This window comes from Tachypleus tridentatus, chromosome 10 (assembly GCF_004210375.1).
Source record: "Tachypleus tridentatus isolate NWPU-2018 chromosome 10, ASM421037v1, whole genome shotgun sequence".
Taxonomy (NCBI): Eukaryota; Metazoa; Arthropoda; class Merostomata; order Xiphosura; family Limulidae; genus Tachypleus; species Tachypleus tridentatus.
The window spans coordinates 67,714,931-67,787,019 of NC_134834.1; the positions used below are offsets into that span (position 1 = coordinate 67,714,931).

General features: G+C 33.5%; 2 protein-coding genes across 4 annotated transcripts; both read left to right on the top strand.

Annotated features, from left to right (window-relative positions):
* Positions 1-15,531: 15,531 nt before the first annotated feature.
* On the top strand, positions 15,532-47,623 carry LOC143229479 (tolloid-like protein 1). 3 transcript variants are annotated; one of them, XM_076461850.1, is made up of 19 exons: positions 15,532-15,882; positions 19,239-19,663; positions 28,456-28,699; positions 31,588-31,739; positions 32,184-32,304; positions 32,798-32,976; positions 36,028-36,261; positions 36,443-36,667; positions 39,684-39,806; positions 40,021-40,166; positions 40,310-40,505; positions 41,141-41,263; positions 41,808-41,968; positions 42,667-42,853; positions 43,510-43,635; positions 44,029-44,156; positions 45,380-45,593; positions 45,980-46,230; positions 46,473-47,623. In XM_076461850.1, exons 2-19 carry the CDS (start codon positions 19,426-19,428, stop codon positions 46,623-46,625), a joined length of 3,201 nt encoding a protein of 1,066 aa, XP_076317965.1. In that variant the 5' UTR covers positions 15,532-15,882; positions 19,239-19,425; the 3' UTR covers positions 46,626-47,623. The 3 variants fall into 3 exon arrangements, with proteins under 3 accessions (XP_076317965.1, XP_076317966.1, XP_076317967.1); XM_076461851.1 differs by lacking the exon at positions 15,532-15,882 and adding an exon at positions 16,506-16,722; XM_076461852.1 differs by lacking the exon at positions 15,532-15,882 and adding an exon at positions 17,530-18,058.
* A 6,230-nt stretch (positions 47,624-53,853) lies between these two features.
* Positions 53,854-64,716, top strand: LOC143229481 (caspase-3-like). The gene is made up of 5 exons (XM_076461857.1): positions 53,854-53,928; positions 57,900-58,038; positions 59,497-59,687; positions 60,440-60,563; positions 63,495-64,716. The coding sequence occupies exons 1-5, from the start codon at positions 53,884-53,886 to the stop codon at positions 63,782-63,784; spliced, it is 789 nt and encodes a 262-aa protein (XP_076317972.1). The 5' UTR covers positions 53,854-53,883; the 3' UTR covers positions 63,785-64,716.
* The last annotated feature ends 7,373 nt before the right edge of the window (positions 64,717-72,089 follow it).

Below are 72,089 nucleotides of genomic sequence, written 5' to 3' on the forward strand. Positions count from 1 at the left end.
AGAAACGTTAATTTTATAAACTAGTGGCACAAGAGCCATATTTTAACCAAGTGGATACATATTAATCAACCCATTGATAATATATCTATTGGTTTGGTTTGAATTTCGCGTAAAGATGCTCGATAGCTATCTGCGCTATCCGTCCCTAATTTAGCAGTGTAAGACTAAAGGTAAGGCAGCTAGTCATTACCATCCACAGCCAACTCTTAGGCTACTCTTTTACCAACGAATAGTAGGATTAACCGTAACTTTATAACGCCCCCACGGCTCAAAGGGCGAGCATGTTTAGTGCGGGCGGGGATCCGAACACCCGACACTCGGATTATGAGTCGAGTGCCTTAACCACCTGGCCATGCCGGACCGTATAATGATAAAAACCAGCTTTCAATACTTATGATGCGAACAGCATACATAGTTCATCATATATATCTTTGCGCTTAACCGCAAATAAACACAGTCGAGTTATTAAGAAGAAAATTTATACGAAAATGTCTATCTCTCGACTTCGTTTAGCACTTGTTATTTGTTTGTTTTATTTATTAATCTGAAAACTATTTTTTAATACTATGTTTATAAAAAAGTATAATTAGAAATAGAGATACAAAGACCTTTGTTGAGTGTTCAGAAAGTTGGTCAAGTAGAGTAAATGTCGGGGAAATTGGGGCCTCGTTTAATCATTTCCGGGAAACCGTCTGAAAGACAAGCCTTGTTCTTTTGACTGTATTGGATACATAATCCTTCTCTCCAAAAGTCTGTGCTCAAAGTAATTACGCTCTTTGAGATTTTGTGCATGAAAATAAAACAATATCGAGAGAAGTTAATAAGATCAACTTTTATATACTTGCAAAATTATTTACGTTATGTTTGTTTTTGTATAACTAAATATGTAAACAACAGTTTGGATTTCGATTAAACTAGTTTTTACTTTTCCCTAACGATATTGAAATGTATTTGAATTAAAAAGAATATAAACGATTATCAATCGATAGAAAATTTATTGGAAATACCGAAATTAATTTCCTAGTACACGATACGTAAGTTCCCGCTCAAGTTTAAAAGGTCTTTCGTCCTAAGATTTTCTGTTTCTTTGACTGAGGTGTTGAGCATTATGTGAGGCAGATCAGTTTCCTGTAATTTTACCATAGATGGGGTGAAGTTCGCACTCTTTCGATTAGTTAGCATCAAGATTTGTATTAGTGACTCTAAATACTTGTGTGTATGTGAATGTGTGTTCGTAGACTGTGGCTGTGTTAAGCTATGACTTGCGCAGTCTGACCCAGAGAAGATTTCAACGATGTATTGATGGATTTCCCGAAACTTCAACGTTCGTGTCTGACAAGCAATGAAATCCTTAGATATCGACTTTCTAAAGAGAGCGGGAATATATGGTATATTACTCATCATTTTCTCTTTCTTTCTTATTTAATTTTCGAACGGCTGAGGCTAAGAACATCAAACGTTTAGCAGCAACGTTGTACAGTTTGTTGTTGTTGTTAATGGAAAGTTATTTTTAGAAGTTTAAAAAAAACATTGGTCTGTAATAAAGCTTACGTTGAACTTTAAGAGCCATTTTTCTAAATACAACCACATAAAGTTTGAAAATCCAGATAAAATCTCGTGTTTTAGTCATCCCTAAGTTACATTTACTTATAATTCGAACAAAGACCTTTCATTATCCAAACTGCACGACAACAATAAAATGACTATGTTGAATTCTTTTATGTTCTTGTGTTCAAGAGAGTTTTAACTTTCAAGTGTAATCTATAGAGAGTGTAATATTTCTTTAAGAAGAGTTTTAGCCAGAGAGATTGGGGGATTTATTTTTATTTTTTTAACTGGAACTTGTATTTAATAAGCTGGGTTCTATATTTATATGTATACACACACATACATATTTATATTTAAAATATAAATATATATATGTTTTTTTTTATCCTGAAAAGCTTTGCGTAAACTCATTATATTTCAGTAAACATTTGAAACGGTTTTATATGCAGTTCTTAGTTCATTGTCCATCAATAAGAAAAATTAAAACAGTAAAGCTGGACATTGATTATTTTGAAATGTGCTTTACTATGAATTGATTATATACATATTTTTAGTGTTTCGAACACTAAGATGATACACAACGTGAAAGGCCAGACATGGCCAGATGTTTAAAGCACTCGACTCGTAATCTCAGGGTCGCGGGTTCGAAATGCAGTTGCATCAAACATGCTCGCTCTTTCAGCCGTGGGGGCGTTATAATATGACGGTCAATGTCACTATTCATTGGTTAAAGAATAGCCCAAGATTTGGCGGTGGGGGGTGATGACTAGTTGCTTTCACTCTAGTCTTACATTGCTAAATTAGGGATGGCTAGCGCAAATAGCCTTCGTGTAGCTTTGTGCGAAATTCAAAACAAACCAAACCACAAAGTGAAAAACAAGCAAACTCTCCAGTCGTCCAACGTTATGACTGTGGGCTCGCAACACTAGAAATCGGATTTCGAATACCTGTGATGGGAAGAGTATATACATTCTATTGTGTTCCTTCGTGCTTAACTACAAAGAAGTGTGTTTTCTTATAGCAAAGCCACATTGGGCTACCTGCTGAGCCCACCGAGGGGAATCGAACCCCTGATTTTAGCGTTGTAAATCCGTAGACATACCGCTGTATCAAACAAATAAAATACACGTGCCAATAACAATGCCAGAGAATGAAATAAAGAGCAAAATAAAAATTACTATATTTGGCATTTGGCGTTTGGCAATCCAGTAGCTAGAAGGTAAATGCTGCAATAACTTGAGGCTTTATGAGTATTTTGTTTCTGTTTTTGAATTAAGCACAAAGCTATACAATGGGTTATCTGTGCTCTGCCCACCACGGGTATCGAAACCCGGTTTTTAGCGTTGTAAGTCCGCAGACGTACAACGCTTTAGAAGTGTGTTTACAAGGTTTTCGGAGCAGAATATGTGACGCAAATTCACACCATGAATAAAAAGTAAAACACAGGTCGGCAATCTTGTAATGTCAAAGTACTTGCTAGTGGTCAAAGCCAAAAACAACATTGTAGAGTTTTAAAGAAACCTCACAAAAGAGTCGTCAAATCTGCGTTCATGGTTTTAGCAGTGCAATACTAAAATTCCTAAGCAAACTTAAAGTTACATAAATATATTTAATTTTTATAAATTTCCAAGGTATACAGAAAGATGTTGTTTATGATTTTATGTACCACAATCTCTCCATTCTTTCTCTTAACTCACCCACAAGCTGAAACAAGATTAAACCCTAATTCCGCGTAAAACGAGTATACGTCCACCGTGGCCGAACTGAATGATATCCGTAGAGGAATATGCAAAAAAAAAAAATAATAATAATAATACAAGCAAAAATGAAACACAAAACCAACTATTTGAAAACTTTGTATAGAAGTGAAAATATTACCAAAATTATAAAGCTCAAACTATTTGGCATTTTAAAAACTGAACAACAATTATTCTGCACATAAGCTAAACAGAGACCCTAATTTTTAACGTAGTCCCAACGTAGAAATGCTTACCAGAGGGAAAGCAACAAGTCAGTGGCATCTGTTCTTACATTGATACGCATAACCAAATAATGGGATTGACTGTTACTTCTACAGCATATTCCTAGCCGAAAGTGCAGAGTATATTCTGTAGCGTATTATAGACTTGAATCTTGGATCTCCTGATCCACACTCTAGCATAATAAAGTGCAGAACTTGTATAGTTAGCATAATGTGGGCTTAAATCATGGAGATTTTGAGCCACAAACTGGTATGATAATTACTAAGCCACGCGTAGCCTACATACAACAATCATACATTTAATTCAAATGGTTAAAAAATACAGGATAACTGAAAACCCAATTAACTATTGCAACATGGAAATGTACATGCATGAATAAAGTAAAATAAAATAAAATTTAATAAATAATAAATAAATTTAACATTTTTATACAAAATAAAATTTAGAAACAACATTGTATTCAAAAGCACTTAAATGCAAAACAAATGCATAAACCTAAGAGAAGATATCACAGAATGTATAGAGAAGGTTGTCTAGAAGAGCTTCTAAGGCTGTCATTAGAGTCTTTCCTTCTTTCAAGTACCGAGAAATAATATCTCACGTCTCATGCAGATCTCAGTAAGTTTAGAGAAACTCTTTCTCGATGGTTGTTTGTCTTTATCAAACCCAGTGGTCTCTTTTAAGCCCTTGAGCTTCTAGCAATACTCTCCCAGCAGCAGTAATATTGAGACTTCTGAAAAAGTTGTACCTCTGTGTTTAGTAGTAGTGATGTTACCATTTTATCGATACATCTCTAATGATTTCCACCTTTTATGGTGACAACTGTAGCAATTCTCTTAAATCCAGTTTCTTTGCGAGTGTTGCTTTTACCAGCCATTTGTCCTACTGACAGATTTGTACATATACACCACTGTTTGGATTTCTTCACCCAACAATCTCTACAAAGGCACATCTACACATCTGTACAGTATTGATATGTATACACGTATTTTGCAGGTGTGCTCTCCACAGATCATTGGAACTATACTGGTAATTATAACGAAGACGCTTTTTGCCCAATTTAAGATTGTCGGCTGAAGCAAGTATTTCTTTTTGACAAGCGGTACCGCCCATCACAACAACAATAAACTCTGGATTTATTAAGCTATTATTCATAAATATAAAAATTGGTGATTTAGTCGCTAAATCCATCAACTCTAGATAAGTACATACATTCTCTATTCCTAAAACTTGGTGATTCAGTCGCTAAATCCATCAACTCTAGATAAGTACATACATTCTCTATTCCTACTTTTCAGTCATATTAATCCATTTTAATTCCAACTAACTATATCATTTCAAAGTGATAATGATAATAAACTTGGAACACACAAACCGTTCCTTTCACATAGAAGGAAATGGACAGCTCTGATCAATCACCGCTGCTTGGTGAAACACCAATCTAAATTATTGTTTTGTTGATATAAACAACAAATAAACTAACTTCACGCTATCGAATATTATTTCAAAGACGGTGTCGTCCTGTTCATATAACTTTCTTCATCAGCCAGACAGGACTCCTCTAGAAGACTAATTAAAATACACTGTACTATCTCCACGGCCAATAAAGAAAACTACAAAAATATCATCAAATCTATATATGCAAAAACTGCTCGTTTTTTCAACCCAAACGAGCCATTTTTGCATGTATATTTCTCTACAAGTGGGTTTTCTCGACATCATCTGATCATCACATCTAGTTAAGTTAAAACCCGCAGATTAGATGACAAGGTAGAGAACCTATCCTAGGCTATATCCTGGGAAAATCCATAATATCAGACATCACTCGTATACCGTTCCTTGTCCCTGAAAATACAGTTGCAACCAGCACTGAATCCTTTACACATTTATGGATTATATTAAATAGTTCAAAGAACGGTCTTTTCAGTGAAAACTCTTATCTCATATCTAAGAAAGTTGTTTTTTATATTATATTAATCTTGGCTACTCTCTCAATTTAGATCAGTACAAACAGCTACTTGATTAATTCTATGTACAGTAAACACAGCGAAAATATAAAGTTCTAGTTTTGGTCAATTGTTATTTCATCTTCCTCTGGTTCATTATAAGCGGCTAAAGGATTGCAGTTCATCAAGGACATATTCAAGGAAGATACTGACAATGTCCTCAAGATCATACCGCTTTTCTTTCCTTTTCTCTGCCAACTTCTGGCTTAGCTTCTTATTCAACATATATCCGCCTATCCAAGAAACATTGAGCTTTGTCGTTGTCAAACTACGAGGTAAAAGCCGGTTATATCAGAACAGAGAGGTTACGACATCCATATTCAAAACGAGATTTTCGTACAAATTTATCGTACTCTTGCTTCTGCAACATTGAATAGGTAGAACTTCCTAGATGAGTCAGTAGATTTATTTTATCTCCATTACCCAGTACAAAAGATGTCATACCACTCAAACTGTTCTCGCATAATCTTTATAGTTTGTGCTGTCCCTTTGGCTAGGCCATCAGGCTCAGGACGATAAAACAAAGAACAAATCTTCCTCATTCCTAATATTCGACATACAAACAGTTTCTTTTTCTTTGTACCGTAAATTTCTCTGTTTATTCCTGTCATTAATTCTCATTTTACAAACATACATACAAGACGGCCCTGTACTTGTGACACTACCACTTTCATGCAGTTGTAACCGGTGTCAGATTCCAAGATGAATAACTAGGCCCCTATGAGGACTGGTAAATCGACTACAGCGTATTTCATTGACAAAAAAAAAAATTGTCCATATGAGCACCAGTAAACTGACTACAACATACTTCATAAACGACATACACTATTTAGATAACAAAGACTGGTTTAGCCTGCTGGTTAAGTTATTCGACTCGCAATCTTCGCCACCGAAGATACTTCTCATTTCAACCGTAGGGGCCTTATGTAGTAACGATCAATCCCACTATTCAGCGGTGGGTGGTGTTAATTAGTCGTCTTCCTTCTAAATTCTCACTGCTAAATTAGAGAAGGTTAGCGCAAATAGTCTTCATGTAGCTTTGCGTAAATTTTAAAACAAACCAAATTTTTGAATAAAATGTAAAGAGATTGGAATTAAAAACAGATAAATCTTATTGTTTGTTGCACCTTAATGAACCATATTAAATCAGAAAAGTATGTGTAGCGTGCGTTTTGTTCCTTTTAGTAACATAAAATAGGCAAAGAACTAAATCAGAAAAACTATATACCGTGTTCTAAAATGTCTTCCAAATCATGATAGTAATATAAAGTTGTCTAGGACATCCCTTATATCTTTAAGAAATTATACCAGAAAGACTTTCCCACGAATAATTAGTGGGAATGTGACATAGCTTTAGAATCCAAATAAGCCTAACTAGGATAAAGACATTAGACCTTTAAAGAGAAAGAACCTTTAAAAACTATGGTAGTAACTTACTTACTTTGCAACGTTTCTTTTTCAAATCAGAAATAAACATTTCGGTTAATGACAATTACAGTAACGTTTCATTAAAAAAACAAATAAAATACCACCATGGTTTTTAAAAGAGTTTTTTCTAATGTCTTTGCCCCCCGCTATTAGAGCGGTAAGTCTATGGATTTACAATGCTAAAATCAAGGGTTCGGTTCCCCTCGATGGAGTCAGCAAAAGCCCCAAGTAGCTTCGCTATAGGAAAACACACTAATGTCTTTATTTTATGATCTTCATATTTTTCTATTTATTTATAGGATAAAGATAATTTTATTACTTGTAATGTGCATTCGGAGCTCATCAAAGTAATACTTTTATCATCTCTTCGTGGTGTAATATTGGTATGCTATTTTTAACAGGCACACGTTAAAAAGATAACTGTTATTCAAACTTAGACAGAAAGACTTACCTTAATTTTAATAGTAGATAATCGTTTGCTCTTTTTGCTAAAAGAAATAATATCTGCTTTCTTATATTTGTCATATGTGTGTTTTTGCAAGTATGGTTTATAATAAGTTGTTTGTTTTTTTATATTAGCATTAGTGTTCAGTAAATTTCACTGGTCGACAAAAATTTCTTGGAATGAGAAATATTACATAATAACTACTTAAAGCGTGCACATGTAACAAAAATGAAGGTGTACCCGACAAAAAAAATATGTCGGCAGTGTTATCATATCATGAAATATAGCATTTAACTAACACTTCGTCACTTAACACTACGCGAATAATATTTCTTGGTTTTTACTTTTCTTTTCTCCTATCTGCAAGTTACATTTCTTACACTCTATTTCGATAGTAGGACTTGGAAGAGATGTATTTTTGTTGTTGTTTTGTGTGTGTGTTTTGTTGTTTTTGTTTTTTTCTAGAATGGTCACAATTTGGTCCTGTCACATTAGCTTGTATCATGAGTATGTCTGTTTGTCGTCAGTCGTAAAGCTACACAATGAAGTATCTGTGCTCTACCCACCGGGTGTATTGAAACCCGATTTTTAGCATAGGTTCCTATACTTAGTGCTAAGCCACAGGGTGGGAGGGAGGCATTTTGACTGGCGGCAGATAGTCTTAGTGGCTTTGTCGTAAATCTAAGATACAAATACGTAAATTTTAAAAGCGATCAAAATTTGTTTCAGGCACCAAGCTATAGGTTAATTTATAATATAATTTGTATTTTTTCACATTGATTGTGATATAAATTTTTTATCTGTAACATTTCCAGGCATTATGTAAATTCATAAGAAAAATCTGGGAAATTATGTTGGAATACTTTGTAATTTTTATCATTAAAACTACGATAGGCTAATGATTATGGTACTTATATTTGCGAAACTGAATTTTATTTTAAGGAAAAGAAATATTGTATTAATATGTTAAAATTTCGATGATTTCTTTTTCAGCATATTTTAACATCTGAAAATTTAGGAAGAATTAAAATAAAAAACACTTGAGCTTATCAAAGTAAGAAAGTTAAAACGTGTGTGTGTCTCTTATAGCAAAGTAACATCGGTCTATCTGCTGAGTCCACAGGGGGAATCGAACCTCTAATTTTAGCTTTGTAAATCCGGAAAATTAATATATATATATATATATATATATACACACGTAACAGCATGGCCAGGTGATTAAGGTACTCGACTCGTAATCTAAGATTCGCGGGTTCGAATTCCTGTCACCCCAAACATGCTCGTCCTTTCAGCTGTGGGGGCGTTATAACGTGACAGTCAATCCCACTATTCGTTGGTAAAAGAGTAACCCAAAAGTTGGCGGTGGGTGATGATGACTAGCTACCTTTCCTATAGTCCTATACTGCTAAATTTGAGATGGCTTGCTCAGATAGTTTTTATGTAGGTTTGCGAAAAATTCAAAACAAGTCAAACTATGCGTAACAGAGTTCAAACTACTTTTCAGTTTAACACGTCCAAACAAATACATAAAATTTGTTTCGAGTAACGAAAACCTTATGCTAGAAGTAATTTAAACTCCATATCAAACAGTTATGATCTATATCGCTTTTACATTTTTTTATGGCATTTCACTAATTTAGGAAAAAGAAATAAAGGACCAAAGTTAATAACGACTTTATTATTCGATAATAACGATGTTTTTGTTTTGAATTAAGCACAAAGCTACACAATGGGCTATCTGTGCTCTGCCACCACGGATATCGGAACCCGGTTTTTAGCGTTGTAAGTCCGCAGACATACCGCTGAGCCACGGTGGAGTGGGGGGGGGCGAGAATAACGAAAATATAATAAATAATTATGGTTTATCGATACTTAATTAATTAACTTAATCTTTCTTTTTACTATTCAATAATAGCAAACATATAATAGATAATTATGGTTTCTTGCCAGGTGGATTAAGGCGTGCGACTCGTATTCCGAGGGTCGTGGGTTCGAATCCCCGTCGTACCAAACATGCTCACCCTTTCAGCCGTGGGGACGTTATAATGTGACGGTCAATCCCACTATTCGTTGGTAAAAGAGTAGCCCAAGAGTTGGCGGTGAGTGGTGATGACTAGCTGCCTTCCCTCTAGTCTTACACTGCTAAATTAGGGACGGCTAGCACAGATAGCTCTCAAGTACCTTTGCGCGAAATTCAAAAATACAAAACAACTACCGCTTATCAGTACATAGCTAGTTAATTTAATATTCTAATCTCGTTCGTTAAGTTAATGATTACCTTTACTGATAGAACAAACCCATAGTGTTTATAAAGATAAATCAATACGTGTCAAACTGAACGAGGTCCAGGCGCAATCCAGCTGTTAGTATTCCGACTATGCATTTGCAGCTTCTTGATTCATGTCCCCTTACCATCCCCCCTAAAAAGAAACAGAAACAAAATATTGGAGAAGAGGAGGACAAGTTGCGGTGTATCAAGCTTGTCGGAATTGCGGCTGCTAAAGGTAGGTGGAAGGTAGATGGATTTAGAGGACAAGGTTCCTCGTGAAAGTTAGACTTACTGGTATACGTCAAGATTCAAGATATGATAAGAATCAAAGAAAACTCACAAGAAATGTCATTTCGAAAAGATAGGTTAATCATCAACTTACGAGGCCTTAAACTTTTTACCTTTAACTCCTTATAATGCAATTTCAACTCTTTATCTCCAACTGCCAATTTGCGTTTTATATTTATCTATCTCTTTATTGTCATTATTCTGGTTTATCACCAGGAAACTTGATAAAGTCGTAAAATTATTGAAATTTATGGGAGAAGCAGACGAAGCAGATGCTGTATATTTTGTATGGAGCTGGACTTTTTGGAGTGGACTCTGTCTTATCATAAAGTCCACTTTATATAACAGAACGAGAAGTGTAATATTTTCAGTTTATGATTGTGATATATTTTATTATTTTATTTTATTTTATTTTCATGTTTTCAAAGTTAAGACACGTAGGGAAATAAAGGAGATAAAGTTCTCGCAATTCAAATTATCAAGCAGTTGCTTTACGTTTTTCGCATTTCTTTTAGAAAGATTCCCATAAAATTCAACAACCTATTACCATAAGAGGCGATGAGACATATGTATCCAGATTAATCGCCTCGGGGAATTATACGGTTCATGTAACAAAGGCATTAGTATTATAATCCACTCTCGTTACCTTAACTTTACTATTTATGGCAGGTTCCCTTCGAGATATCATGTTTCAAAAAAAACTTATAATTCTAAGAAATCTATTACAATACGAAACTTCATTGGAGCTTAACTGTGTGTAAACTTAAAAAAGCTAAGGTAGTTTTGACATTAGGAATTTATCTCTAGGAGCCAGGGAAAATTATCAGTTTTTGTTGTCGGTAGTTAAATCCCCTGTGGGAAAACTAGAAGATTACCAGTTTTTTAGTAAGTAATATGTATTTGGTTTTGTATCCGATCAGGGGTAATGTTATTCAAAATCCTAACTGATTTCCTAAGCGCTACTTCATAAAATATTTTTAAACATTAATCGGGCAGCGCTGGAAGAGATAGGATAGTGGAGGGTTCTGTAATGAAACAACACTGGATATTAATTATGACAAGATACATCTGCTGCAAAACCCTGCTTAATGCGCATGCACCTGATTTAACAATCGGAAAAGAAGCCTTGTTATATTCTTATGCTTTAAGCACTAGAATAAACAGTTTCTTCAAAATCTAATCAGATATTTACATACGTAGGAAATGTATATGTAATATTTTATTAATCATTATTTAGCTATAAGGATCTCGCAAATACCATTATGTATACATGATGTGAGAAGTAGGTAGTTCTACTGGAGAGTGAGAAGTAAAAAATGTATTCCTATAGACATCCGACATGAAGTAGTTAAATTTTGGTAATATATATAAAGTAACTTTAACTGACAATAAATCTTCTTTATAGATTCTCATACATTCTTGTGTTTTTTTGTGATTCATCTATTTAAAAGTTCCTGATGTAAGAATCGTAATGCTTTGACTTGGCTTAATTTGCCCGGACTGTGAACTCTAGAATTAGGTCATGTTCCGTTTCAGCGAAACGTGTTTCTCCCTTCACGACCATCGTTACGTTATAAAAGCCTTTTCATATCCCAATGGCGCGGCGTGGCCAAGCGTGTGAAGGCGTGCGACTCTTAATCTGAGAGTCGCGGATTCGCATCCCCATCGCACCAAACATGCTCGCACTTTCAGCCGTGGGGACGTTTTAATGTGACGTTCAATCACACTATTCGTTGATAAAAGAGTAGCCCAAGAATTGGCGGTGGGTGGTGATGACTAGCTGCCTTTCCTCTAGTCTTACACTGCTAAATTAGAGACGGCTAGCACAAATAGCCCTCGAGTAGCTTTGTGCGAAATTCAAAAACAACAACAAATCCCAATATGTGGTTAGACAAAAAAAAAGAATAGCCCATGACTTGATGGTGAGTGCTGTTGACTAGTTGTCTTATCTCTCTGCCATCTTTCCCTTTACAATCCCCACTTTACCATTCAAAATTAATGCAAAATGATCAATTAAGAAGTTTTAAGTTGTTAAGTTCAGTAGTACTTAATTATGTAAATCGGCAATGATTCCAAATAATTCACGCGTCGAAAAACCACCCTATTGAATTCTGAAGCAAAAACCGACCACTAAAGGTACTGGTTACGATATATTTTGCGCATGTATTTTAGTAATGCACTAAAAAAGTGGCTGACATCTCCGGCATAACAATTCGAAAATTTCTAAAACGGCATCTTTTTCGTTTACTACCTTCGTACCTACCTGATCACGTCAGTGGAGTTTGTTTCTAAACGGCTCAGACTATTGGCTATCACTACAAAATTTCCACAGCTTTTTGAATTATTTGTGGTTATCCGCTTTTGCTATTCTGATAAATATATACAGATTTTTTTATAAATGGTAAACATGTCATGCAACTACTTAAATATCTTTTCAATCAACAGATGGCGCTATATAGAGATGGATAACGCGGCAGTTTTTAAAGATAAAGTATATATTTTACAAAAGTGCAACATAAAAAGTAAACAAACAAGTGTATTAAAAATTATAAATTTTTGAATGAAGTACACATCCTACTACAAAAGTAATTAAACAGGAATTAAAACCACAATCACAAATTTATAAATGTTATTCCCTAATTTGGCAGCTTTGTATGCTCATCCCCAGTCCATAAGAATCAAATGTAATTAATTTGTATTTGTGGTTCTAAATCTTGTAATAATTATAGTTATCAGGAATATGTCAATAATGCTGAAAATTTATAAATATTGTGTCCATTCTAGAAATAAATAGAAAACAAATTGAAATTTTGATGGAAATCAGGGATTCTTGGCTATTTGTAGAATTGCTATAAGGAATATACAAAACAAAATAAATGCTGCAATAAAGAGTACACAAAGTAGTAATCTGGTACTGCATAGTTACCTGATACTAGATAGTAACCTGATACTGGATAGTAACCTGGTACTAAATAGATACAATTTAAAACGATTTTCAATTTCTACTTTTTTTGGCAAATTCAAACTGCTTCATTTGGATCCAAATACCAACCAAATAAAGGATTTTCTTTTATTATGTCCAGCTGCTAGTATAACTTTACTTGTTTGTGTACTTTTCATTGTAACATTTAGTTAGTTTTGGATACTTGTAGCAATTCTACAAATAACTAGAAATCATTACTTTCTGTTAAAATATTTTCTCCTCTTTATGTACAATTAATTGACCATAATTTTCTAATTTTTAAAGTAAATATTACATGATACACACAATAAAAATCATTATAAACTTCTTGGTTTGGCACTATTTTTACTATCTTTCCCTTCATTTTGTAGCCAACTGACTGAACTCTAGAGATAGTTTTTGACTAAATTGAAAATGATATCTAATAGTAAAACATTGTGTTTAACTTCAAACACAAACAAAGCGAGTAAGAAAACCTAGATTTAAATATACAAAAAGTGATCGCACACTCTTTCTTGTTTTAATATTTTGTTGTACCCCTTCTATCCTTGATAATTGTTTGATATCATCGTGACATAGAGAAGACGAGAGACTGAATTTAGATTGGGACGAGTTCATGATGCTACTGTGGATTAAGGCTTATCGCAGTTCCTAGGTGCTTCTTCTTTTGTTCTGTTTTCTTTTTCTCTTGCACTCTGTTGCCCATTACTTCTTAACAATTTCCGATAAAGTTAGGATTTGGGTTGTTGCCTGTCTTGATCCTCACTTTTTGGAGACAGCAATTCATAAAATCAATGAAATATAATCCAGAATGTCTTTTCGGTAAATGAAGAATGAAATTTTCGCTTTATTTTATTTCTACTGTATAGAGTGCGTAAATCTTATCAACATTTTAAGCCCTATGGAATTGGCCATAGAGCAATCATTCTGAAAAGTGCATTGATCAGCTCCACGTAAATGGTCCCAAATTGTTGGCTTTAACTAGGAAGTAAAGAGCTCTAGATACTTGCCAGTATAAATAGTGTCTTTCACAACATTCAGGCATCCTTCAACCTTGCCAAAGATACACCACCATATCACCAACTCCTGCAGATGCTTCACAATTGCCTTGAAATATGTTATGTTAAACTTCTCTACATCAACCTCGCACAAAGTGCTTCCAGATTGATCCGTGCCAGTTGGGCTTTGTTTAACCTGAGAATATCATTTTACTGCTATATTGTTTCAGTCTAATCGGCACGCCTTTTGGCTCAGATAAGCCTCATCTTGCTGGTGAGGAGGGGTTTCGCTTTTGGCTGTCTTGCTGGGACACTGGCTGAACATAGGTGAGATCTCACGGTGCACTTGGTTAAAATGATCTCTGAAGTTTCGTGCTATGTTCTTTAGAGATCAGTGAGCCGATAGCCGACGATTCAGCAGACTTGTGTGCTTCAGAATACGACTGTCAGCTATAATGGAAGTTCTCTTCTTCCCTCTTCCCTTCTGCCACTCTACATAACCTGAACCTCTATACCCCTGAATCTCACAGAAGACTCGTTGAATTTAAGTTTTCTAGCAGTTTGCTTTGCAGAAAAGTCCCTCTTTACTCAAAGAAACAATGACAGCTTTTTATTCATGGGATTAAATCGCAATTCTTGACCATCACACAAAGATTGTAGTGGATAAGTTTCTTAGCTGACCTTCAATAATAACTTCTAATTATAACCAAGAAAACAATTAATAGAATAACCAGATAATTTTATAAAGTTGTTCATGTAATAATTAGACATTTATTTCATCATCAATTAAACGTATTTGCACCTACCTGCACTAGGTCCTCAAACGGATGATGATTCTAACGAAAAGTGAAAAAGAATTGGATGAAGTAACAATGTTTTCATTATTATAAGTTCGAATTGAGCCTGTAGAGGAATTGTGTCCATGTTTTGACATAAAAAAGTTAAACAAATTTAAAATATATTATAATATATAGGAAATTTTCCTTTTTACTGTGATTTTTCCCTACTGTACTCAAAACTGTTTTAAAGAACTCATTAAAGTAAAAAGTTACACTGAAGTTAAAACTCTACTTTTATTTAGAAACATCAATTATTATCAAAAATTCCACTGTCATCAAATGTTTTCAGTTCACTTTTGTTTTTCAGGAATTAAGTTTCTTTTACGAGAAAGAGAGAGAAAAGCGCATAATTATAATTACATTTCAGATCTAAATATTTTGATGAAATATCACTTTAAGTAATAAAAATATACTTCGATTACGTTCTACACCGACTTAAAACTGATTGTAATGGAAGGTGTGATAGTAAATTAATATTTTTATACAAAACAACTAATATCAAAGTAATTTCCACATGTTTTACAAAGAGTAAATTTACATGCTTATGTCATTAATTTTAAGTTGTAACATTACATCAGTTTCTAGTTATTTGGCTTTTGGTGTTTAGATATATACAATGATATGAGAAGGTACACCTCTCAAAATCTTTACTTCAATTAACCTCACTTTAAACTCGTCCAATTTTTCACCTTCAGTAGAAGTAGAGCCTCAGGCCATGACCTACTGCGCGTATGAATCTCGCGCGAAACCAGCCTAAAGGCCTGCGCACTGAGAGCATGCTCATAAGAGGCTAACCCTCGGCGCCGCACTCACTGCGGCTAGATGCACAGCTGATGGGTGAGTCGATGGTCACTGGACCCATTTCATCACATAGTGTTTTTACTTCTGCTGTTAGAAACATATACAATCAAAAGAATCTGCCATTTGAAGTAAGAATACCACAATATTTTTGTAGTTCATAAGTAGTTGTGTGGGAACTTTATAAAGATACGTTTCAGTTCTGCTCAATTATAACTGCGACTGAAGATTGTGAGAACCGGCGGATTGACGATTGGTGCCGTTCGGCGGTTGGGAAGCTCGGAGAACTATAGATTATATAGCACATAACTTGATTCAGGTGATGTACTGATATAAGTGATTTTAAAATAAAGCATTTGTATGTTAAGATAGAACTTTTTAAACTAACTTCTAATAAACTTAAAACTCTATCTTTCTTTTACTTTGTAGGAAAATTTAACGTTTTAAAAATCTGTATTTTTTTTAACATTTAAAGCGTCTTTTTGAAGTTGTTTTTCTCCTATTTTTAAATCAGTGAATTCTATTATAAAATATTTAGTTCGGATTGAATCTTTTTCTTTGACGAGATGTTGCATTTTGGAGGTTTTAACGTTAATGTCGAGGGTGAATTAAAACATTTGGTTTCGTAGTTTGAGTTTATTGTCTTCCAAACATCGTAAAACATAACAATAATCGATAATTCGAACAGTTACGGGGTGCTGGTGGATCTTCAATCACTTCTAACAGTAAATGCTCGTTCAAATTAAACTTTTAATCTGTAGTACAGAGCACGGATAAACTTGTACTTGTTTCTAGTTAAGTCTACTTGCAGAGTAGATTGCTACGTGACGCTTGTTCACCAGTCGTAAGTGTTGGATAACGAATGGTGTTACGTTGTTTACGTTAAGAGTGTTTTCTTAAACTGACATAAAAGCAGATTAGATAAGTAATTAAACGTTAGAACGTGGAATACTGGATAGAAATAACGCGTTGCTCTATAGTTGTCTCGGCTCGTGAAGCATGCTTTTGTATGCTTTTTAATACCTCCATCTTGCGAAACTGTTACACGAGAGCGGATTTATCTATCTTTTGAACAGTTTTAAGAATACCGAAACCTCTGCGGACAGTTTTAGAATGTATAAGAAAGGAGGAATAGAAATTCTGATAACTGAAAAGTCAGGTTTGTTTAATAGATAGTCTATAACGAGACCTTGATATTAAAATCGTCGGACTTTTAAGATATTTTTAAATTGATGTCTGCTGGTCAATGTGTAAATCCACACTATTGGAAAAACAATTACGGACTAAATTTGTTGCCCTCTTGCTACAAATATTGAAGTGCGAGTTATATTTTGTTACTATTTCTGACGTATAATTTGTTAAATTAAATGTACTTACATTAACTGTTTCCTCCATAATTGAGATTTTACGATGGTGGAATTATTCAAAAACAGAATTATTTAAGAACAATTGTCGCTAATCTGGTATTAAATTTAGTGGGTTTGAGAACAGTATAGCAATTGCATAAGCTTCTAAAGTTAACTTCACATCTGTATATGTGGTTCACTTCGATTTTCACAATGAAACTTGCTAATAGTTCTTGCGAAATTGTTCGCTGTACACGTACTATCTTACAAACTACTCCTGGTGAAGTTGCTGACGAGATATAGGCACGCTCGCAGTCAGAACAAGACTACTATATAATACGGTATACCTTGTTTCATCAGTGATTCATCGTAGCGGAAATAACTAAGTCGACAAATGTTTGTATCTGATTTAATTAGTATTGAGAATGTTTAAAACAACAGACTTCTTTAATTAGTCGTTGTTGTTTGTTTTAGTTTAAGCAATTTATTCACCTTTCTGTAGCTTCTTTCTGTCTTCAGACGTGTTTTTCTGGCTTCTTCAGTCCTCTATGCGTGCGCACGTTGAAAATTTGAGAACTATCAAAGAGCGAAGAGAACTCAGTAAAAACAATGTCAACATGCCATGCTACTAACAGTCTACTCGAAGCAACAATATGAAGCTGGAAATTTTGAACAAGTTTTGCTACAAAGTTTCGAATAAATATCTAAATTGTAACATCATTACGTGTTTGTGACCAATGCTAGAGATCAATAATACGTTAATGTGATGGGAGTGAAGGCTAGCGAATCGGATGCCTTTCTTTTTCTGATTGAAAGTAACCCTTTGACGCTTTCAGTTCTGCTCTCTGCCTTAACATGTTTAATTCTTCGCGGAGCTCAAGTCGTGGGACGAAGTGTTAAGTGTGATCTATTGAATACAATATTTATAGATTATATGAACCGAATGATGCAACTTTCGGCCGTAACAATTTATCAACGCAATATTGACTGGGAGTGCCATCTACTTACTCTAGAGCATTTAGTGTTGAGTGATGAAGTTAATACTTAACTCTTCTAACTATTAGTTTTAACTTCATTATACTTAGTCATTCTTTCCGAAAACTTGATCACCGTAAACCAAACAAATAACGAGAAATACATTTCCATTAGGTATGGAAAAATATTCTTTCCACACTATGCTGTAATGTGAAGAAAGTTGCTGATTAAAACTATATAAATCTTTAATGTTAATTTCAAATGCTTAAAATAAACTTCGAAAGTTGTATCACATTTGTGATTTTCCTAAGCTACTTAAGCTTCCTCTAATCCATAGAAAGAATTGAATTATTTGACTTAAAAAAAAAAAACTAACATCACTTGATGTTTAACTTTGCAAGGAATTTACCCGTAAAAATTAACTTGAAGGCTCTTATTTTATTTGATAAATTTTTATCAACTTTGAATGTTTAAATCGAAGTGTGTGAAAGATATGGTTTTTAAGCATATTATTACTATAAATACCAGAACTCAAACTATTGATGAATAATAATTTGGTCAGTAGGTGCTGCCAGTTAATTTTTTGCTTTTAACTTGTTAAAATGTTTTGCATGAAGGTTGATTTAAGTTTTATTTTAATAAAACATTTAAATATCAGTGGCCTTTGACTAAATACTGTAACATACTGGATGCAAAGAACTTGCGTGAGATAAAACAATGTGCTTGTTTTCTTGTAATTTTAAAGTATGTTTCAAAGCTGTTCTATTAACTCCTATTTATGGTGTTTAACAAAATACTTTGGTCATCTCAGTTAGATCCCTATTAATTTCATCTCTACCATGTTTTTCATTGACGTAGTCCTAGCAAATTGATAGATAAAACTAATCACCATCTTAAAATACTTGCATAATCAGATAACAAAACTTTAATTCTAAATACCTTAGTATTTAAATATTTCTCCAGTGTGAATGTCTCGTACACTCAGCGCTGTGGAGAGCTGATGGCTAGTTCCCATATCTTAGAAGAAAGACTTTCTTTTATGATCAGTATTGTTTGGTTTGTTCAGTATCTAGTTCTCTAAATTTATATTCCACTCCTTCATAAGTAGTCTTGAATTATAAACTGAATGTATTTAAATTGATCTAAGCTTTTTAAGCTAGCCGAAACTCGTCCTGTATTGGAACTACAGTCAAAAATGCTGGCAGCAAAGTTAACAAAATTTTAAGAATGTAAGGAAGTACATTTAAGTTAGTCATTACCAATACTAAACTTTTGTTCTATGTAGGTTGCTCGCTCTAATCTAAAGTTAATTGATTCTTTTGAATCAAGACTAAACTTTTTTTTTCCTTTTTAGCCTCTTGCTACACGCTGTAATTCTGGATACACTATTACTGTATTGTAAAGACAAGATCTGCCGGAGACGAGCGTACTGATCGGTGTTAATTGAAGGCTAGTATATTGGTCGGTTAATTGTAAACTGATCTTATCGAAAGGGCAGTGAACTGGTCAGTTCAGCAGGAGAACAGTGTTGAAAGGCAAAGATGGTGGAAGCAGAGGAAACGTCTCGAGGTTCTACTAGAAAGTTTTCCTGTATAACATTAACTGTTGTGAGACCTTTTGCGTGTAGGCAGAAGACGGCAATGTTTTTGCTTGTTGCAGTATCATTTTTACTATTAGAAAAAGGTACACAGGCGCACACATACACCATTGAAGAACTACTGAATACAACGTTTCCTCATAAAGTATCAAATGATATCTACCTCGACCCTTGTAAATCTGGTAAGCACCAAGTAAACTGAACCTTTTAAAATTTTACTTGTTCTCTTAAAAGGGTTTGAACTTAACTGTATCAAACTAATTGAGAATTTCTTCAATACACTTGTTTGCTTGAGAGAGAGAGAGAGAGAGAGAGAGAGAGAGATAAGGCTAAAAGCGATGACTTAGTTTTTATCGTATAAGATTTCGTTTATCCTTTTGATATTTTGTAATTTTATTTAATCGTATTGAACAAAACAATTGAATTATCTTGTATCGTTCAATTTAACTTGTGTAACTGAAAAGTTAGTTGTATTTAAGTTCTGTTAATGTCTTTAATTTAAATTCGCAGTTCGTTAGTTGATACGGCGACAGTAGTGGTTCGGTATTTCCAAAATTAGTTTGCTGTAAACTGGGTAATATGTCGTAAAGTATTTCATTTTTATACTTAATGTGACATCGTAACTTTACACTAACATAATTTAAAGATATATAAAGATGAGTAACTTATTGAAGTTAAGATTATTGTTCAACGTCACCTAAACGAAGTTTATTTACATAACTTATATAATTTAGACAATTAAAATTTTGTTTAAATGACAATTAACGTTCCTTTATTCTTAAGTTGCTAATGAGGTGGAGTGACAAGTACTCGGTAATCTTTTAAAGTGCATTCTTAAGTATTTATGGGTCCATGACTTTGTAGGTTATAGTAATGTCTAAACTTGAACAACAACAAGTCAATACAACTGCTTACTGCTGTTTATTTTTCTTTCACGGACTAAGCTTTTTACCCAGGCTCCTTAGTGAAAAAAACTTATTCAGTATTATTATATAAAATATTGGTTCTATAAGAATAGGTTTATAAACAAGTGGTTTGCAAGCTTTTTGTAACAAGATCCCCGAGAAATCAAGGGCTTATATTCAGGTGAACATTACGATTTTTAAAAAGGGTCTATAGAGAAGTTTAACGTTGATTTAATTTGTATTGTAAGTTTTTAGGTTTTAGTGTAATTCGGTAAATAATTCCAATCGGTTCAATCGTTAGAGCTACACAGATTATATTAAGTTTTATTAAACGTCAGCTTCTTTAATTTTAACAGTAAAGAACAACTGTCGTATTTCTCAACGAGCAAATTCTCCTTTGTTCACTCACAACCAAACTTGGGGATTTTGTTTTGGCAGTACTAAACAAACTGTAATTATCTTAAATATGGAAACTGTCATCATTAAACTCCATAAACCGGTACGCGATACTTGCCAAGTATTTTAAAACTAAGCATAGTGATGTATTCATATCGTATTTACTCACATGTTTACATTAAATTCCTTTCGAAAGAATCGCCACTTTAATCTTTTTAAGGACTTTCTTGTAAACATAGATTCCCTAAAACTAACGATGTAACTTCATTAAACTCAATTCTCTATAAATGTTACTTTTTTTTTTACTATCCTATGGTATAGGTGCTTTAAGTCAATACATTACATTAATATTTAAATTATGTGTACTCGTAAGCTATGTATTGGAGTATCGAGTTCTAGACATCGTATCTAGATTTTAAATTAAGGGTGAACTGTCTTTTAATACCATTTACTATTAGAACCCTTAGTTTTTCTAGTCATCGAATGTGGTCTATCAAGAACTAGAGCAGATTAAAACTGCTCATCTTTTATTAAATGAATGGGTAGCTTAAGATCCGACCACGTGATCTCTCGGTGAACTAGTAACGTAAACTGCCTTTTATCCACGTTTTGATAAAATGTATAAATTCATAAGCATTAAGACAAACTTAAATTAATACTGTAACTGAGTGGCAGTGTTTTGTTTTCAATCTAGCGCAAGGAAACATTTTCTCGTTCTCGCAAAAACAGATCAACTGTGGGTGGGAGTATTTAATTTGGGTAAAGCGTGTTTGGAGCTGACTTTATACAAGGTCTGACTTTTTTATAAATAACAATGATGCCCATTTGTGGTTTTTGGGCTTTTCCAGCGATTGATAACCTATATCGATGAATATATTGGTAAGTGGAAGTGATTTTTTTTAAGCATAATGACAGATCGATGTCTTCACTGACGTGAAAGAACTGACGGAAAACCGTCAACTATCTTCGGGCCACATTATTTCACTGTAGAAATGGTAGCTGAGCTCTGTTCTATGAAGTGTGTGAACAGAAATGTTTACTTGGTAATACAACTCAACTATATACAATACTACACTGGTTTCTGCTAGGATTTTCTATGTATTTTTTATTGGCATAGTTATTTAACACTAACAATGATAATTAACTAGACATTTTTAATGGGCAATATATAAGCTAATCTGTAGTTCGAAGGTGTGATTCAAAACTGTCCCCACGTATTACGTAATACTCCGGAAACAAGTTCTTGTTGGGGAGAGGGGAGTTTCGTAACATACGGTTGTGGTGGTGGCAGTTTGGTATTAAACTGTAGTAAATGGCAATAAGGTGTAAACCTTAAAACAAGGGTGAAGCAAAACTGGTGTTAGGGTATATGTTTGCTCCTAGAAATGTCCGAGTAAACAATTCAACCGTTCATAACTCATTTTGAAGTACATAGTAGCTTAAGGTTTAAATTATTTTGGCATCACCTAACGTAACGATATGAGAGGTGGGTTGTTTATTTCAACCTACAACTAGTGATCTTTCACTTACATTAGACTAAATGTGCAAGACTAATTGACTCTCCTCAAACTCAATTACTTGTATATTGTCTAACGAAGTATTTAAGCGCAAAAAATTGTAACAAGTATTAAGCATCCACAAGCGTCCGAAAGTGTTCTAAATTCATGGAGGCTAGCATCCATCAGGTGTAGCTATACTTCCGTTCATAACGTTGGAACTTCGGATAAAACTAAATTATACGTTAGTTTTATTTCGACTTAGTGCTAAGAAGAGAGCTCTTGTCAGAAGAAAAGCAATCGGAGTACTGAAAAGACTTATTACACTTCGCACATCTTACTGTTGTGTTCTTTAGCCGGGTAATACAAGGTAAATGTAATATTCTTTTTATCCAATCACGAACGTGCAAATTATAGAATTATCTTTGAATACTTTGTTTCATAAGTTAGGAACGAAAGTCTTATCTGGGCGTTCTTTTTGTAAAGATTATGTAATACTTAACATATATAAGGTGAATATTTCCTGTTAAAGTAGTGGGCTCATTGCTACCCGGTGGGATAAAGTATGCTTAGCATTAGTACGAGTTCTTCATCTTCCCACAGTACCGAAGTGGCTCGTTGGTATGTCAGGCTTAACTCTTAAACAGATACTTTGGGTGGGCATAGCAAATAGCCAATCATGAAGTTTTGTAAATAAGAGGGAGGCGTGATAGCTGTAATTCAAACTATTATCACGTCACAAGTGAAATGCTAGAATTTAGTGATTGTTTAGCTATTTGTGATTAATTTGTCTATAAATGAGTTCATTGGCTACCTGAGTTCGAGCATAGGTTTCCTCTTCCTGGTGCTCGTATTCCCCATCCAGAATTGGTTTGATTAGTTAAATGACGAATATAAAACGTAATTTAACTTGACAATGTACAACTTGTTTGATACTGCTAGAATAGCAGTTTTTATAAGAGGGTGACCTACATAAGTTCTATAAACGTCATAATGTTGACTGCCCTCTTCAGGATATCGTTGATAGGTTGTATATTAATAAAAAAAACAACGAAAGTTCCAAATATCTTTGGAAACCTGACTGTTGAAAGGCTTTTTCACTCACTCGTACATAGATAAAGCAACTAACAAAAACATTTTTGTCTCTGACCGTCTGTTTACTGTTAACTTTGATTGCTCCATCAGGGTCACTTTAAGCATGAACCTCGTTTAACAGTTTATCGGCTGATACAAGGGTAACAACAATTTTTCACTTAAAACACGCATCGTGAAGTCCGCAACATAAACGATATACGTTCCATTTGATAAGGTTTAACCCAAAAAACACTTTAAAGAAATCTTTACCTGCAGCTACATTCTCGCATCAATCTGTCGCCATCTTATCTCGAATCTCTGCAGAGGTCGCTTACTGTAGGGCTCGTCACACCTGAGTTATTTGGCAAACGCCTCGTGTTTACTGACATGGGAAGAACGATTCCTGTAGTTGGATATTTCTTTTTAAAGGAAAATTGCTTCAGAATTTGTCTAGCAGTCTTTTTTGCTTTAAAAACGTTTTTTCAACGCACGCACGCAGATTGAGACACAGCTCTTTAAATTAATGTTTACGAATAAACTAGCTACTTGATAGGTTACTTTAGAAAAATTTTATAATGGCTCGCAGTTTGATCCTGCATCCGACGTAAAGTATTAATTGGTTCTTATCTGAACTTTCGAAATATTAATGTGAGTGTTCAGCGTGCAATTGTTGCTTAAGGATATAGAACTGAACCTATTTCAGAAAATTGATATTTTTATTAACCTTAAATGCATGTTATGACAAATAGCCTAATTTCGGTCACTTAATATTTTAATTCCAATGGCAATTAACGTCTTTTGCTAATAGCAACTGTTCCAATGATCAGTTGCTCATAACCTTCTAATTAGTTTTAAACTTGTTTGCATTTTCGATATTCAAACTTTCAAAATTTAAGTTGGATTTTTGTATTTATAAACCGCACTTTTGTTTTTTCACCCTTCACTTGGTAAATATTTAAGAGGGAAAAATTGTGATACTACCCTAACTTCAGGAACTGATAATACCAGGTTATTGAAAGTTCATAACATAATTCATGGTGAAACAAGTATCCAGTCATTTGACATCGCAAATCTTATCACCAGGTAATACACTTTCCATTCTTGGTCTGTACCTTAGAGCTACGTACGAATGAAAATAAACAGGAAAGCTCGTTCAGTTCGATGCTTCACTTGGGAGAAATATAATCGCAGATGCCTTATGGTTCCAAACTTGTAAGATTCCCTAGGTGCTATTCTTTCAGCATACAAGAGAAAGAGTAAATTTTATTACGTTTTGTATAACATCAGTTCCATCAAGCTGAAGGCTCATTACCTCCCAAGACTGTGCACGTGACCCCAAGTGGTCGTCTGTCTGGGGCGCGGCCAAGAATCGATCGCATCAGTCCAACATGCATTTGGTTAGGGTGATTCATTGGAATTTCTTTGCTACATCGGGAGGAAAGATCTGTTTGCTTTGTTTCTTTCGTTTAGAAAATGAAGGTTGTCTGGAAGTAAAGTGGGGCTTATCTTTATAAGAAACGTCTGTTTATAAACTCTTACTTGCACTTTATTTAAAAATCTGTCTCCAAGAAACCGTTTGAGATCTTGTGAAAACATTTTGCATAGCTTTATTGTACTGAAGCCATTGTACTATATATTAGTACAAAGCACTGTTCAGAGCACGTGTATTTTTGAACTAAATTTGTTATTTTGTAATATAAATATCAAATTAGTACTAGGCTTTCGATTCTCTTTAAAGGGTGGAGTCTTCTATTCAGTTAACACATACGGAATACTTTAATAGTGGGAGATTGATCTTCATAAGGATCGTAAATATCTTACTTTTCCTTCCCTAGAAGTATATCTAACATGGTTTCAGAAAAGATTCTGATCAATGCGATTACAACGGCTGAAAACAGCTTAAGCAAAACTTTCTAATTAGTTCTATATCTTAACTTTCTTCGTACATATTGAACTTAGTTTCTTAATCATTCAAGAGCTATGAACTATCAACCTTGGTGTATGATGCTAAATTCATAGTTTTTAATGCTATAATCACCTTGAGTAGAATCTTGATGATAATCGACATGTTTGTCATAACTTTTGTATCTTAAGTTAGGAATTCCCAATAACAACGAAGCTGATAATGTGTTTAAATTCTAATTTCGCAGCATAAACACTAACTACGTACAAATTAAAACTGACATACGTGTGCAGCCAATGTTAACTAAACTTGAACATGGAGCTTAATGTTAGAAATAAGATAAGATGCATCAGTGCATAGCAATATCGTATAGTTGGCTTTCTACAGGACTATATAACGATGTGAAAGGACTAGTATGAAACTTTATTTAAAGGAATTTTTGTAAGCTGGGTTTAGTCACCGAAAACTTGTAAGTAAATCTTAAAGTAATTGGTTCTTGACTATAACAAGGCTAAGGAATTCCTATTAGAAAGAAATTATGAGCCACAGCTGCGTAGAAACATGAGACTAAATGCATTTTTTGATACTACAAATTATAATTCAACAAATTTGTGCGTAATTATCCAAGATTGCTATAACAGCAATCATTACTTTTGCTTTCGGTTGTCAACGTTGCTTTTCTTAACGCGAGTGCGAGCTAGCTACGTTGTCACTGTTCTAGAATTACTTCCATATCCAAGAAGCGGAAACTTGTTTGTGAACACCCACTTTTTAAAAACAAGAATCGACTTAAGTTTAAACAGCTTACTGGTGAATACATCTGATAAGGCTACCTGTTGTAGCCAGTATTTGTCACGTACAAGTCGGAAAGAGGGGTCGTAAGAACATAGTATTAGATGTATTTTGTAATTGGGCATACTTTCGGAACGAGTAGTCTGAAAGGTCGAAACAGTCTGGATTAGACGGACTGCACAAGTCTTGCTGCCCGAGACAGCATCCACCCCCTACTCCATTTGTCTAGACAAAATCTAATCGGATTTTGTTGTCTTGACTACAGGGATTTCTACTCGTTACTAATGACCGTAGCAATTACAGTAGCTGGTGGTCAGCATACTGGTACCAGCGACCAGATTAATACATATACGTTGTTGTCCAGGGAATGGAAATACCCTTGTCTTTCTTGGTATGCGCCCTACTAATCTGATCGTTACTTGAACCGACATCGGATGTTCGTATAATAAATTAGATTTTTCCTCTCCATATCTGATAACTAGGTTGTTGAGATTCTGAAGTTGTGTATCAACTAATCGGATTTTAGATGTGCTAATCCGCGATGAAAGAGAACATGAAAAATATCTGGAATTGGATGAAAGAACATCTAACGTATCTGAAACCGGATTTAAATTTTAAATTCAAACAGTTTTATTCAGGCTTTGTCTAAGTTTATCGGCCGTTCTTAATTTTCCAGACTTTATAAAAAAAAAATGACTTAACGAGCGTAAGGCTTAAATTAAATTGAATACTTTTTTAGGTCTGAAACTGTTCATTTACATCTACAATCGTAATAAAAACGAACAAACTAGGTAACAAATGAATTCTTTACTATTCAGCAACAGTCGCGATTCGCGAGTTGTATCTTATTAATCTTGCCAGTTTGAATGTATACAGAACGTTAACTAGAGATTTTATTCATTGGTTGTACGTTTGTACAAAGCGTTAACACAATTCCATATTTCACCACTGCAACAAGCGTTAACTTGTTAATCTTGTGTATTTTTCAACCCACTAAAATGTGAACACGCACAATGATGCATTTAGACGTTACCTTAAGGGCAAATAGTTTTTCACTTAGCCTATTTCTCGTGAGGGAGGGGGGTATAATCAAAGGTGTAGCTATAAGTGTTCAGGATAAAATTCCACTTTGTGAAACGTTTTGAATATCTAACTACTGTTAGTCCTTAATTTTCACTTTTTCTAAGTGTAGTGAATAATCGATTTCATTATAAATTTTAATCCTGTATATACTTAAATTGCATATTTAGTGTTGCTCTTCTGTGGTTGTGATACTGTAGCCAGTTCGCCTGACCTTTATGTATTTTTTTTCTGTTAAATCTTGCGTGTCAAGTTTTACTACTAGTCTTTAGTTAATTAGTTCAATATTTGACAACAAAGTTTAGCTTTGCTTTCGCTTTCTTCTGATTTGCTTCAAAATTGTGAATGTCAAATATTGCGCTGTTTTTAATATCGAAGTGAAACTTGGGGCCATTTTAACTTTTTTGCGGATCATTCAGTCAAACTGGAGACTTGAACAACGTCAGGAAATGCATATATAATAGCTATTATTTAAAATAACTGGCTATCACTAATTGGTTTTGACTACTTTCTTGTAATACTTCCTATATGGCGGTATCTACCTGTGCAGCCAGTCGTATGTTGTATACATTCTTAAATTAACACTACGATGGTTTCACAATTGTTTATACTCAAACTACATTGGTTTTACGACGTTCGAGAGAAAAATCTAAATTGTTTTCATGAGGGTGCAAATACTTTTCGAGTTTCTCACTTGCATCATAGTGTAATCTTTGCAAACTAACAAACGACAAACTTAGGTTCTGGCATTTTCGAGTGCAATTCGAATGTATAACAACCTGTATGCAAAATGTTATTTAAAATTGAGCCAACACCTACATGCATGTTAAATATGAAAAATTGACCAGACTCTTCTAATCGCTAAACATTGTGTATTGCAATGGTAAGAAAATCTAAACTTTAATACAAAGTGATGTTTCGAACCTAAATCCTTTTGAGTGTCGTGTAGTTCTGTAGGAAACATTATCAAATTAGTTTTCATAAGTTTTATTAGTTATAGTTAATGGATTTTTCCTGTGCGGTTTGAGAGGGTGTAAGACTGCCACCCATGAAAAACTAAATGGATGGGATTAAACGGCACTTCCGATCCGTTGAATATTTAAGCTTTTTTGGAGGTTTTCAATTCTAATTGAAATTTAAATCCCACTTGAATATTTTAAAATCAACTTGTTTGCTATAAGTAGTGCTTATTATGTAACAATTTAATTAACCATCCGTATTTTTAGCTTCACTTTCTTTGCTGTACACAACTTTTTATGAAAATCATTTTTTGTTAAATTATTTAACTACTATACTTTTAGGTCCTAATTTTCTTTTGTTTTTATCAGACGAGTTTGTGGCCGATATCGCACTAGGTAGGTTTGAAAACGAAGTTTATGACCAGGAACTTTTACAGCAGCAAAAAGAAGAAAATGGTAAAGATCCCCATAAAGAAGGGGGAGCTGATGTCGCTTTACATGACTTGGAGACTTCGCCGTCCACGGATCTTCTGTCTGTCCAAGAACCCTGTCGAACCCTGCGAAGACATAGTATTTCTCGTGGTCGTCGTCAACGGAATGACAATCTCCGAAGGTTCTAAAATTCAATTTGACTAGTCTTGATTTCATTAATTTGTTAATACAGTAATGTGAACATCTGGATTGCGCCAAAAGGACGAAACTAAGAACTCGTCAAATCGTCCAGACTGGTTTAATTTTTATTATGTATTAAACTGACATTCATTTGTTTCGTATGAATTTTCTCAAATATCTTATACCTACAAAGGTGTAATGTGCAATACTAATCTTTCACAATTATTGTGTGAAGGTGCAGTTGCTATCGTTAACCTAATTCACTTTTTTCACTGACGATGAAATTCGTGCTTCCTCTCAGATATCTTGATAATGCTGACCCAGTCTAGTTGATTTGCTACGTATCCGTACATTCCATTCAGTACTTATTATTAAGGCAACTGTCGTAGCGAATGGAACGTCGGGTGGAGCAGGAAATTTATACTTCCTGAAGGTACACGAAGGCTGTCGGTAGTGATAAAGCTCTATTGATTAGTTCCATCCCCTAACTTACCACAGAGCTGATTAGACGGGTACATTTACTATTAGTCTAAAAGCTTTATCTATTTCTTCCTTAATGGATATCAACGCCAGGAAGAGTATTGGCTGACTGGCTTTTTTTTTTTTAAGACTAATAAAATCGAACTTTCTTAACACTAACTTTTAATGTTTTCTGTTAGGTCTATAACAAACTGCTGGAGAAACTCAAATTCCTTTTATTCTTGCTTTTATTAACTTGTTATTTGGAACATAAATTCGCTAGTTTATTAACATCCCAATACAATGTATAAATACAAACTAAACTCGCACCAAGATTTAAGCTTTTGATTTTACGTAACTAGTTATAAAGTTTTTCCTTTAAAGCAATGAAAGTGTATGTCCTGTTCAATATTAGTTTGACTTGGTACAAACAATTATACATGGATCGTATGTCTAGTTTTATATTTCGATGTCACGTGCTAATTTTCGGTTACATAAGAGTCGTATGTAATTAAAACTCGCTCTTACGTAACTTCTGAAACTTCGTACATAATTAACTTAATTTTTAATTCAACAGCTTTTTACGAGCATTCGTTCATCTAATTTCTTTGCGTTTGTTTAAAAATTGGTAAATATTACTTCATCATATTACTTCATCAAAATGAATTTTTAAGCACATTAAGTCTTCAGCGTTTGTCGCTAATCCTTGCTTACTTCGAACTTTAAGTGTTTAACATAATTCTCGAAGAACAGTTTTGTAATATTCAACATTACTATAAATATTGTCATGAAACCTTTCGAGGAGGCTGGCTATATTTGCTCTAACTAAAACAGTGCTAAGCCACGCACCAAACTTGTATATACTCGATAGGGAATTGAACGTCGTAAGGCCACGAAATATTGAAGCCTTATTCATCTTTTATGAAGCCAGATCGGGTAAATGTGTGCTGTTTAGTTAGTTTTTCTGTTTTTCAATGCTAAACCGATTGTAATAATCCTCCCCTTTCACGTTTTCAGTTTCAACAGCTTATTGATCTTGATTTCAGAAAGATTTACTTTAGTTTTAGGGCCTACTGTAGTTTTTTATAAATATCAAGTATCTCTCTGAACCAAAGCTGCTAGGCTTAATGCATAATGTATAGAAATCCATAAACTCTTTAAAACAAGAAATGCCTCCGGTTTCTTGTATTTCAGCTTAATCTCATGCATGTACGCATATAACTTTAAACTAACTTAAACGAAAACTTCATGCCCGAGAGTCTTCACATCTGGAGCAATAAAGCCTCAAGTTTGGAGAATCTGAAAATAGGTAGGTCGAGTTCATGCGAAACTCGACTTTAGCTCTCAATATTGGGTATTTCTGCTTATTTATATCGTTTTTGTTCTACTTTTCTATAGTAGCAACATGTTGTTGTTTTTTTTTCAGTGAACATCAGGCCATGCTGGAAAGATTCTTAATTCCTTATTAGGTGGATAAAAACTGTTACAATCTTGGAGTGAAGTTTTCAATTTTACATTTATACTGACAATCTTCTACCTATTGACAATCTGTAAAAGTATAAACATATCTGTCGTCGTTTCCGTGGAAGAGCACAACTTCCTAACACCAAATAATCAACCTTGTTAAAGTTATCTATTAATTTAGGCCTATCCATCAGAAATTAACCCTCAATCCGAAATTTGTTTTGTTAAACATATAAATTACTTAATATTTAGCATTTTCGTTACACTATTTCATTCGCTTTTCAGTGTCCAATTTCATATCGTTGGTCATTAACATTAAATAATTCTCCATTTTAAAATGCGAAAAAGTAATTTGTATATTCCACTGAACGAACACTGAATCGACAGTACTCCACTACTTTAAGAAAGCTTTTCACCGTTTCCCGCATATCGCATTTTTAGTACAAGCACCTTATCACAAGTGAAGCTTTTTCAAAATTCAAAATTGCGCCACCTGGGGAAGTCTTTCTATAATTACACAACGTCCAAATAGTCGATATAAACTCCAATCGGAATAATTCATAACTCTTAGCCCTATAATAGCAAACGGTTCAAATTTAGAATCATGTCTCGTTTGTTTGCCACATTCAGCTGTTGGTAACATAATCTTTTACTCAAAATATGAACTAGGCCTGGCAGAGTTCTACATAAGGTTAGTAAACTAAAGTGCAAAACATCCATCAGAAATGGCAAATTTCGAAACATCATAAACTAGAGAATCAAATAAATCTTTTCAAGCGATGTATTTCTTTACTTACACTCAGCACGTCACAAATTTTGAGCCCACAATATTTTTTAAATGATCATATTTCGGAAAGCATTGTTTTGTGGTTTACTATATACTAATGTTTGAAATATTAGTTTAGTTTTAGTACTAGTTGCAAAACATCCTGAAATTTGAATGATGTGTTGATCCTTCCCCAACAGACGCCGAAAAAATCGGCGCCGCTTCTTTCGAACTCGACAGTGCCGAAGGAATCTCGGATCCCTTCGTCGATCCGAAAGAGCAGCAACTGCTCGTCCAGAGCGATTGTGGGATTATGCTGTAATTCCTTATGAAATAGAGTCCAATTTTAGTGGTAAGTCACGTTTGTCTACAATTCCCTAGCCCGAGTTTGTTTTTCAATTCATTGTCAAAATTATTTAAAAAGATGCTTATTTTAAAACAATACAATTCCCTGAATAGGGGGGGTACCATGCGGAAAAACTGGCTTACATGCAATATAGAAATGGGTGGTATTGTATAGAATGTATGTCGGAATGTTTTGTTGTATATTTAAGAATTTAACTTTTAAGGAATTATACAGCATAAATCGTTCTCATCTGCCGATCTATTCAAAAACTAGTGATTTTATAAATCCTATTATCCACTTGCATAAATAATGAATTGCATCTTTTTAGAAAGTGTTTAAAACTTCCTTTTTTGTAATTATTATAGTGCTTACACCTTGTGGTTAAGCTTTCACTGCCATTTCTACCTTTTTATACTTTTAATTCGTAGACTAATTAGACTTTCTTCGCAGGCGACCACAGAGCCTTGTTCAAACAAGCCATGCGCCATTGGGAGAACTACACTTGTATAAAATTTGTAGAAAAAACTTCCGAACATCCGAATTACATTGTCTTTACAGAGAGGCCATGTGGGTGAGTAACTAATTTTTTTACTAAAATGTGCCAGGCATAGGTTACTATAGCATATTGGAGAAGGCGGAAAATATATTAAAGCTATCGGAATAGTCATAAGAAATACGTAATTTTGTCTTACTACCATAAATTTATAAACCGAAAATGTTCGAGGATCATGGTAATATATAGTTAATGTGGCTTATCTTTTTTTATCAAAACTGTTTAAAATATGACTGTCAGTACCACTGACTCGCTTGAACAGACGAGTCTGAATGCATTGCCTGCTATCAAAACGACTAGTAAAATTAAACTGAAAATAACTTCCAATTTAGTTTCTGCGAAACTTCATATTTCTGTAACGTAAAGACTGACTCTTATTTTTTTTAAGAGCTATGTCTGTTATAACCTACCCATTTAACAACGTATAAAAAGTTAAAAGTACTCGTTATTTGAAGAGGGGGGGGGATGGGGAAGACTTGTCACTCTATATAGTTAACACTTTTATTGTTAGGTGTTGTTCCTTTGTTGGGAAGCGAGGCAATGGACCACAAGCTATATCTATTGGAAAAAACTGTGACAAGTTTGGAATAATAGTGCACGAGCTTGGCCATGTAGTGGGATTTTGGCACGAGCACACGAGACCCGACAGAGATCAGCATGTCGTAATTATTACAGAAAACATTATGAATGGTAAGAATTTTTAGAGAAAGTGTCTTAAGTTTCGTAAGTTCTAGCGACTATCTTTCAGTAATAGTAAGGCAAGCGTATTACAACTTAAGTTTAAAACATATTCCATTACTGATGGCAGATTTTCATTAATCTAAACCCGAAATTTGCTTTGTTAAGCACAATCTAATATCGATTGTAACGTTTTAAAATTTAAAGTTTGAAATCTACTGATGTTTGAAAATGAACTCTGGATTTACTTTAAAGTGTAAGCAGCTGGCAAGAAGGTAAGACAATTCGATGTTTCCTTCTGCGCTTACTCTGGGCAGTAGATGTACTACTAATCTGAGCATAATTCTAGGGACGAAGTTAAAGACATTGTTTTTAAATATAAAAACAAATACGTTTAGTTTATTTAACCACAAAAATGTCACATCTAGAATAAATGTATTCTAGCACCCCTCCTACAAACGGGCAATGTGCAGATTCTTAATGTTTATAGCGGTATAGCAGCATTTATAGCTATATTTTGGCCTTTTTTAAAATTCGATGATCATGCTAATGTGAAATATAATGTTACTTGCTTTGAAAACAAGCGAATAAAGATTGATTCATATCTGCTGCTTTGAAAATCGCTTTGTATTAAAATGTCAAGCAATATCCAATTGCATATATTGGATTAAGCCCGATATTGTGAAGTTAAGCTAAACTGAAGTTCAGTGTGAACTTTACAATGTGTACGTTAATAATAAAGATGCAATTATACCTGCAATGACGTCAAGGACTTGAACAAAATACCACAGGGTGAAATTTAGAATTAATTTACTGTAACCAAATGCTACTAATTTCTTTTTAGATTACTAATAGAATATTGTTTGACGAGTGTGGAATTTACCCCAACAACCCTCGTAAGAACTTTAACGCTTCAGTTTATTTTCGAACGAGAACAGTAGGCTTAACGCTGACACTTAACTGTAATATTCGGTACTAGTATACTTTAAGTATACCATGCCGGGAGTTAAACAAGTGTAAGAAAGTGTGACAAAAGCAGATGTTTAATTCTTGTCGGCGATAACCGTTTATTAAAATGATCTATTAGAAACTACAAATAGTTAAGGCCTGAGGAAACTAATTTTAGAGGCCTTACTATGCACAGGTATAGCTTTTGTTTATACATCCAAAAGTCAACAACATTTTAATTTTTAAATATTGTGGAAGACTTGACTATCGGTAAATTGCACATTTATCTATTTCATTTGTTTCCTTTCTAAATTTTTTCATTTAAACTAAATCACCAGATTAAGATGACGCATGTCCACCTTGTGGAAACTCACTTCAGTGAATTTATCTATTAATCCTACAGACGTTTTCAGTATAATTTTAGCGCTTCTGGATTTTTTCCGTATAATTCCTATTTTTAGTTCGATTAAATTAAGGTACAATCCCAACTGGCATGACTTTATAAAATAAACTTAAGGCCAATAACCAAACAACTGAATCTAAAACATACTCGGTCGTTGTGTTTTTAACTCCTAGTTATCCTATTTCATGGGGCAGATTAGCAGTTCTTGTTGTAGATTTGTATTGAAATGCACAGCAGCTAGCTTAACTTTTAACTTAACCTTCAATTTAGTTTAATTTGTTTTTAGATAATGTATATTTCTCAACGTTACTCCCTTAATTTAGTACATAAACACATTTTGCTAGCTAATTTTACTGACGTCCGGCATGACTAGATGACTAGGTGGGTTAAGGCGTTCGACTCGTAATCTGAGGGTCGCGGGTTCGAATCCCCGTAGCACTATACATGCTCGCCCTTTCAGTTGTGACGGTGCTACGTGACGGTTAATCACATTATTTGTTGGTAAGAGTTGACGGTGGGTGGTAATGACTAGCTGCCTTCCCTCTAGTCTTACTGCTAAATTAGGTACGGCTAGCGCAGATAGCCCTCTTGTAGCTTTGAGAGAAATTTAAGGAAACTCTATTGACAACGCAGTTAACTAAAATAGTCTAGTTCTCAACGCGAAACTAAACTAACCCTGCTGTAATGAAAGAATTTTCACTTAATGAAATTTAAACGATGCACTCGTTTTTTCAAATCAACTTAAATCTATCGCATATCGATAATGGGCTTGCTTGCACAGCCTTCGAATTGCCGCTATGAATAATTACCCAAACTAAAGTTTCTACTTTAGACTTGCATAGCCTAAAAAGGTTTATCATTAATGTTTAAAAAGTATCTTTAGGGCCAAATTTCTTGTGTGGTATGTTTTTTTCCTTTAACTGTTTTAGTATGTAAAATACATGGCTTAAAACTTTTTGATCTTTGCGAAAATCCTTGTAAATGACAACTGTTTAACTTGCATTATGTAATTCATATTATGCAATTTATTATAAAATGGCACTTGAACCAAAAGTTGTATCCTAGCTTGGTTGAATTACAGTGCACAACGAAATATTTGCTTTTTGAACACTGAGTGTTCCTTAGATATTTGGCTGTAGATCACGAAGATCACATCCAAAATTGCCCATCACGTACCGTTTCATCGAAATCTTCAGTTTCACCAGGACATTGCTACAATGGGAAAAACTATCAGGGCAACTGGAATCCGTCAATGCTTGCTGATTACTGTTGGACACTGCAACATGATGCACCGGACGTTGAATACAAACGAAAATCAGGAGCAAAACACTTTTAATTATGTTGAATTTAATAGCATATTAGAAACATAAACGCAATTAAATGCGTTATTGCCGGTAAACAGTCAATTGTCTATTTCCGAGTTCCTACGTGTTGAAGCAAAACTAAAACTATTTGTGCATACCCACCAGGTACCTGTCACAATCGACAAAAACTTTTCAAAATTGTTGTGCACTGTTATTGTATTGGACAAAAAGCCTTTGCCAGTGAAAGTAGCAGATGAGGTTAATATTACATTTTTCTTTCAGTTTCAATCATAACCTTAGAAATACACAAGTGTACTGTGAGAAACATAATTCATCTTTCTTACAAATTGTAAGATAAGTATTCGTAACATTTAAAATTTATCTTCATTTCACTGCTTAACTTTGCAGGTCAGCAGTATAATTTCGATAAACTTTCTGGCGAAGAGGTAAACTCCCTGGGATTGCCGTACGACTACAACAGTATCATGCACTACGCCAGAAACACCTTCTCTAAAAGCACTAACCTAGATACAATATTGCCGAAGGAAGACAGAATGAGTAACCAAAGACCAGAAATTGGTCAGAGACTTCGCTTAAGTAGAGGAGATATCGCTCAAACCAACATGTTGTACAAGTGTCCAAGTAAGTATAACAAGGGAATCGCTCTTAATGTTTATCGCATTTGAATATAATTGTGCTCGCGACCAATAGAATAGAATTTACTCTACTAAAACAAACTTTTCATGAATAACCATTTTTGTGTAACAACTAAGTATGAGCTGGATGACGTTATGTCGAATATATACTTTTATAATCTCTGCAGTTTGTGGAAAAACCTTGCAACATCCCAACGGTTCTATATCCTCGCCAAAATACATCGATTTTCCCCCACCACCAGAGGGCGAGCAATGCGAATGGAGGATTACAGCAACTCATGGGGAAAAAATTGTGCTGAAAATTTTTGACTTGGATATTTTTGAAAGCGAAGACTGTGAAACCGATTATTTAGAAGTAAGAGACGGGTATTGGTACAAATCTCCACTTTTAGGTAAAGTTCCTTAACATGTCTATGGTAATATTTTCGTCTCCTTTACTCTACGCTATCTTTTGTTCATTTTTAAAGCCTTTACATTTTTTCTTTCACGTGACGTTTTAGATGGCCGCATTTATTAAATCTACAGCAAACTACCTATGATCCGTATTAATTACAAATATTTATGTTGCAAAGCAGTGTTTTAAGTTTATGGCTATAATTACTTTGACATTTAGATTTACTGCGGTATCGTTCCAGTAAGTATGCTATTCGTAGTTAAGATCAGTATTTTCCTCTAAAATACGCACTAAAATCAATTTCCGAATTTTGAAACTAGAACGTTTAGACCTTAGGTCATCTTCAGGTTAATAATTTGTAAACTTTCTTAATCTGAAGATGACCTGAAAAGACCAAAATGTTGTGCTATACACAAGTTTAACACTCATACCAGCTGTCTTTAAAATAAATTTTTACTTTAAGCTAATTTCTCGTCAGTCATCATGAACTATTTTGGAACCATTTTCTAAGCCCGAACATCATAACTTCTAAACCTGTGTTGCTAGGAGACAAATCTTCCATTCAATGAGTTGTAACTTAGAATTTACCTTTTTACACTTAAATATTTACTGATCAAATCTATCTTTTAAACATGTGAAGCGAGACTCTTGTATTTTGATCACGAATACCTCTCTTCCATGAAGTAATACTAACATCGTGTAAAGATGTATCACGAGTTAGTCTAACCTCTGTTCCTATATCCACCCCTATCAATATCTTGTTCTTGGTTTTGGAAAAACCTGAATGCTTCTTTAACACTATCAACTTCCATTTCTTGTTTATTAAACGTACGCCCTAGATGTAAACGTTATCAGTAATGTACACGACCCGGTAACACGTCCTTGGCAGTTGATACGAGATTTTTTCTTATGTACGAGTCGATAAGATGCTATAAACAGTCCTCCATTTAAAGGAAAGGCTTTACATGAGATGTATTTACCCGGTACTGATGTAAACAAGGGGAGTCTAGGAATAACTTGATTTGACGCCCACTTCCGATCAAAGCCAGCTGGAACAGTGGATTTATTTCTTAAACATGTACTCGAAAGCCAACAGAATTAAATGTCTATCACTTGAGGATAAGTTAAGTTAATTGTTAAGGTCGCGAAAACCTTGATCACAAGTTATCTTTTAACACTTGTATACAAGTTTTCACGTATTTAATGTTAAGTCGCAGCTTAAATTGATAAATATTAAACTCCTTTCTACCCCTTCCCCAATAACTGTCAGGGTTTCTAATAAAGTTAAATTATTTCAAAAGTGACCTGTAGAATAAGTTTTTAATTTGTTGCAAATTAACTTCAGAATGACGAGTTCAAATGCATATTTTTATTTGGATACCCTATCGAATGTAATTATCCAACAAGTCTTGGGAAAACTTGAACCTGGACTAACCTGCCACTTCATTCCAAACTGAATTTCGTAGTCTGTTTAGTTTCTTGACTGTTAATTCACATTACTTGCTTTTACAGCAAATGAGCTTAATGTTTCGGTAGTTTTCTTGGTGCAGTATAACTTGTGCATAACTCGTTACTTTATTGTTGGTACATAATACAATATTCCTTTAAATGCAAGTTTCTTACCTTTCCAAGTATTGCGGTTAGGTATTCATGGTGTATTCACCGAAACCTCCTAGCTGTAAACCACCAAACTAGACGCGAGTACCATGCAGCTGCAAAGAAAAGCATGTTTTGTGCCTTTTTTATAAGCGTACTCGTGAAAAACAATAGAAATTTTCATATTACTAATTTTTCGCGTTGAAGTTCTTAAAGATGTAGTCACTGAATTACGTAACATTTTTAACAATGGTAATTATCTGTTCTTAACTATTTCGCGAACTATTCAATCAATAGTTCGTCTTCTCCATCTTCAATACTTCCTTTCTATAGCATAGAACTGTAACCACAGTAACATCGTAACTGAAGGGAGGGGGGGGAAGAATAAATGAAGCCGAAAGTTTCCCTGTGGCAAGGAGATGGTTTAATCAGATCGTTACCAAACAGCTCTGGCCTCGTGCGTGAGCGTCAAGAAATTAGGATCGACCGATTGATCACTGCTTTTGTTGAAGGCAATACAATAGTCTACGTCTCATCAACACTTGTGATCAATGACTATAGGTCTACGACCTGCTTGTAACTGTTTCCCGGGTGATGCCATGTGATTGGATGCAGCTGACACGAAAACTGACCAAACAATGTTACTGGCTATGTCACCTCTGGTTGCTTAGTTACTTAACTGAAGCTTGCAAAGTCCAAAGCACGTTTTCTCAGAGTATAGGTTGAAATTAACTTTTCTATTCCCGTTATGATGAGTATTCACTTGTTTGTCTCGCATTAGACTACCAGCTTCAACGCGAGGGAGATTAGTTATTTCATTATCATTGTAAGATGGTAGTAAATTTTTACTATAGAGTAAAATGCAACTGTGGACAAGGCATTTAAAACGTGAATTTTTGGAAACCATTCATGGCTCTTTTCCACGTTAAGACAAGTGTGCAATAGTTTTAAATTGACCTGACAGTAAATAAAAATCATCTAAATGAGATGCATAGTGTACATTTTTTTCCTACTCCAACTTCTGTTGGAACAAACTCAAAAGAAATCCCAAGTGAGATTATAAAAACTCGTTCAATTATTGCTACTACGATTTCGTTAACTGAGGTACACGTTACACAATATTGAATGAGACATTTCTCTTGCGAAAATACTTTTTTAGACCTCGAGTATAACAGCCCGTCAGTGAAGAAAAGAGCTTCTAGCGTAAAACACTAGGTTTTCATTTAGTGTACATTGAGGGACCGTTTTCAATCTTCATTTGTACGTTTATAATTCAAGTTTATAATTGAAGTTTTTCCACGTTTTATGTAGTTATAAACGCCGACTGAAGTTGCATGCAGGTGTCTGTACATTTTAGTTCGAATAAATTTAGCTTTTGGAAAGAACATTGATTTTTTTCTCGCCATATAAATTTTTAGGTAGATTCTGTGGCAGTGGACAGGCACCAGATAAAATTATGACAACGGGTTATCGTATGTTGGTTACTTTCAAAACGTCAACCAATCATAAAGAGCATAAAGGCTTCACGGCACAGTACGAAGGTAAGTTGAACACTATCTAGTAATAAACTACTACGCTTCGTTAATAGTAAATGTAACTGAAGTGCTATAGAGAACTACTAGCAACTTGTGCAACGTATTGCATCTCTTAAAATACGGACTTATCTTTACAGATACTGTTACTAGCTATATAAATACTTGTAATTTTGTATACTTACAAGAGCAACGTTTAGTCACTTAATGTACATATATTCAGCAATATGTGGTGGTGACGTCATTATGGAAGAGGGAGTTTTGCAAAGTCCAAATTACCCAGAAGATTACAGACCTAATAAGGAATGTATATGGAAAATTAGTGTACCAGAAACCTACCAGGTGGCACTTCAGTTCCAGTCGTTTGAGGTAGAATACATCGTATCATTTTTATTAATTGCACATTTTTATTTCATTGGAGAGTATTTAAACGTAGTGTAATCTGGTGAAATTGATAAATGCATCAGGTAATTATCCTAATGCTTCAATTAAGGTAAAATTTATTTGAGTAGATTGAAAACCATGACAACTGTGTTTATGATTACGTGGAAATCAGAGATGGTCATGACGTTATTAGTCCTCTGCTGGGGAAATTCTGTGGATACAAAATCCCTGAGGATGTTCGTTCAACAAAGAACAAAATGTTAGTCAAGTTTTTTTCTGATGGATCTGTGGAAAAAGCTGGATTCTCTGCTAACTTCATCAAAGGTTAGTTATTAGAACCTCTTAAACTACAAGAATACAAGTGGAATTTACTTGCACTTAATCATTACTTGTACATTCCTAAGTTATCTGGAGAACTAGTGAAATGCCTTGTTTCCATTTATAAAACCTTCCCCTGTTTTGGGAGCTGCTGGTTAGGGCCGCTGGTTCGAATCCCCGTTATTAGGAGCATGGTTGTTTTTTCAGCTGCGAGTATTGACAATTCCCCTACTTATTCCTTTAAAGAGACTAAGGATTGGCGATGCAGTGTTGACTTATCTGCCTTTTCTCATCTCTCACTTCTGCATGAGACAGCTAGTGCATATACCCTTGTGTAGTTTTGAGCAAAATTTCAACCCAATCCTGCAATCTTCTTTGATCTGACAGTATTTCATTCCTTCTAAAAATTAAATTCTAGAATAAAGACGTAGTAATGTCCGAAAGTTTAGTTCTGACATTTTTGTATTTCTTTGAAAATTGATTACTTTTATTCCAGTTTGTAACAAGTTTATTCTTAATGCAGTATAAACTACTTTAAACTTAGATCACGACTTTTCGTCGAATGAAAATTATTATAGTAACTCTAATTCGCAAACTCTCTCCGTGTTTATGATCGTTCAATACACTTCTTTCTTAAACAGAATATGATGAATGTGCCGGTAAGGATCATGGGTGCGAACACACCTGTGTGAACACCTTAGGAGGCTTCAGGTGCGAATGTAAGATTGGTTACGAACTTCATTCCGATGGAAAGAAATGTGAAGGTACCATTTACTTGAATCATTATCTAAGCGCTTTATAAAAAGCATCTTCGACACTCGTGAATGCTTTCGACCCGACCCACTTATTTAACTGAATAATAGGGAAGTTTTTACTACAAATCACCTATTTTCTTAACAATGGTTGTCTCATTAATCATTTGGAGTACGTAACTTAAGATTTTAATAAATGAAATTTTGACAAATTAAAGCTAAAATTAACTATTTCACTCCTAAAGTCTATTTTTTAACTTTATTCCTAATTAAATTTCAACGTATAGATGCAATACTTTACTAGTTGGTTAAGTTTCGAAAATCTTTGACTAACGTTAAAATGAGGTTTATGCTTTAAGTGGCATTTATAAAATTATTTTAGCACCAATGTAAGATTTTGTATAAAATGTATAGAACTTTAGTCTCGTGAAAAATTGAAATTAACACTGGCAACTCTTCAAGAAACTCTTTCGTGGTACGAAATTTTAAGCTTTTGTGACGGTGAAAAATGTTATTTCCTCTTGTAAGTGATTTCGTAATCAACTTTAAATTGCAGATGCTTGCGGAGGTATTATCGACGCAATGAATGGTACTATTATTAGTCCATCCTTCCCTGATCTCTACCCCCAAAATAAGAAGTGTGTTTGGGAAATTGTTGCTCTTCCACAATTCCGAATCACTTTGAATTTCACGCATTTCGACCTGGAGGGGAACAACGTGAGTCCCTTTGTAATCAAATATTTAACTTTTTGTTTCAAGTTGAAGTTTTTAGCACTTTTGTACTTTACCTTTATACTCAATGTCTTAATGTTCTAAATTACTAATATGGTAGTTTCTAATTGTAAGTGCTAAATATATTAAATCTATAAAAAAATTACTTATTGGAGTAGCCTTTCCTTGGATGAAAGCTGTGATAGGTTATTTAAGGACAGTTGTTCTTGTAGGTAACTGCAAAAGAAATTAAACATTTTCCCATTAACTTATATTCATGCCAAATGTGAAAACCCATCAACAAAATGTACATTCTATACGCCTTGCATTAGACTCCATGAACCTCCTTTTTTAAAGATCAATCCGCACTTTACGAGTACTTGCATGAACATAAAACAGATAGTAACTTTGAGAAATGATTTGATCTTTAATACTGAGATTAAATTACAATATGATTATAACAATTCCTTTTAATATACACTCGCATTAGCCGGTACAAGTTCACAATTACTACTCTACAACTAAACTAAATACGTAATCCTACAATACGAATACCGACTGTATTGTAAGAATTAATACTGCAACATTAAACCACCTACACTGAACTTCTCATACTAGCTATATTACAACGCTACTCAATCTAACAAATACTGCTCTAAAACACCTGCTCTCAATGTGGCTGCTCATCGTTTTTCTTATTCCAGCAAGACTGCGAATATGACAGCGTGGATATTCAGAGCAAGATGGGCGACAATGAAGTTAGAAAACACGGAATCTTCTGTGGTTCTCGTTTACCGCCTATCATCACTTCGGAAGGGAATAACCTTCGAATCGAATTTAACTCTGATAATTCGGTCCAAAAAAGTGGATTTGCTGCCGTCTTTTTTACAGGTTTGCATACTTTTTGATCATGACATTTAAATTTCACTTCTAGAAACTAATCTATAAGTACTTTTATTCTAATGTTTTTAATTTTATTATACATTAAGTTATTACTATAAATCTAGTTTTTGGTTCTTTAAACTTATATCAAAACTTTGACTTTAGAATCTTTGACAATCGCCTTTATATCGTCTCATTATACGGTAATGTTATTTCTGAATCAAAAGATCTAGATTAAGAAATACTGTATTTATAACGCAGTTCATTACGTGTACCTTGACGTAAAAGCTTACTCGTGTTTTTTCTTTTTTAAATCGGTTACTAATTCATAACTAGTTTTAATCAAATTGACCAGTTATCTGGCACTTATAATACCATTTGTTTTTTCAAGTGTTTTCTATGGCTACGTTGCTATTTCCCAAAGCATTTTGTATCTAAATGTTCATTGTTGGTTCGTTTGAAGAAAAGAGTTTGGGTTTATATACCACTTTCATAAGTATAAAAGCTGACGCGGGTGTTTAACACGCATCTTGTTCCTAAATAGAATATTTAGGCACAGATTTTCTCGCTTATATTCGGTAATCTTCTAAATTTGTTCGTTTATTTAGACTTACTACTAGTAGTCTAGAAGTATTAAATATTAGTTTCCATTTCATAATTTCTAGATAAAGATGAATGTGCCACAAATAACGGAGGTTGTCAACATATCTGTAAGAACACAATAGGAAGCTACATGTGTGCTTGCCATAATGGCTTCATTCTTCACGAAAACAAACATGACTGTAAAGAAGGTATGGATCAACTTTAATTTATTCTATTTAAGAAATTTTTTGTAAATCTAATTTATCTTATACAATACTCGCTAAAATTCAGTGTCTCAATTTACTGTAAAACTCTCTAATCTTAATAGACATCTGACCCATTCAGAAACATCTTTTAGGTGTCGTTCTTGGATCACTGTTTAAACTTAATTTTGCCTTACAATTGAAACTAGTAAATTTTTTCCGATACTGGAAATCAAGTTTTTAGTACTTAAAACTGGTACATACTTGAATGAATATTTCCTGTACACTTTTATTAACCCACTTCAATGAATTAAATTAACTTAGTCTTTTTGGTTACTTAAGTTGCGTTACAATCCTTGTACAAACATTTGCGAAAACTGAATTTATTTATTTCCTTAGGAAGTTGCACCCATCATATCACTGATCCCGTTGGTGAGATCAGTAGCCCCAACTACCCAGACTATTACCCCAGCAGAAAAGAATGTGCCTGGCTCTTTACCACAACCCCAGGACACAGAATTAAACTGGTAAATTTTAGTAAAATGTTAAGTTGTAAACCACTTCATACTGACCATAAAAACACATTCGATGTTGCAATTATTTGTACTTCACTTTAAGCCACTAAATTTCTAGGTACAAATGATTTCTTTATAAAAGCTTCTAAAATAAAGCTTTAACATCTACTTGACCCAACTTCCCGCATTAAGATTAAAATACATTAATTTTTAACTCACTCTGTTAACCAATGGATCATTTAATGTGACTTTTGAAAATTAACTCATTTTCATTTTGTTCATGAGATTATCAAAATTGATATTTTTAAAGGTTTTCAGAGTGTTTTCCATCATACGCTCCTGTTTAACAGAATTAATTACTATTTTAAATCTCTTCTCAAAAATGTAAATGTACTCTTAAGTATTCAATTTCACCACGATATTTGCTTTCAATAAGTATATTTACACTCGACTATCCTTAACTTCAGTACTCGCCTATCAAATTATAGAAATAGGGCTGTTAATATTTAATGCTAGGATCGATTAAATAGAATAAATCTTACTGAAAAGTTTACTTAGTTTTGTTGCTGAATGGTTAAGGCGTTCTACTCCTAATATGAGGGTCGCAGGTTCGAATCCCCGTTGCACCAAACATGCTCGCCCTTTCAGCCGTGGGGAAATTATGTGACGTTCAATTCCACTATTCGTTGGAAAGAGTAGCCCAAGAGTTGACGTTGCGTGGTGACAAACTGCCTTCTCTCTAGTCTTGCACCTAAATTAGGGGCGGGCACCATAGATGGCTCTTTAATAGCTTTGCGCGAAATTCAAACCAAATTTTGGTGAAAAGATGGCAGCGCCATCTATTAACTCGCTAATCCACCATACTTCATTAAAAACCTTTTAATACTAAAATTTTAACTCTTATTTTCATCACAAATGTTAAACGAACGAGATTAGTAACGACTTTCGCAAAATGTTTCCTAATCTAGTGCTTGATAAATCAAACGTTTGTTGTCTACGCGAACTGTAAAATTCTGTTCTATCTTCCATTTTCAAAAACTGAAGGATAAAACGTATTCTATATTGGAAATACAATAGTGGAAAATGTAATACTTCCACAAACTTGATTTCCGGCGTATGCGAAGTGAAAATTATGGTTAATCTTTATCGTATCTTTTTATAATTACTCTGATCAGTTTCGTACAAGTTTCATTGCCCAAGTATAGGCTTAGAAAATTTTAATTCTAACCACTCAGCTATTCGACGATTTCGAACTGGAACCTCACCAAGAGTGTACTTATGACCATATTGCTCTTTATGATGGGGAAAATACAGATTCATCGACCTTGGGCCGTTTCTGTGGTAGTAAAGTGCCTCATCCGATTTTGGCATCCTCCAACAGAATGTACATGATTTTTACATCCGACGCTTCTGTACAGAGGAAAGGCTTTAAAGCTACACACTCTACAGGTAAGAACTTTAAATCAACACAAAACGAAAGCAACATTCCTATCATGTCTATAAAAATGCTTCTCATCTTCGTCTTCTAATTCAAACATATTTATTCTCTTGGAACGCTTATTTCTGTAGCTCTTAAATTGAATATGTAAGACAACAAGGTAGTTCTATGTATTTAGTTCTGCAGACCTTAAGTTCGCAATTAAACAAAACTTGTAATGAATAACTTACTACAATAAACATTGCATTGTACTTAAACAGTAACAGCTTGGAAAGTCTCCATATTTACTTTCACATAACACTTGTATATCTCAAAATAAGGATCTACATCCTGAGGTAAGTGTTAAAATGTAAAGTTTCTTTTTTTCAATAGAATCTTAGTCAAATTCTCTTTTTAGTCTGTGGTGGCCGTCTAACGGCGCTGCCGTCGGTCGAACACTTGTATTCTCATTCGAAATATGGTGATCAGAACTATGACAACAAAGAAGATTGTGACTGGATCATACAGGCTGAGGAAGGCACGAGTGTCAGGCTTAGATTTTTGACTTTCGAGGTCGAACATGAACAAGACTGTGGTTACGATTTTGTAGAAGTGTACGACGGTTACGACGACTCTGCTCCTCACCTGGGTCGTTTCTGTGGAAATAAAGTTAGTTAACTTTATATACGAATATTCTAAATGACTTACAAACTGAAATATATTAACTTGTTTATTGAAAAATCATAAGTTTACATCAGTGTAAGAATAGAAATCAGTATCTTTCGTATATAACCTTTAGTAGTAACGACAGTATTTCTTTGTCTAAACGAAAAATTAACGTAGTACGTACTATGGAATCGAATTTGTTCATCTTTATAGTATATAACAATTTACCGTTTTTATTCCGTTAGGTTCCACCAGAGTTCACATCTACTGGTGATGGCTTGTTATTGAGATTCAGGTCGGATGATACCATTAACGCTAAGGGATTTTCGGCCGCTTATCTGGCTGTTATTGATGTTGGAGAGTCTCCAATTGACAAGAATCAAGTGTTAGGAAACTGATCTATCCTAGTAGCTTGTACGTTATAAGTGCTACACAGCTTAGTCGTATTTATATTCCTTAAAGTCCCAGTACATAGTCTTCATTTTTCTTCGGATCCACGGAGAAGTGTCTTACTTCCAAGCTTGTAGGTCGCGAACCAAAAATCAAGTTGTGGGAGAAGAGGCCAGTGCCAAAGTAGTGGAAAGTGGTCGTCAGTTATCACGGAACTTGTACAAGTATTGAAGTATTACACTTACAGTAGTTTGTTTTATAATTTAGTAATTTTATTTATCGCAACATTTGTGTAAGACTATATGGTTTTGTTAAGTACTTTGTTTTTTATCTCTTTCAAAATGTTTAGTAAAATTGTACAGTTGATTTATTTTATCAAGTTTAAGTTCTAAAGAATACGTGAAGTCTACTCGCATACATTTTAGATTATTTAAAATGTTTTAAAATAATGTGGAAAGATTTTATCGTCCAATCTTTGTATACTGTCGAAGGTCAACTACAAAAAGCGCCTGAAATGCGGAAATCGTAAAGAATCGCGGTAGACTTGTCCATTGTTTTTCCTTTAGTTTAATGTTATTTTTGGCTTTAAATATTGACATTCCAGTTATAATAGTTGATGTTTTAATTTTAATATTATGGTATTACAGTGTTAGTTTTAATGTTCTGGTTTTTACTTCATACTGGTAGTAAGAGTAATCTCTTGCAGTATGATTAGTGTAAAATGTTCCTTAGCACGAAATCTGTAAAAGAATTGTATTGTACACCTCCTTTTTTAGAAAGGAAGGATAAGTAGCATATCGCGACTATTTTAGTCGTATTGAATGAGTGTTGGTGTTGATATGGAACTGTGTGTTGAAGTTTAGCGATTGTTGGATGTTTACTTTAACCTTCAGTACAGCACTGGACTAGCTTTCTGGTGCGAGGTAGCCTATGTAGGCTGTCGTCCTCTGTGCAATCGATGTAATACTCTTTGTGCAAGGGAGAATTAAATATTGCTTTTCATAAACCTTTTGTGCTTTGTTTCTTCCTAAATCAAATTAGTAACTAAACTCGCTATTTACGATAAGTGTGTTTAACATTAATTATGGGCTTAAAATGTAATTCCTCAACTTTTCCTAACTCTTGAAGAAACCACATGTGTAATAGTTTCGATTTTAAAAAGTGAACTTCCCTATATGGTCATTCTATGTCAAATCATCCCGATTTTGGAAAATTTACCAGATGACCCCTTCAGAATCCCTTAAAAATTCGCATGTGTTCATCTACCCATATAATGAAAAACTGCCAAAGATTAGATCAATATCTCTAATAGTTTCTGATTTACAGCCCTGTAAAAAATTGTTTGTTTGGCGAATTCATTTTCGGTCAACTTTGGCTGCTTAAAGCTGCAAAAGTAATGGTGGTAGAAGGCTGAAATTTGCTACTCTGACTGAATTAATCTTACAGAATTCAAAAGTGGTCTCAAACTAAGTTTATCTCTTAGGATTTCCATAGTGAGGCGGTAAAATCGCCTGAAAACCCAAAATCATAAACATTGGTTTATGTAATACGCCATAACTCTAAGACTTAATGATACAAAGGTGATTTTTTTGTTCTAATTTCGTATAATATATCAGTTGATAAATCAGCAATTGTTGTAATTAAGTTTTAGATCTCCTGTAAATATATAAGCTGCATGCAACTTTCATGATTTAGCTAAAAGTAGCCCTACTTATTCAGCCTTTTCAAATTTTTACCATATATTCTTACATCTCTGAATATAATTTATAAAAATTCAGGCTGGTGTCAACTGAGTTATTTTTTATTTAATATCCTGACCATACGCTTATTCTAAATTCAGTTCAGGTATGTTACTGTGTGCAAATATATCCATACAATTTTGAAACATACCTATTAGAATTTTATGAATCCCACTGAAATATTCTAACCAGCCTTTCACAATGTTAAATAATGTAGTTGTAAGAAACAAAATGAATTAATTTCTGTACAAGTTTATTGGCATAACTAGTTAGATGGCATGGCAATGCAAATATATTGTGTATGGATTACAGCTATACAGATATGGCTGAGTTTAAGATTCATAATATAATAAATACAAATGTAAATCAGATACAAAAAGCAGTGCTACAACAGGGGTAACTGAGAAAGATTAGTCACACCAAACTGCAATAATCGTGACAATGAAATGTTTCAAAAACTGCTTTGGTGATAAATTAGCCTTAACAATATCAAATAAACATTGCTTTGTTTAGACGGCTTGAATAAATTTCAAAAATTCGTTTTTTATATTGAGATCACTGACTTGGAACATAGTGGTTAGCACTACTGCCTTTCACGGTAGGTGCACTTATCAGACAAAGAATGTTTGAAAGGAATCCAGCTTTCATCTCTACGTGACCTTGCAGGCCATGAGAAGTTTGTTTCTTGATTTCTTCATAAATGGCACCAACACATCGGAATGTTCATCTGATCTATCTTTTATGTTTCCCACATACCATTCATGATTGTACGAGTATATGCATACCACATTTCATTGGCTGATAATTGTCATCATTAGACCCAATTTGAGCTGCTGCAGCATCACTTTCACTGCTACTACCAAGTTACAACTGTGTACACATCATCAATTTATTGGTAGTGTGGGGAATAAAGCTATGATGTAACCTAATACCTGCCACAGTTTTGCATTTTTCATAGCACTCAAGTAGATCAAACTTTACACAATTCTGATTGACAAGGACTGATTCCCGATTGACAAGAAAATTGGATGTGGTCCTTTGCCAAATGGTACATATCAGAAACTAAAAATTTGATAAATTTATTTCGCACAACTATGAATGTTTTGAATGAAGATCCTGTTCAGAGATGTAAGAATATATGGTAAAAGCTGATTAAAATATTTCAATGGGATTCATAACTTTATTTTAAAATTGTATGGATATATTTGCACACAGTAACACACCTGAATTGAAGTTTTTTTTTCAGGTAAACAACGTATGGTCAGAGGATATTTTAAAAATTAACTCAAAGAAGGTTGAACACCATCCTGATTTTTATTTTTGTAGATCATATTCAGAATTGTAAAAATCTGAAAAGGCTGAATAACTGGTGATATGATCAAACTGTGGCCTAAAGTAGGGCTATTTTTAGCTAAATCATAAGTTGCATGCAACTAAGTTTTTTACAGGAGTTCTAATAGACTTTTACAACAATTACTGACTTAACTGTGTTATAGGAATTTTGAAAACAAAATTCAGCTTTGTATCATATTAAGTCTTAGAGCTATGGTTTATTAAATAAACCAATGTTTTTTTACGATTTTGGGTTTTCAGGTGATGTTTCAGCCTCACTATGAAAATCCTAAGAGAAATTAACTTGGTTTGAGACCGTTTTAAAATTATGAGATCAATCCAGTCAGTGTAGCAAATTTCAGCCTTCTACCACCATTACTCTTGCAGCCAAAGTTGCCTGAAAATGAATTCCCCAAAAATAAAAACTAAATTTTACAGGGCTGTAAATCAAACTTAGTTATTGATCTAATCTTTGACAATATTTCATTATATGGGTATATTAACACGAATTTTTTTCAAGGCATTCTGAGGGGGGTCACTTGGAAAATTTCACAAAATCTGGATGATTTGACTTGGAATGACTCTATATGACTAACATGCTGCAACTAAATATTTCATTAATTAAAATACTAAAGTAACTAACTTTAACTTTAAAATTGATTTGAAGTAAACTTCATCATTCTAAACTGATTCGTATGAACTATTTTGTAAGATGCACGTAAATCTAAAGATATAAATCGTTTTTGTGAAATTCATTGGAGATGTCATGTTAATGCTTAGAATAATACGTCCAGACACGTTTGAGGTTACCTTTGTTGCTCGATGAATTCTAAAAACCTCTAACACTTGATCGGTGAATGTATTGGTCTAAACGCTGTAATAGGCTTGTTTCGAAATTCAACGTACGTGAACCTTATTTTTCGTTATCTAACATGTTAAATTTAATGTAAAATTTATCTTAACGTACGTGTTACATAAAATTCATAATACTACGGCTACAGGAAACTCGAACACGTCTACAGTAATGTTTTTTGCCGACTTTAAAATTTGGCTTCATTTGAATGGAAGTCGTTTTCCTCCATTGTTTACGTGCCAATAAAATTATTGTACCAAAGAATGTTGTGAAATACAAGCATGGCTTGGACCCGACACTTTTCTTCACCTCAACTTTTTCTCTCTTGATGCTCCACTATATGTTCTTCAGTATTAGAATACGAACATGACTGGTAACTAATCTTTTTTTTTTAAATATCGCTATATTCTAGTTCCAATTACCTATTGTAAAAACTAAACTATCGCAATCACGTTCGTACGAACATTGATTTGTTCGAAACATTGAAAGCCTTCTAAATTAGAACTTATCTTGTAAATCTACTATTTCACTAAAGTGCTAACAAGTAATGTTATCAGTTACATATGTTTTATTATGGATTTATGGTGTCTCGAGTAAACGTACACGGATTTGACATCAAGAACGGCTTCTGGAATTTTACCTTGCGATATTCACTACAACTATAAAAGTTGTGATTACAAAGTAAATATTTCATTCATTTCGAATGCTTCCGGTCTTTGCTACTGGTTCTGAAAAGGTAAATATATAAGAATTACTTGTTTTTTTTATACGTTTCTTAATCTAATTTCAGCCACTGTAAGCTTGACGTACCAAATATTAATCTAAATTTTACTTAATTTCAATTATACAAATTACTTGCGTGGTTATCGTAGGTTTAAACACGTTTGTTTCTGTGCGAACTAAATACCAAACCTAAGACTTACTACTGTCGGATAGTGGAAATGGTATCTAATCTTGAATATTTTAATTTTTAATGTTTGGAGTAAGCTACTATTCCTTAACCAGCTGCTGCAGGTGAAGTTATTTTAAGTTTTTGAAATCAAATAAGCTATTGAATTAGACAAGAAGGCGATACTTCAGGAAATCGGTGTCTAGTAAAAAAGCTGACACTAAGTAGCTCATGTTACGTTTTTAGTCTATCAAAAACTGAAGCAACTAATTGAATTTAAACTTCTCTATCGGACGTTTTTAAAATAGCTGAGCTGTAAAAGCAAGTCTCTCAATATAGAGAACATTTTAAGAATACAAACTTAATCCTCCTATAATTAACAGAACAATTTTGTGTAATTAACTTTTATAAGTTTTAAAACTAGAAATGATACATATCTTCTATTAACTAATGTTTGTTTCGTACTGTTGGTTAAAGCTATTTCTATTAGTACTAGTTTTTTGTCTAGGGCGATTCCTAATTTAAACGGAAACTAACACTTTTTAGTGTTTCGATACTTCAAACTACTCGTTCAATGCCTTTTCTTGCGATTTTTCTCCACAATGATTAACTTTTCAAATTTTTACACTACTTACAAATGAATGTTTTTTCCGTATCACTATTTATCTCGAGTACAAATGAAATTGTAAAATACTTCGCGTAGTTTACTTGCTTTACTCATTTAAATTCATAACTTCAGTAAAGGATAATGTTGAATTCAAACAGAGATGACAACTGGATTTCCCCTCAATACTTAAGTGTTTTATGTTAAGCCATCGTGATTTAATCTAATTACACAGGTATTAAATGAAATTGTAGTACCGGGTAAATCGCTACTAATGCGTAGCAGTTGTTAACTATAGGGTACCAACGTCATGTAATATTCATTATCGAGTACTTCGGAATTACGGTCAGATAACTTGAATATAAAACTTATGTCAAAGCTGATTTAATGGTTAGCACGTAAAGGCGAGTTCGCAAAACAATGGTGTCTTTAAGTCCCATCTGCACACCACACTATTTCTCCTAGTCAGCGAAGATCGAAACTTAAGAGTTCATATTCCACATGTAGAAGGCCCTCGACCTTTAGAGGAATACATTCCCACTAACTTCAAATTACTCTCGTCCACAACCATGAAGTGTTTCGTAAAATTTCGCAATTCTGCATAAGGGCTATCTGTGCTAGTCGTACTTAATTTTAGAGTGAACTGTTCATATTTACCACTGAATAGGGGAACTGATCATCACAAAGTAAAGGTCTGTTTGGAAGAGCTAGCGTATGTTCGGTTATGTAGTTCTATTCGGTGACCAGATTACGAATCCAGTACCTGAATTATCGGGTCACCGCATACCCCAATACAAAAAATAAAGTGATTAAAACATGATGTAGGAATGCCAATGTCTCAAAGTACATAAACGAAGGTAATCCTTATATAAATAGCCAGATGTGTTCAAGAAAACCTATCTACAACTAAATGCTAAATTACTATGATTTGGAAGACTTCGGGTTTTATATGAAACTTACACTGAGTAATACTTGACATTAAATTAGTGGTTACTTATTTAAGACTTTTTGCATGGTTATTTATGGCTATAATGCTTCTGCACACCTAAAGTTAAAATGAAACATTTTGGTGTGTAAATCATTGTAACAATTTAAAGTATGGCTAAGCATCATCATAATCGCCAGAACATTTAGCTGTCACGTTATTTGCTCGTGCTATAATTTAGCGATATTTTTAGCACAGCTAAAGGTTTTAATAGCTATTGAAAACATACGGTAGGTGTTTTATAGAAGTCTTAGACTATTATAAGAGAGAGATGAGAATAGAATGAGCAATACATGACATGTAGTGGACGTGTTTCCCTCGGCCCATCCCTATACCCTAAGCGTAATCGTGCTCTTTGATAATCACGGTTTCTAAAAAATACATTAAGCCAGAATTTCTTTATTAAATTGAATAACTTTCATGTCAACAACTTCTCAAATATTAATTGGAGAAAATGCGTGAACCATACCCAACTTAGACAATTGTATGTGCTAAACATTTTGAAGACAATGTATTTTTGCCAAACATACTATTTCGTAGAGGTCATTATAGAAAATTACATTATAGAAAATTAATTTGCATCTATAGGCTGCAAGACCAAAATTGCAAATGCAATGACCAATATCCTTAATTATTCAATTTCCAGAATTTTTTTTGTTAAATAGCCCAATAACCAGATTAATTTTTTACTGACTATAAGGAAAATGTACTATCTAAAGCAATATACTGTCATCTAATAAAATAATATATTGTTTGGTAATTAAAGGAAGTTAATATCTGCTGCGCCGTGTAGTTGTAAAAGGAAATTTATTTTCTATACAGATTGAGAACATGGCGGAATCGTTAGAGTTGGAGAGTTACAATATGAGAAACCAGAGAAGGGGAATGTGTTTAGTTTTCAATATTCAGGTAATTAATAAAAGCTAGATCATAGTGAACGTGGTCTATTATTAGTTCAAGCAAGTGACATTTTACGAGATTTCTCTTAAAAAAAAATTGGATTCCAACAAAAATGCAACATTATTTTAGCATACAAAGTTCTTTATTGTTGTATCTTGAGTTTAAATACGGATATTATGTTCCGTTTTCGTTAAAACTACACCACAAATTTAGCTATTGTAAAGTAATAAAAATTAAAAATTAAAAAATTGTGCGTTCGTGTGTACTGCTTAATTCAGAAGTCATTTAGGAGTCAAATAATTAAGAAACGAAGTGTTTGTACTTGTGAGAAGTTACTTAGACTGACTTCCTTTTTATCTAATTTTGTACTTTTGATAAACATGTTGTAGATATAAATGCACATGAGGTATTGCGAAACAGTGACAATGCCAATATTGTGGTTTCATTCTCGGTAATAATCAATAATTTTTTGCCTGTCCCATATCCGCCGTCTATGTGGGAATGAGCCTCTAGGAGACATTTTACATCATTTTACAAATTCTGGGGAAAATGTTCTTACACTAGGACCATGCTAAACAATTTTCCAATTCGATAGTGTTCATTGACTTAGATTCCTGAGAAGAGGCACAATGTTCATATATTATCTTATATAAAATATTCTTATATGAATACCTTTTCGACCTTTAAAAAGTGAAGAAACCTGCTAAATGTGTAATTGATTTTGATCATCTATGATATAGTCCCATATCCATGGAAATAATGTATTTTAACCTATAACCCTTGGCAATTTTTGGTTCAGTTTATTTCATTTCCTATTTTGTACACCAGTGCTAATGACACCGCATACTAATGGCATTTCTGGAGAATATGGTTGTAGATGATCATGAATAACTCCACTGTGATATTGTTACAAGATAGACCTATGATATTTTATTACCACTAACAAATACTTTCCTATCTTTCTGCATTTTCAAATATTTTTGTGAGTCCAGGGACATATCAGTCCTTCTGTACATTTATTCGCTTATCATTATTGGTTTGTTTACTTGTTTTTAATTTTGCGCAATGCTATAATAGGGTGAGTATGTTTGGTGTGATGGGGATAGTGTAGAAAACCCATGTACTAGTTTAAGAATGAATTATGGCCAAGCGCGTTAAGGCGTGTGCTTCGTAATCCGAGGGTCGCGGGTTCGCGCCCGAGTCGTGCCAAACATGCTCGCCCTCCCAGCCGTGGGGGCATTATAATGTGACGGTCAATCCCACTATTCGTTGGTAAAAGAGTAGCCCAAGAGTTGGTGGTGGGTGGTGATGACTAGCTGCCTTCCCTCTAGTCTTACACTGCTAAATTAGGGACGGCTAGCACAGATAGCCCTCGAGTAGCTTTGTGCGAAATTCAAAAAACAAACAAACAAACAAGAATGAATTATTGTGACTAAAAGTGGAAGTAAGGAAGATGTCAACTGTATGTTTTCCAAAGACCTTTCAGAAAAAATTGTCAGTGAAATAGATCCAAAAATCCAAATAAACGTAGTAGAATAGCCTAGGAAAATGTGTTGAGAAAGCAAACGTCTACATTCGTAAACTATTGCAGAGAGAAACAGTAAAAATAAACAACAAAACAAGTAAGTCAGCAAATAAATATTACATAATGGCCAGAAGTCAAATAATTTGAAATGTTAATGAAATAGACAAAAAAAAAAACACTTGTCGTTCGACCATATGAGGGGTAAAAAGAGTCAATAGTATATATATTTTTAGAGGGGCACCAACTATTTTAGATTTCCGACAGCAAAAACGGATTACATTTTTTTAGGAAGATCAGGTTGGTTTGGTTTGAATTTTGTGCAAAGCTATTCATTGGCTGTCTGCGCTAGCCGTCCCTAATTTGGAGTGTAAGACTAGAAGGAAAGCAGCTAGTCATCACCACCCACTGCCAACTTTTAGGCTACTCTTTTACCAACGAATAGTGGGATTGACCGTCACTTATAAATCCCCCACGGCTGAAAGGGCAAGCATGTTTGGTGTGACAAGAATTCGAACCCGCCACCCTCAGATTACAGGTTGAATGCTTTAACCACCTGGCCATGTCCTGCTAAGCAATATGAAAACAAACAATACGCATACAACCCCCTTTCCCAATAATCAAAGTTGAGATAATTGTATCGTGGATAAATGTGAAAGGAATGAGAATGGACTATCTTAAAATTATGGATACAAGCACACCCAGAAAAGATCAACATGGCACCCACAACCTACAACTTGAAGAACAAAGACAAGGCTACATATGATTGCGAACAATCAGATATGCAAAGCATCATAGCGGATGTTGTCAGTTTTACGTAAAACTTATGTTTTACAAAATACTTCTACGATCTGAGTTAGGATTAATAAAAGATCTATGAAGAAGTAGAACATTTGATCATTTCCCACTTAGAAATAGCGCACAACGTTTAAACATCTTTTGCACTTGACAGCAAGTTCTAATGCACAGAAGTACTTACAGAATTATATTCCTCTGAAACACTTTCTAAATCAGACAGTTGAATACCCTTGTGTCATTCGGTTTAATACAATAAGTTGTATGGCGAAGAAAATAATTTAATCACTACAAACATTTATCTTTTGTATCTCGATTAACGAAGGTTTCAAAGGAAACTATTAACCTACAAGGAACATAAAGCAACTTTCACATCAAGGGAGATCGCAACATTATAGCTTTTAACAGCGAAATCAAGAAATAGTCTTTTGAAGATAAACTAGACAATTCGTCATGCTTCGTTCTCTTTGGAAATAACTTTGGCCAACGTAAACCTTTTAAATATTCTATAGATCGTATAGGTATTGTAACCTTAGGTTCGAAATCTGCTACTAATACATTATAAAAAGGAGGAAGAGCAAAAGATGGAAATATGTAGTATACCAGAGACCCTCAAAAGTAATAGCATTATAGGAGGGCAAACACCATTCACTCCACTGTCATTGGACAATTTTATGAAAAAATCTATAACATATTTATTTAAATGCGATATTATGAAATGAGTAACATTACTTTATCCATTAGTATTTTGTTACTGGAAAACAGTATTAGATTTATTTAGGTAAAACATTAGAAGAGTTATATATTTGCTGGTTGGAAGGTAAGAGAGCGTTACTGTTGCTGTAGGGAAAGGCTTCATGATCCACTCTGTTGAACAGAAATTAAGCTTAGCTCTCACATAAGTTGTTAAATAATGTCCATCAGAAAATCGGCTATTATTTTGACGCATGCAATTAGTACTATCAATAATATGAAAGACATATCTTTATTAATTTTGTTTCAGTTTTTCAAGTTAGACCTCTCACAATTACTAATATGTCATTCGTCTTTGTTATGAGGAAGTAGACAAAAATTTAATTTCCTTTTGCTAAAGGAAACTAAAAAGATGAATCTAGCAATAAGAGGATCGGGACTTGTACAAACTTCTCATCCCTCTACTTCCCTTGTTTACTCTAAATAACACCTGATATCGGTCTAACCTATTTGACAACTGCTAGATTAACTTGTTTTTGAAGTATATTTAATCAAAAAGTTCTCAAACCAGTTTTAGGTTCGTATTTCGTAAAACAAGTCTCTTATGAGTTCAGTGTTATCTTTATTTTTAAGGCCATCTTTTTTAAGTCAGTCATGAAGACACTTAGACATATTTGGAATTAGTATTAACATGCTTATTTGTTTTCTTTTTTTTTAGTTAAAGGATTTTGAATACGTTATCACATATTCTACCTACACTTTGAGCAATATTCGAACCAAACAATAGAAACAATAACAATGCAGCTTCTGAAAGTCTAAGTATAAAATTACCAATTGTTTAATATTTCATTTATTAACTACTTGGAAACCATTGTTTTCGATGCAGCTTCGCTCCTGATGAAGAACAAAAATTACTCATGAACTTTTATGAACAGTATTTTGTAATATATTTTATGACTATTTCTATCAGAAATTTGAATCTTTGTGTCCAAGATACGGAGGTGACGTTGATGCAGAAAACTTGAAGAGATGCTTTGGAGCCTTGGGTTTTCAAGTTATGGTTTTCAAAGATTACACGACATTCCAAATTTTTGATACATTGAGAAAAGGTATTGAAAGTTTTTATTTTTCTGTTTACAAGAAACATATCCTTGCATTTATAAATAGTTAAAAAATAGAAAGTTTTGTCTAAATAATGCATATTTGATTTGGTATTCATTTTTGTTTTCCTCGTCACACCAAACATGTTCGTCCTTTCAGCCGTGAAGGCGTTATAAAGTGACGGTCAATCCCACTATTCGTTGGTGAAAGAGCAGCTCTAGAATTGGCGGTGGGTGGTGATGACTAGCTGCCTTCCCTCTAGTCTTACACTGCTAAATTAGGGACGGCTAGCACAGATAGCCCTCCTGCAGCTTTGCGCGAAATTCAAAAACAAGTAAACAAACAATCATTTTTGTTTTCTGTAGTTCATGCCAGTAGAAAAACGTATTATTTGTTTGTTTTAGCGCAATTTGCCCTGTACACTGCAGAAATCTATCTTCGAATTTTAACATTGTAAATCGTTACTTATTTTTGACCCACTGGGAGACAGGTAGAACTGAAAAAGTATGTAATTTCGTTTCCAGTAGCACCTGACCACTGGTAAAAACTGGTATACGCCATTTAACTGTAAAGTTTTCACACGTTATTACTTACAATGTAAAGTTTATCAAATTGAAAGTTATTGCTTTAAAATTTCACTTATTAAAACAAATAACTTGTAAAACATGGAATAATATAAAGTTAATTCTTTTGAATTAAGCACAAAGCTACACGATGGGCTATCTGTGCTCTATCCGATACGGGTATCGAAACCCGGAGTTTAGAGTTGCAAGTCCGCAGACATACTGCTGAGCCACTGGGGGAACATAAACTTAGTACTTGGCTAAAGTTAGGATATCACAAAGTTGTTATATGTGAAACTTATCGTTAAAAGATTGATTTTATTACGCTACAAAATAATTTAGTAAAAACGTTATTCATTGTAATATGAAATTTGAGACAAATGTATTACTTAGTTAAACATTTACTGTTTATTGTTTATTACTCTTACTAAATTTTATACCTCGACGGACAGCAGTAAGTCTATGGATTTATAACGCTAAAATTCAGGGTTTAATTCAATAAATAAACTGCTTATTTTTATTAAAAACGTCTCTTAAAACATAAGAGTTATAGCTTTTGTTCAACACAAATATTATCTAAGAATCGTAATAAAATGGATAAAATCTGTTTCAAGAACAATATCACTGATATAGCATATGCACTCATTTTTCTTGCTTTTAAATAATATTTATTTAAGATTTTCTTTAGCGCTTTGCATTCTAATGCGGTAAAACGATATAAGGTGCAAATAATAAAGCGTTAAAATAATATGAAGTATTTTTATAAGTTAAAGACGACAATAGAAACACGAATGTAAACAACATTAAGATTATCGAAATAACAAGAAAAATCAGATTTCTGTTTCTGTTTACTGAGCACCTAAACAAACGATGGTTTTATACGTTCCCTCTCTAACTTTCTAGTTGCTCTAGCTGATCATACAAATGAAGATTGTTTTGTATGTTGCATTCTAACGCATGGTGGCGCCACGCCTGATGGTAACGAGTATCTTTGTGGTAGCGAAGGGAGCTTTAATTACAACAGATTGTACGATCCTTTTAAAGATAATGTATGCCCTACCCTGCGAGGAAAACCTAAGTTATTCTTTATTCAGGTAAGACAATACAACAGACTTACGTTAAAACGTCTATCAACTTTGTATCAAGTTCTATCTTTTCAGTTGTAATACCGTCCAAGAATAGACTGTTCTCAGAAGATATATGTACAATCGAATACAAGAATCTCATTCTTTCAAATATGTTTCATTATTATGACAAAGAGATAGTAATTCTATGTTTAGTGGACAATTACTTATTGTTGAGAGAACGAGATAATTGATGAGTTCATTTAATATTTGGAGTACTTTGTTTTTTCTCTATTCAATTTGTAACAATTTATATCTCCAAGTATGTATAGATTAATCTCGATTTTCAAGCCGATGTGTTTTATTAAACCTGTGTAACATTGATACAATCAAGTACCATTGATAGGTTCCAGAATCAGTTACAACACAAAACACAGTACTTTGACGCTACATTAATTCGAAGTTTACGTATTTTGATAAAATTACAATTTTAATGTACTTGTATTTGTAAGTATATTTGAAAGTACATAAATATTATGCACAGTTTCACTCATTCTAACATTTTAGACAAGTATATATGAAGAAATCTGTTATTAGGGACAGAAATGTTCCAAAATATAGCTGCAGATGCGGATTTAAAAGAGAGTGGGTGGATATCCGCCATTGATCTATATCAAATATACATTTCTCACTAGCAGCGTAATTCTATATCACACACTCTGTATTTCTGAATACTTTGTCCGTCAACTTTACTGAAAAGTATTTGAACATTTTTAATAAAGGCTTGTAGAGGAACAAAGGTGGACAATGGTGTGAAACTGAAGAAGGGATATGATATGCCAGATCACAGCAATCATTCGATGTTAACAAATCCGGATTTCCTTCTTGCCATTTCTACTGTACCTGGTAAGCGAGCTTAAAGAAAGCTCTATAACTACTATTGCTACACGTCCCTTAGCAAGTAGGCTTAATATGGATTTTTCTCGTTGTCATTTTTACCCTATTCTAATGAGTAGACCTAATAGAACAAATACTGCTTTTTGTCGAACTTTCTGTTGCCATAACAATAAGGTTAGGGCTTACAACACAAAAATCTGAAGTTTGACTTCTGCGACAATTACATCACAGATAGCCCATTGTGTTGTTATCTACTTTACAATAACCACCTTAAAGGACTCTGTTTTGTACTTTGACTAATCTGTATTTATTTGGTAACCATAACTAACACTGCGTTCTCTTTGGAATTGTTCTTGCTAATCATAGGACTAGGCGTGGCTAAGTGATTAATGTGCGCATGTCGTGAATCTGAGGGTTTGCGTTCGTTTGCAGCAGAAACTCTCTTCGTACTTGTATACCGTGGGCATGCTAAAAGGGTCATGGTCAAATCTCATTATCTTGTCAAGCAAGAGTAGACCAAAAATTGATGATGGGTGATGTTTTACTTGCTGCTTTCCCACTAGTCTATCATTAAAAATTAAGGACGCCTTTGCACAATTAACCCTTGCTAAGCTTTTCACATTCCATCACTCTCGTGAGTAGGCCTAATGCTGCTGTTAAGTTTTCTCTTGTACATGTGGCACGTCATGGCCAGATGGTTAAGGCACTCGACTTGTAATCCGAGGGTCTCTGGTTGGAATCCCTGTCACATCAAACATGCTCGCCCTTTCAGCCGTGGGGACGTTATAATGTGACGTCAAACCAATTATTCGTTTGTAAAAGAGTAACCTAAGAGATGGCGGTGGATGGTGATTGTTTGCTCCTTCGTAAGTACAAAACGATATTCTACGTGTGCATCACAGCAGATCCGGCAAACCGTGTTGCACCGGACCAATATTTTGGAATATTAGCAAAAAATTCAACCTCAGATCACCTATTTTTCAGAATTTTCTTGAGGGTATGCCCCCAGAAACCTTTATTTTATCCATAAGACTATGTTATCAATCTTATGCCATGAAATCCTATAAGAAATATAATAAAATCCTGGTATGTATTTTCGATTTCAGTTCGACGTAACATCGAAAATGTTGAACGGTTCTGTGCAAAATGTAGGAAATATGCAATAAGCTAAATGTCACTATTTAATGTAATTTAGACTTAAAAATAAATTACAGGATATTTTTACTAACCCACAAAAGTTATTTTTAAATATCTTAACTAATAATGTTCATATAGATATTTCGAATAACATCAAAAGGTAACGAAAAGTAGAATCGGTTTAACAACTCGAATAATTTCTTTGTTTGTTTGTGATCAAACACAAATCTACAAAGTAGGCTATCTGTTCTCTGCCCACCACAGGTATCGAAACCCTCTTTATAGCACTGTAAGTCTGAGGAATATCTTGATCACAACGAATTTTTTTCTCTTTTAAACTGCATTTGTCTCTAAGGTTTTCCAACTTTATAATATCAACAAGACTACATTTTCTCGAAATATTTCATTGTGTTTACTTAAGTAAGTAACCCTAATATGACATTCTCTGGAGCTTTTTGTTGACATTATTTGTCTCTGACAATTTTTATAGGGTTCTTTTTCAAAACAGAAAAATACAGGTGTTTTCATTTATATACACCTTGAAACATGCAAACGTATGTTGAAAGCTACTAGTGTTATTTTAGTTTCCTCTAGAAAGTTTAGTGGATCTGAGCTGATCGACAAGATGAGATTTTGATAGTCCATTGTATTTGCTTATGTAATTTGAAATCTTGGAAGAACTTGAAAATTATATAAACTACAAAAGAGCTAAACTTGGAATAGCTTAATCTTAACGGGTCTCTTTTTATTAATATCGTGGAATAAATTCTTTTTGTTTTAATATTTCTGTTATTAACTTGAAAACAGAGTCGATGAAAAGATTGGGACGTATATAACGACGAAGCTTTTAGATATAGCTGGAAATGAAGTATTTTTCCTCTTTTATATTGTACACCCGTTAAATCTCTGCCATAGTCTAATCACACAAATATCAAATAGCATTTCTTGAGTTCTAATGTAACTGTACTGCAAGTTTTGATTATAACTATCAGTGATGTGACATCTCTTGCAAATTTTTCAAGTGGGAAACAGATGGAACTGACTATCGAAAAAGTCTGATAAAAATCACGTACGGCTGTGGTTATTTCCAAATTTGGGCGCTTAAACCCGAAACATAGAGGATATTTTTTATAACGCACTGATTTTTTAACCAAAGGTTTAAAAAATGATAAAAAGACATGTACATGATCTAAAACTTTAAAGTAAGTATACTTTTAAATTAATTACTTAGACAATATAAAGTTAGATTAATTTGTTTACACACAAATAATTTTCGAGTTTCGAAAGTCTGTATCATAAAAATGTTACACAATTTTCGTAGGCTAAGTCGTACGGTGAAGGCACTTTTCAAACGATGTAGGAAGCTGTTTAATTACAGAATATGTGTAAGAATTTTTTATATTACTATTGTCTTTCATGAGAGAGCTTTCAGCTAATATATTTATATATATGTATAGTTTTCAGACTTATCTGTAATGCTATTAATTGATTTTTCACATCTTTTATTAACTATTAATGAAAATTACCTTTATTACACATGTGTAAACGCAATTATCGCATATAAATATGCGAAAGTGTAGTAATATTTCTCAACAAAGGCTCAGCAGGAAATGAAGTGTTAGTTCTCACACAAACTTGTAGCGTCAGCTCTGAAAGACAAAAAAGGTTACTGAAGAAACACGCAGTATTATTTCTCACTCTAACGACGGACGTCAGTTTAAATTATTATAGAACTGCCACTAATGTTAAAGTAATTGACCGTAACTTTGACAACTTTATCGATGGTTATATCTATGGTTTCAGGGTACTTCTCGTTTAGGAACACGGTAGATGGTTCCCACTTCATCACAAACTTGTGTGCTACCATAGATAAAAGTCTTAGGAACAACGACGAAGAGCTAGAGCTCATGAACATTCTAAGACAACTAAATCGTAAAATGGCTTATGACTTTCAGTCCAACGTGCCAAATCACAAGAAATGGAGCGGAAAGAAGCAGATGTCGTGTTTCATAACAACGCTTACAAAACAGTTGGTATTTCCTCACAATACCAGCACTCCTTCAAAAGTGAAGTGTATCAGCACGAGTCGATGAAATTATCTAAACTAATTTCGAACAATAAGAAAGTGTATACTTACCAATAACGTAATGCACAAAAGCTTTAAATAAATTAATAGAAGCTTTTAACTAAATATGTAACTTTAGTATAGCAAGGTCTGATAAAACATTTTAGTGTGAGACTTTAAAGTCAAGCTTAAACTTTGTGGGAAAACACCTAATTGATTATTAAATCATATACTTTTTTAAGAACTAGTTAATGTATAAATTTATTATAATTTAATAAACAAACAAATCATTTTTTAAAGCTACGCTTAGTATTTTTTCCTGACTTTATCATTTTTCGCAATAAATAATTTTTTTTATTTTCCTATGGATAATTACCACTGTATGTTTGTATTTCTTGTACATGTTTAACATACTAATGTTCTACTAAACATCATTTGATATGCTATAGAAAATTGGTTATCGTTATTGTTATTTTTAACTTTTGAAAAGTGTGAGAAGGAATACTTAAACTTCAGATTAAATCAAATCAACTAAGGAAATTCTTACTATAAGAAATGAAGATTAAAAGAAATATATCATGTTAAATCACTTAAGCACTCTTTGATGAATAACTAAAACTTAAAAATGCTTAATGAAGATAGATTTCATCGAGTTTGTGTCTTACATCTGTTTTTTGGTTGTTGTTTTTTTGCTATTAGTTATCTTCAAACGATAGACAAACATTTAACAATATGGTATGTTATAACTTTAGAAATTATATAACAGTTTTAAAAGTACAATAAAATTGTTTATTAGAAGACATAAGCTGTTCAGTCTACAAGTTTTGATCACAGTATATTCTCACCATTACCAGGAATTAACCAAGAAGTTATTGTTAGGTTAACGAGTTTCGTAATGTCTCTCTATGTACATACAGTTTGAAATAATACAATGTCATGAAAAATAAAATATACAACAGATAGTTTTGTTAAAGTCTTTTCACGGCCGCCTGGATCGGAATCTTTATTTAGTTATTTATTTGGGTATTTTTAATGATTTCTAATACTTAGTCCCAATTATTTTTTAATAGACAGTGTAACTGAACACGACACCAGTTTATCGTATAGGATATATTTATCATGTGCACAGCCAAAGCAGTGTTTAATTCTCGTCTTGTGATGTCACCTTCGTCATTTTTCAATTTAAAATTCAGATTTCTACTTCTTTGTTCGATGTGGAACAGGCCATTGCACTCGGAATTTTGTGAACGCCAAATTTATCCACTTGTCTAAATTTATCTTTTAATTCACTCATAATAACGTATAATGCAAAATAGATTCCATGGCAATCAGAATTGATTTTAAAGATATACCATGTCATTCTTTATTTTGTAGCATAAAGATACTAAATGTATTATCAATACGCTGCGTGGAAATACCCCTAGTATCAGAGTGTTGTAAGTCCTTAAACTTTTCAATCGTCTTGTGATTCTACAACCAAAAAAAAGAAAGAAAATAATCAATAGATAGAAATAAGTTATAATACCTTAAAAATCAATACCATTAACAAATAAAGATATCCTTTGATTAAACATAATCTGCAGCCAAAGTTATATTCATTAATGAATTAATATAATACACTAGCATTGAAAGCTGTTTTGATTTTGTTAAAGGACATTCAGATTTTATTTTCTACGATTAAAAGTAAAAAAGAGTAAATTAGTTGTGAAAATTTCAAAAACTACATAAGTGTGTCTCGTCATGTGACAATATATACATTAAACCTAAATTTCAATCCAGAATGAGCGGGGCTCACATAGTCCAATCATTTTCGACAACTCATTAGGCTAGTGGTAATCTGAGCTTTATCAGTTCATATGAGTTTTAATTCAGCGGAGACTCGTGTAGATAGGAAGCAAAATGTTAATAGCTTAGCCTGATGATATGTTGCTAAAAGAAAATGTGTTTCAGAACACATTTCGCCCAATTACAATCATTTTGTTTTTATTTGGCTTGTTTTATATTTTTTTTATTTCATTTTAATTATGAAATTATAATATGATAGGAAAAGAAATGTCTTTCATGGAACAAGATGAGATAAGCCTAATTATATTATATTGTATCCGACAGTATCAAGGCTCGTTTCATCTACTAGTTTAGATATATATATATATATATATATATATATATATATATATATATATATATATAGCTTCACTCACCATTGATTATTTTAGGTTGTTATTGGTGAATAAAGGACAATACATCTCAACAAAACAAGCTGATTGCATTACACCACTATATAAGGCTTACCTTTTTTATTTGTATCGTTTTTCCAAGCAATACTAATGAGGCGTTAATTCGGTGAAACTAGTCTGTTTCAGTAGAAGTAACGAATTAAAAATACATTAGGCCTATACTTTATCTTTTCATCACAGAAATTCATATTTTGGTAAACAAACAGAAAAATGAAATAGATCAATGTCTGTTAGGCTATATTTAGCTTAGGCCTTAAGCCTGTGATAAAAGTCATGTAAATTGCAAATGATTTTTAAAATCACATTCCTCTTTCCTTGTCCACTTAATTTCAAAATCAAGGTTATGAGCAAATTGCAATAAATGTGAATAAAAATATTTGCAATTTCCATGGCTTTTCTTTAAACTTTTAGTCTCATTGTTTCTAATGATTCGCCGTCTTTCAGTATTTAAATCGTACATTAGGCTTTGTCTGCCTAACTAATTGCCTGAATAATCCAAACACAGGAAACTGCGTTCAGTATCTTTTGAATCAAAACGAAGCTAAAACCTATAAAAGTATATGAAAAAAACTAAAAAAAATAATAAAGTAAGACAAAAAATAACTGAAATCTACAACAAAGATAAACACTTTTAATTATTCCGTAAATAACGTATCCAAATAAAATATTCTCGACTTTTCAAAGATACAAATCAAATATCAAATACAAATAATATACCTTATTCTGCAAAAACTACTTAATCTCATAAAACATCATTTAAAGTTTGAAACATTTTCATCAAGTCTTATTTTTTTCCTTTTTAAATGCAATAAAATACAAAATAGGTGCATCAAGTCAACACACCCAGGTGTTCATGTTTCAGTTACCCGGAAAACAGAATTGAAATATGAATCAAGTTTAGATAACTTTCAAAAAGATACAAATCATAAACACAATTTAATCAAACGTAAGGTTGTATTAGTGGATTTTTCCTACTTTGATTTCACAATCTAACAAAGTTCACATAACAAGTGAAGGTGATATTAGATCTTGTATCTATTTGAAAATTTTTTTTCCAGTTAGTAAGTGTTAAACACATGCAGTGTCATGGGTGGCTAAAAGGTGGAACGTTATTATATTATGTTAGTAAAAGTAACACTTTTCGAAACAGACAAAGGATTTTTCTACAAGGGCATGTAGAATAATGAAAATACGTTTGTTTGTTTTGCATTAGCCATCTCTAATTTAGCAGTGTAAGTGTGTGTGTTTTTCTTATAGCAAAGCCACATTGGGCTATCTGTTGAGCTCACAAGGGGAATCGAACCCCTGATTTTAGAGTTGTAAATCGGTAGACTCACCGCTTTACTAGCGGGGCGCAGCAGTGTAAGAGTAGAGGGAAGACACCACCCATCACCAACTCTTGGGCTACTCTTTTACCAACGAATAGTGGGCTTTATTGGGGTGGCCTTAAATTTATTGTTCTCAATAATATATTACCACTTACTTAAGATTTAGGCCTACATTTAGTGAAGAGAAAAGACAATTTGTCTTGGACACTGTTTATTTATTATTTGTTGGTGTATCACAAACAATTATATTGACTTCAGTAGTTTATTTCTGGGATATATTCATCTTGGTCTCTCTTGTCGTCGTCGAGGTGAAAGTACTTCCAAAAAATTATACCTTTTAATATGGTGCTCTCTAACGACAATAGATAAAAATTACTTAAGAGCAAGGATATAGTTATTACACCTCATGTATCTGTCTACACCATGATATAGTTGTTTTTTGCACTCTAGATTGAAATTTGGGGAAAATGAACTGCTGATTTTCTGGAGAAAAATATTCTGTACGGAACAGAAAACAAACATCCGATCGTTCATTAGCTTGGAGAGAAATGCCACTTTGTACGAATTACGAATGTAAAAGTGAAATGAGCTAGGTATATGCTATACAAATAATACAACAGACTGTATGTAATGGTCTTGAAATACGGTTTCAAGCAAACTGTCTTGTGGAATATAGAAGGCTTGGAGAAATAAAAGCACCAGTAGTTGTTAGAATATAATAGCCGCTTAATAAATAATCCATTACTTTTGTGACTTTGCCAGCACATATCTCTAGATATACGAATATATTAAACTTATTCATCACTTTGTTCATTATGTGAATATATCTATAGAGGAAATTAAAAATCCCATCATAACTTAAGCCTTACTATATTTTTGGAAAGTTATTTATGTTAGGAATAACGTATATTATTTAAAATATTATAGTTACTGTTTTTTTTTTATTATTTGAATTCCAAAACTCTATCATGTTCAAACAACAAAACATTTCTCGAAATTTTTAGAAGTTTAAATAAGGAATTAGTTTTTCATGTAACATACTGATGACGTAAAACGTGTCAAGTTTTTAGACATTGAATTACTGCCTAATCTAAAGTTTCTTATCAGTAATTGTTTGTATGATTTACCAAGATTTCAGGCATAGATGTGGTATTCAAGTTTATCTTTAATTTGACATTAAAGTTGTGTATTCACTTACAAATACAGGAGACTTATGTATAAATGTATTTCCATTACTAATTTATTATACATGTACAAGAATGTAAACATTTTAATAGTGATATAGCAAATGAAGAATATCATAGAAACCCACTTACATATTTATGTATACACGCATGTATATGTTTACCACAGATCATACAATTCCTGTCCTAAAATTCATATTCTGGCATGAAATTATGATAGGGTACTTGACTAGCGATTTACGGGTTGCGGCTACGAAACCTGTTACTGAATATGTTCGTCCTTTCAGCCGTGTGGGCGTTATAATATGATAGTCAATTCTAATTTTCTTTAGTAAAAGAGTAACCCAAGAGCTGTTGGTAGAAAGTGTTGACTGTCTCTGATCTATTATTTCAGAAAATAGGGATATCTAGCGCAAATAGAGTTCTAATAGTTTTTAGCGAAACTACAGAAACGAAACTAAAAATCAAGAACGGATTTCATTATACTTTTTTATTCTTGTAAATTTCTAGTAGAAAAATATATAATGTATATCGATAAACAAATACCTATCAAAAGTTAGTATTCCTGATTTATAAGACAATTTATAGGTGGATATAAGTAAAATAATATTTTAGTGTTTTTGTTCAAAGCGATCGTTTTTTTTTTGATAAGCTATGTGTGAAGAAAATCCTTAAGTTTATCATATTTGCATGTGTCTCATTATATAAGTGTTGAACATCACATGATATACCTCTAGTGTGGCATAATAAGTCTTTGTAAAGAAATGTTGAATAATACCATCAAATAGTCATCGCACGTGGCTGCAGTTTGAGTCAGTTCAAACGTGACACGTCTTATAGCATTATGATAACTTCTTTATCGCTTTTGAGGAAACCAAGAAATGTTATACGCATAACCAGAGACAAAAGAAGTCAATATTATTTATTATATATTAGAAAGTATTGAAAACGTTTTCAGAGATCAAATTACAGAAAATACTGAGTCGTTATCACAATATCGGAATTACAGAGGAAATTGTCTAAAATAATCCAACAATATCATACCACAGAAAGCATAAGTTTAGCATTACATTTAGATTTTTAAGACTCTTGATTTAATGTACATGTACCAATCATAATCTTGTAATAAATACTAAAACAGCTTAATAAATGGAACGAAACATAGGAAACTGTTATTAATGTTTGTTTATAAATTATGCCATCGATGACAGGAGTAGCGCGTTAAAAGAGGCTCAAAATCTAATTATAATGTTAAACTTACGCATTTTGTGTTGATTAGGACGCTCAGCTCGTAAGATGTAGATCGTGGGATCGATACCCTGCTCCAAAGATGCTTTGTGGATGTTATAATGCAATGATAAGTCCCATTATTCGTTAATAAAAAGTAGCTCAAGAGCTGGCGGTGTGTGTCATTAGTCACTGAGGCCCTTTGATCAGTAGCTCAAAATTGGGGATGTTATAGTTAGCCTTAGTAACTTTGCCATAAATAAAACACACAAACAAGTTTTTCATATACACTGTCATGGTGACTAATAGAATAAAACAATTACAGAATATTCACTTTAAACAATCAAAAATTTCTAAAACAATAAACAACAACTGGATAAAGTTGCTATTGTATTAATGTCTATGGAAAGTCTGAACAAGATCTGCAATGAACTGGCAAGATTGAAATAATGTAGGTTGTTAAAAAATATATGAAGTGAATTGTTTAGCAAAAAAATAAACGAATAATAAAGTTTCTTCAAAGTTATATGTATTTTTTTCAATATTTACATTGTTTTTTGTACAGGGTTACATTAATTCTACCTACAGCTTGCAAATTTGTACACCAATGATTCATTATTTTTTCGATCTTTATGAGAAATGGTCTGAATTTTGCAAAGCAAAAGGCTAGTCTGATTATTTAGGAATTATGTTTACTGTTGAGGTAATGCTTGGTTTATGACATATTTGCTGGTATTGACATTTTGGAAAGAGTGTTTAATAAACCAGTTAACTGAAAATGTAGTTTGCAGAGCCATCACACAACTACAGGTGGACCGCACACAGACTTAGGTGACACAGGTCATGGGTAAGTTACAGTTTGACGTCAATAGACTGTGGTATAGATGCCAGGCCACAGAATAATACACCAGGATGATAGACCATGTTCGCAAAAGGGTTACAGATGAAGTAAGTGACCAACATCTACGGAATGTAGCCCTTAGAAACCACATCAGTACCGCTAAAAACCTAGAGAAAATGCTTCAACAAGTCACTGAAGTGCGTTTATCCTATTCAACAATAGGAACTTACTCTATAATAATGATCTCCGGTGCAAGATACCAGATAAAATCCTTGTATTAACCTTAAGGTACCGAACAGTCCTGCTGACGTTTTCCCAGGATCATGTCATCTGGATTCTTCTGCAAAAGACCCTTACACTGTTAATCACGGATGAGAGCAGGTTCTGTGTATCTTCAAGTGATTGGCGTGTAAATATCAGGAGACGTAAAAGAGAATAAAATTCAGACGATAACATTGTCCGCCATGATACTTTTGTTTTAGGGTGGGAGCTAAATCAAGGTCTTGGATGGCATCTTCATGAAAAAGCGAATAGACACCTATGTTGCAAATGGAGAATCTCTGACAGCAAAACATTACGTGGATGAGAGCATGCTACCCTGTGTTTGCTTTTTGCTGTGTTGTTCATATAAGAGCCGTTCTCTTCCACCAGAATCACGCAGAATTTGTTTTTTTTTAGGATGAAAAAATAAATGTATTGAATCGGCCTCCTAAGTTACTGTGCCTAATTCCAATTGAGCATGTGTAGAACTTGCTAGAGAGAAAAGTCAGTGACAAACAGCGTGCCTGCTCCTATGACTGTCCAGAAGCTCAGAGCTAGTCTCATCAGCAAATCATAAGAAATGTCCTAAAAAGTACATGAAACACATACAGAGATATCACAATCATAAGAGCTACTGAAGACTCGTTTTTTCACCTGTAACCGATTTACTGTTAAACATTTATTTTAATATCTATGTTTGTTTTAGTTTGATGCATGTAACGTATATTGTTAAATGTGTATTACGAAATCCCTCCTGTTTTCTAAATTTGTAAAAGATTCTTGAGCCCAAGAATCAACAGTGTTCTACGTGTGTATGTGAAATACTAGTAATTGCTAGTTTTATTTTGCCAGCTGAAATTTCGACAATCTTGCCTAATGAGTGTAAAAGATGGCATCAAAACACGCATACAGTCAGTTTAATATTGTTGGTTTTCTGCAGTCAGTAAACTATAAACCTCGGAAGCTATAAGTGTGATAAACGCTAATAAATCGGAAAATACAGATATTTGACCAGGAAACTTTATAGATTTCGAACATTACAAACCGTTTAACTTCAGTGAATTAGCATCATGTGTTAGTATTTCAACGAGGACATAAGATATCTTCTTTGGTAAAAAGCTTGTAAGCGGTGCGAAACTAACCAAGAATAGACAGCTGGTTATCTTAAGCGAAGTGTAACAATATCAGCTCAGAATCAATTTGCTCATCGTAGACCTGGACCGTCGATAAAATATTCATTTCCAAACCAAATAGA

Bases quoted from the DNA above. Each gene is read 5' to 3' on its own strand.
- LOC143229481 (XM_076461857.1), top strand. From the start codon at position 53,884: ATGAGAAACCAGAGAAGGGGAATGTGTTTAGTTTTCAATATTCAG. The intron at 53,929-57,899 runs GTAATTAATAAA...TATTTCTATCAG, and splicing joins GTTTAGTTTTCAATATTCAG to AAATTTGAATCTTTGTGTCC. The intron at 59,688-60,439 runs GTAAGACAATAC...TTTTTAATAAAG, and splicing joins CTAAGTTATTCTTTATTCAG to GCTTGTAGAGGAACAAAGGT.
- LOC143229479 (XM_076461850.1), top strand. From the start codon at position 19,426: ATGGTGGAAGCAGAGGAAACGTCTCGAGGTTCTACTAGAAAGTTTTCC. The intron at 39,807-40,020 runs GTAAGTTGAACA...ACATATATTCAG, and splicing joins CTTCACGGCACAGTACGAAG to CAATATGTGGTGGTGACGTC. The intron at 45,594-45,979 runs GTAAGAACTTTA...TTCTCTTTTTAG, and splicing joins TAAAGCTACACACTCTACAG to TCTGTGGTGGCCGTCTAACG.